At 42.8% G+C, this 60,948-nt stretch overlaps 1 protein-coding gene and 1 long non-coding RNA gene across 2 annotated transcripts; one reads left to right on the forward strand and one right to left on the reverse strand.

Moving 5' to 3' along the window:
- The first annotated feature begins 24,910 nt into the window (after nucleotides 1-24,910).
- Nucleotides 24,911-41,589, forward strand: LOC135175900 (uncharacterized). Its single transcript, XR_010302490.1, has 4 exons — nucleotides 24,911-24,946; nucleotides 29,737-29,845; nucleotides 40,762-40,895; nucleotides 41,419-41,589. It is a non-coding gene; the product is annotated as an uncharacterized LOC135175900 (long non-coding RNA).
- CCDC172 (coiled-coil domain containing 172) lies at nucleotides 30,662-54,102 on the reverse strand. Its single transcript, XM_064144306.1, has 8 exons — nucleotides 54,024-54,102; nucleotides 53,306-53,391; nucleotides 50,356-50,472; nucleotides 48,709-48,874; nucleotides 46,399-46,500; nucleotides 45,005-45,107; nucleotides 31,572-31,659; nucleotides 30,662-30,694 (listed from the first exon to the last, which is right to left on the reverse strand). Exons 1-8 carry the CDS (start codon nucleotides 54,100-54,102, stop codon nucleotides 30,662-30,664), a joined length of 774 nt encoding a protein of 257 aa, XP_064000376.1.
- Nucleotides 54,103-60,948: the final 6,846 nt, after the last annotated feature.

A 60,948-nucleotide genomic window follows, 5' to 3' on the forward strand; every position in this document is an offset into this window, starting at 1 on the left:
CTCCATTATGTAAGTGCTGATTACAGGGACCCATGAGACACAACTGGAAGCAATTACAGCCCTCCTAGTCTGTGAGGAGCACTTGCAAGGCTGCTGTTCACACTGGCCAAAAGAGTCATGGCATGTTTGGTATTCTATTCTATGATAAGGTTGGATATAGATTGGATTGGATCATCTTGGAGGTATCTTCCAATCTGTTTGATGCTATAATTCTATGATAAACTCATTCTTTGCATTAAATAAAACATTCTCCATGTCCTGTTTGTAAAGGAAAAAGTACTCACGATGAACAGCTTCAGAACAGTGACCATCAGAGGAGCATCAGTCTGAGTTACTGAAATGACAGAGAGAGCAAGCCCTGAGTTCTGCCTGTCTGTGCTGTAAGTATTTATATACCTCAAACTGCAAAGTGCAATACCTACATTTAGGGAACTCACGAGGGAACAGAAAGTCTTCAATACTCAATTACTCTGTGGACAGAGAGTTTTGGCCATTGGAATGGGCTGCCCAGGGAGGTCATGGAGTCATTGTCTCTGGAGATGTTTAAAAGGAGGCTGTATGAGGCACTTAGGTATAGGCTGGATATTAGGAAGAAGTTCTTCACAGAGAGAGTGATTTCCCATTGGAATGGGTTGCCCAGGGAGGTGGTGGAGGCACCGTCCCTGGGGGTCTTCAAGAAAAGACTGGATGAGGCACTTAGTGCCATGGTCTAGTTGATGGGTTAGGGCTGGGTGATAGGTTGGACTGGATGATCTTGGAGATCTCTTCCAACCTGGTTGATTCTATGATTCTATGGTTTAGCTGATTAGAAGGTGTTGGGTGATAGGTTGGACTTGATGATCTCAAAGGACTTTTCCATCCTGGTTAATTCTGTGATTTCCTGAGGTGTCCTTCCAAAATGAGCTAGGTTGATGTGTCAATACCAGCATCTTTACCCAGTTGATTTTCAAAGACATTCAAAGCCCTAGTTATCTGTGATGATTCAGACAGCTTGTCAGCCCCAGGAAGAATGCTTTCTGGTTATCAGGCTGGGGGCTGTGCTCTGGCAACATTCTGATTATGCATCCTTTAGCACAAGGATGGTGGAGCACTGCAACAGGTTGCTCAGGGACGTGGTTGAACTGTGAACTGTGTCCAGTCCTGGGCCCCCTAGCTCAAGAAAGACATAGAACTACTTGAGAGAGTCCAAAAAGACTTGTGGCATAGAGCCACAAAGATGATGAAGGGAGTGGAACATTTCTCTTTTGAGGAGAGCCTGAGGGAGCTGGGGCTGTGCTGCTTGGAGAGGAGGAGGCTGAGAGGTGACCTCACCAACATTTGTAAACATGTAAAAGGTGAATGCCAGGAGGATGCAGCCAGGCTCTGCTCAATGATGCCCAATGAGAGGACAAGGGGCAACGAGTGGAAGCTGAGGCATAGGAAGTTCCATGGAAACATGATGAGGCATTTTTTCCCTGTGAGGGTGCCAGAACACTGGAACAGGCTGCCCAGGGCGGGTTTAGAGTCTCCCTCTCTAGAGATATTCAAAACCCACCTGGATGTGTTTTTGTGTGATCTGTTCTAGGTCATCCTGCTCTGGCAGGGAGGATTGGACTGGACGAGCTTTTGAGGTCCCTTCCAGCTCCTAACATGCTGTGATTCTGTGGTTGAGGCCTCATCTCTGGGATATATTGGAGTGGAACCCAATGTGCAACTCCACTCTGCACATCACAGTCAACTGGGAAGAGAAGCTGTATGCTGCAGCCCAGATTGCCCCAGTCTTTAAACCTCAGTTTAAAAAACAGATTTCATTGCATTACTGAGCATCACTGCTAATTCATTATACCTTTGAAATAGTATAGCCTCTAAACAATTCATTAATTATTAGCTTGCCTCCTTGGTTAATCCCATTTGACTGATAGATGTGGGCATTTTATCAGTGCAATTGAAAGTAAACTACTGGGAAGATCACTCTTCCAGTTGCATTTCTAGATAGCAGATTAGGTCAATAGATGATGTGGAAACAGTCTTAGCTCTAACCCAACCTCCTAATTTCTCTTGGTCAGATAAGAGGACACTTGATGATGGAAAATGATGCTTTTCCAAATCAGGTTTTGGGGAAGGATAAATTAAGTGCACAAGATGGTAGCACTGGGAATATACTTTACTTTTATTACTAATTTGGATCGCAGGTGCTTCTAGGAAGCTTTGCTGGGAGCATGAGTGCCAAATGCCAAGCCTTGCATGAGTACTATGTCAAGATACTTCCAGATAATCTTCCTACATTAAATCCTAAGTGACTATGTGAGGTGTTCTGAGCTCTGGAGTTTGCATTAACTCAAAGCTCCAAACCTGAAACAGGATGATACTCGCGGAATCACAGAATGTCAGGGGCTGGAAGGGACCTCAAAAGCTCATCCAGTCCAGGATCACCTAGAACAGATCACACAGAAACACATCCAGGTGGGTTTTGAATATCTCTAGAGAGGGAGACTCTAAACCCGCCCTGGGTAGCCTGTTCCAGTGTTCAGGCACCTTCACAGGCAAAAAATGCCTCATCATGTTTCCATGGAATTTCCTATGCCTCAGCTTCCACTCGTTGCCCCCTGCCCTCTCATTGGGCATCATTGAGCAGAGCCTGGCTGCATCCTCCTGGCATTCACCTTTTACATGTTTACAAATGTTGGTGAGGTCACCTCCCAGCCTCCTCCTCTCCAAGCAGCACAGCCCCAGCTCCCTCAGGTTCTCCTCAAAAGAGAGATGTTCCATTCCCTTCATCATCTCTGTGGCTCTGTGCTGGACTCTCTCAAGCAGTTCTATGTCTTTCTTGAGCTAGGAGGCCCAAAACTGGACACAGTACTCCAGATGTGGCCTCACCAGGGCAGAGTAGAGGGAGCAGGAGAACCTCTCTTGACCTACTAGCTACAGCCCTTCTAATACATCCCAGAATGGCATTGGCTTTCCTGGCCACAGGAGCATATTGCTGGCTCATGGTCAACCTCCCATCCACTGGGACCTCCAAATCCTTTCCCCTTCACTGCCTTCCAACGGTTCAGTCCCCAAGTCCATAGAGTTGGAGGCTATGACACACTGAGAGTACCAGAGAAGTAATATTTTACTAATACTGGCATTTTCAGGTCAATTTACTACATGCCTAAAGGGAAAAGACTTGAAAATGCCTGCTTAAAAAAATAATTTGCAGGAAGATTTTTTAATTATCAGATATTAACAATTTAACAATATTATCTAAGGGCCTGAACTACTTAAATACTTAATGAAGGTGTAGAAATGCTAATAAAATGTATCAGGTATATATTATTCAGAACAAGACACTCTTGTGAAATGAACTTGGGTCTTGAAATGTGTTTGGATTTTTCAAATGTGGCTTGTAGGTATGATTACACTTTTAGAAACACCTCCACAGAACAAGCATGTTGCTATTCAGGACAGAATCAGCAACCTCCTGTCCATATTTTGTGCAGAAGAAAGATGTCAGTCCAGAGAAGTTAATATTGCTGATGAAACTGGGGGAAATTTTGTATACTCCTTTTAACTCCACTCTATTGTGTCATTTCCATCATCTCTTTACTCAATTTGCAGCAACCCCTGGCGGCTAATGCTGCAGAGACAAAAAAGGGAAAGACCTAGATCTTGAGGCAGCTAACAGCTGGAATACACAGGAGGGATGGAGAGAGCAACAGCAATGAGTGAAGCAGTGGAGACACCTGGCAGCAGTTCTTGTTGCCTACTTGGAAAGAGTTAGTGGATTCTCTAGGTAAAAATATGCAGCAGCATCTCTTAGAATGATTTAAAGGCATCAGAGGTGACAAGTGGTCCAGTGGTTTTGTCCCTTCATATTTACTGCTTCATGCCATTTCTTTCATGAAATTTATTCTAGCTTATAGCTGTGTTCTCAGATATGGAAAGTTTAGAGCTGGTTGAATTTTTTTGAGAATGAGAATTAAGCCTTTTATCAGATGAACTACACTTTCTTGCCTCCCATGACTGTGGTGTCTCATATCGTTGTAGAAACTGATAAAGTACATGCTAAAACCCCCTAAATGGTGCTGCTCACTGGAGCTCACATTCTACTGAGCCACCATGTTTGAGATAAAATAAAAGCTATGTGTGCTGGCAAGTGGATAGCAATATTTGCATGCAACCATGGCTGTTGTGTGTAGTCATTAGAGTTCAGGGTATTGTGCATTGACACTGTCCCTGGAGGTGTTCAAGAAAAGACTGGATGAGGCACTTAGTGCCATGGTCTAGTTGACTGGATAGGGCTGGGTGATAGGTTGGACTGGATGAGCTTGGAGGTCTCTTCCAACCTGCTTGACTCTGATTCTATGATACTGTTGTCTTCTATCAGGTAGAGAATCATAATTTATCTTGTTTGAATTGTTGTTAAAGCTCTATTTTTGTGCACCAGACCCAGACTAATATGATCTTCAAATATGTTTGATTTCTTCTATTTGATTGAATATTTCCTGAGAAGCACTAGCATGAACCATTTAATGGTTTAACTGGGTTTAAGGTCTTAAATAATTGTAAGGAGACAACTGTGCTGAAAGTAAAATAATTCCCTAATCTATTAGTTGAGGTCCTCAAGAAGGATCTCTCCCATTCCAGTTTTAGGGTTTTGGTTGGTTGGTTTGGTTTGGATTTTTGACAACTGTACTGAAAGAAAAATAATTCCCTAATCTATTAATTGAGGTCCTCAAGAAGGACCTCTCCCATTCCAGTTTTAGGGTTTTGGTTGGTTGGTTTGGTTTGGATTTTTAATAGTTATTATTTCTCTGTGCTATTTCCTTTGATCAAATCAGTAAGAGCATGTACTGATTGGATAAGTGTTTGTTTTCCCTGGGTCTGGCACAGTTACAGCCAGGGTTCAGGTTTACATTTCTGACTAGGACAGATAACTGATGGCTATAAATATCCTTCTGTGAGAGTCTGCAGATTCCAGAGGATTTTATTGATGAGTTTTCTTTACAGCTGGTTGCCCCAGGGATGTGAATTAACATATCTCTTTCTCCCCTCAGTTTCACAACTTTGTTAAGCTCTTTGAGCTACCTCAGTCACGGTTGAGCCAATAATGCTCAATTTGTTTGTTTACCACTCCTGTGGTGCACAGCCTCCTGCTAAGCCACTCCTAGTCCTAGAGTGGTTTAGTAGGAGCATGTGCACCACACATCACCTGCAAACATGCTTCAGCTTGAGTTCATGTGTAAGTACCATAGTGATGCACTCAGGCTCTCCTCGGGGTGACTCTGTACCCTCTCTACAGAAGCTCTGCCTGTCCTCCATCATGCAGTTGTGCTTTTTATTTGTAACTCACACGGCAGGTTTAGCTCTTCTGTGGTGCCATGAGATTTGTCTGTGCTGTGAGGCAGCAGTTGACTTTCAGGGTGCCATAAAGAAGATCATTCTAAATTTATGGGTGCTATTTCTTTGTGTGAAGATTATGCCTGCATCTACCTTGCGTTGAGTCCTAGTGGAGCATCCTAGCATGCCTTAGGCATGTGGAGTGGCATCCAGAGACCTGATTTAAAGATGGGATGTTGGAAGTAAGCCATCATCAGAGAGGTAAATGTGAACCCTTTTGATAATTTGTATGGCTTTTAAAAATCAAGTATGATGTGCTGCTTTTGACTAGGATAAAATGATTCTTCCTTATAGTTGCTAGTATGGGGCCAGGCTTTGGATTTGTGCTGAAAACACTGCTCGTAACTGAAGGATGTGGCACTGCAGAAGAAGTTGAGAGGGGACACAGCCAGGACAGCTGACTCCAAGTGGCAAATGGGTATTCCACACCGTATGAGAACATGCTCAGCATATAAAGCTGGAGGAAGAAGAGGAGGGGATGGGGGCTGAATGGGACAGACACAAGGCACAACATTCGGTGTGACAGTGCTTGTCTTCCCAAGCAGCTGTTATGTGCACTGCAGCCCTGCTTTCCTGAGCATCTGCCTGCTGGAAGGAAGTGGTGACTTAGAATCATAGAATCGTAGAATCAGTCAGGGTTGGAAGGGGCCACAAGTGTGGGCAGGGACAGCTCACACTAGATCAGGCTGTCCAGAGCCTCATCTAGCCTGGTCTTAAACATCTCCAGGGACGGGGCTTCCACCACCTCCCTGGGCAACCCATTCCAGGCTCTCATCACCTTCGCACTGAAGAACTTCTTCCTAATCTGCAGTCTGAATCTACCCATTTCTAGCTTTGTTCCATTTTCTCCAGCCCTATCACTACCTGACAGCCTAGAAAGTCCCTGCCCAGCTTTCTTGTAGCCCCCCTTAAGATACTGAAATGCCACAACAAGGTCACCGCAGAGCCTTCTCTTCTCCAGACGGACAGCTCCATCTCCTTCAGTCTCTCCTCATAGCAGAGAAGCTCCAACCCTCTGATCATCCTTGTGGCCTCTCTCTGGACACCTTCCAGCACATTCATATCCCTCTTGTAATAGGGGCTCCAGAACTGGATGCAGTACTCCAGGAGGAGTCTCACCACTGCAGAATAGAGGGGGAGTATCACTTCCCTTGCCCTGCTGCCCACACTTCTCTTGCTGCAGCCCAGGCTCTGGTTGCTCTCTGGGCTGCAAGAGCACACTGACAGCTCATATTGATCTTCTCTTCCACCAGCACCCCCAAGTCCCTCTCCTCAGGGCTGCTCTCCAGCCAGTCACTGACCAGCTTGTATTGTTGCTTGGGATTGCCTCCATCTAGATGCAGGACCTTGCACTTGGTCTTGTTGAACCTCATGAGGTTGGCTTGGGACCACCTCTGCAGCCTGTCATGGTCCTTCTGGATGGATCCCTGCCCTCCAGCTATCAGCCACACCACATGGACTGGTGTCATTGGCAAACTTGCTAAGGGTGCATTCAGCAATGCCACTGTCCATGGGGCAGACAAAGATGTTAAACAAGACTGGCCCCAGGACTGATGTCTGAGGGACTCCACTTGTTGCTGGCCTCCACTGTGACATGGAGCCACTGGCAGGCATCTTGCTTTGCTTTGCTTGGCTTGCTTGGAATGGCTTTTACTTTACTTATTAATCTTTCCTCAGTTCAACCCATTAGTTTTCTCAACGCATTCTTCTTTCTTTATGCCTTCCAACTCTCTTTCACATCCTTCTAGGAGCAGGGATGAAGGAAGAGAACTTGTGGCAGTGTGGAGCTCAGTTGGCACCTGAGTTAAACCACGACATCTGCTCTTCTGCGCTTGATTGTGATGCCCTCTAGTGGACAAGCTCGAAAAGTCTGCTGGCAGGAGCGTCTCAAAGGTATCCAGAAAAACGCTGGTGCTCGGGATACAGCTAGGTAAGGTAAACAAAAAATAAAAGATCATTAAAATAAACTAGCAACTCGGAATGAAAAAAATATTTTCTTAAGTAGCCAGAAAAGAAAAAGAAAGGAGAAGGAAAAGAAAGGGGGAAAGAAAGAAAGGAGGAAAGGAAGAAAGGGGAAAAGGAAGAAGGAAAGGAAGAAGGTAAGAAGGAAGGAAAGAAAAAAGGAAGGAAGAAAAAAAGAAAGAAGGGGGGTATCGGAGAAGTAAGTTTAAGAGACCGGGAAAGAAAAGTTAAGAATTCATTTATGGTTTGGTCTTCTTGTGTATTTAGCTTGTAAGTATTGAAGAAGAATTAAGATACCCCATGTGTTTTTGGTTACAGAGGTACAGACATGAATGAGAGACAAAATCGAGTTCTGTCTCTCTTTTTGGAAGTGAATTTCTGAAAAATCTCTCCAGTTTTCAGTATTTACTGCTACACTCATCTTAATAGCTTCCCCTAGGCAAAATACTTCTGGTTAAAGGAAAAAGGCATTGCAGGTATTTTTAAATGAGTATCACAACTGCATTGCTGCACACAACTTACTGTTAATCCTGGACTCTTTTCTCAAGAGGTGCAAGTTCATACTACCACCTAGTGCAATTCTTGTTTAAGTGCAGTGGCACTATACGGCGTGATCATAGAATCAAGCAGGTTGGAAGAGACCTCCAAGATCATCCAGTCCAACCTAGCACCCAGCCTTGTCTGATGAACTAGACCATGGCACTAAATGCCCCATCCAGGCTTTGCTTCAACACTTCCAGGGACGGTGACTCCACCACCTCCCTGAGCAGCCCATTCTAATGCAAACCACTCTCTCTGGCAAGAACTTCCTCCTAACATCCAGCCTATACCTACCCCCAGCACAACTTAAGACTGTGTCCCCTTGTTCTATTGCTGGTTGCCTGTCAGAAGAGACCAACCCCCACCTGGCTACAACCTCCCTTCAGGTAGTTGTAGACAGCAATGAGGTCTGCCCTGAGCCTCCTCTTCTCCAGGCTAAACAACCCCAGCTCCCTCAGCCTCTCCTCAGAGGGTTTGTGTTCCAGGCCCCTCACCAGCTCCTCTGGACACGTTCCAGCACCTCAACATCTCTCTTGAATTGAGTGGCCCAGAACTGATGTCTTGGTTGTTAATGAATTCCTCTGAATAATGAATCTAGCTGGTGTACTTAATTGACTATAGTAATAGCTCTCTATTAGTGGAAGAAACAGAAACAAAACATGATTTGTTTTCTACCTGTAAGCTCTCTCTGAGTGGTGCACTGATTTCCAAGCTTTATCTGCCTGTTTTCTCACATGTATATAGTGGCTTCAAGACATAATAATCCCCCTAGCACAACGATACACACCCACACCCCTGCAGAATGACTCAGCTGTGGGCTTTATGAGGAGGAACAGTTGTTGGTTGTATGAACACCCTATGAACATTTGAAATGTGATTAGGAAAAGAGGACTAAATTGCCTTCATCGCATGTGCTGTGGTATGTAAAACTACAATGGACACCTAAAGTCATAGGAATTAGCATTCTGATCTTAACAAAGAATGGTATGGATTAAGCAGCCAATGCTGTTAATTCGCAGTATGTAGCTCTTACTTTGGTGCCACTCTACATGTGTCTTGAAACTGTGCCTTTTTATTTATTTTAAAGGATCAAATTCCCTGTGAGCACAGCAATCACAGAATCATTTCAGTTGGAAAAGTTCTTGAAAAAGACCTTTAAGGTCGAGCCCAACCATTATCTAGCTACCAGGTCTGGTGCTAAGCTACAGTCCCTTAGCACCATATCTCTGTGCCTTTTAAACACCTCTGAGGATGGGGATTCAACCACCTCCCTGAGGAACCTATTCCAGTGTTAAAGGACTCTTCCAGTGAAGACTATCCAGTCTAAATCTTCCCTGGTGCAATAACAGAGGGAACAGAGTGTCTGCTCAGCAAGTTGGCTGATGACATCAAACTGGGAGGCTTGGCTGATACAGCCAAAGGCTGTATGGCTATGCAGTGAGATCTGGACAGACTGAGAGCTGGGCACAGAGGAACCAAAGGAGGTTCAACAAGGACAAGTGCAGAGTCCTGCATCTAGGGAGGAGTAATAAACTGCACCAGTGCAGGCTGGGAGGCGATCTGCTGGAGAGTAGCCCTGTGGAGAGGGACCTAGGAGTGCTGGTGGATAACAAGTTAATCATGGCACAGCAATGTGCCTTGTGGCCAAGAAGGCCAATGGGATCCTCGGGTGTATTAAGAGGAGTGTGTCCAGCAGATCCAGGGAGGTTCTCCTCCCCCTCTACACTACTCTGATGAGACCTCATTTCACTTGCTCCCCATGATAGGACAAGGATCAATGGATGTAAGCTGCAGCACAGGAGGTTCCACCTCAACACGAAGGGGAACTTCTTTACTGTAAGGGTCACAGAGCACTGGAACAGGTTCCCCAGAGAGGTTGTGGAGTCTCTTTCTCTGGAGACTGTCAAGGCCCATCTGGATGCATTGCTGTGTGACCTGAGCTAGATTGTATGGTCCTGCTCGGGCAGGGGAGGTTGGATTCAATGATGCCTTTGGGTCCTTTCCAACTCCTGACATCCTGTGATCCTATGAACAGAGAAGTTTCATTAATTTGGAATTCCAATGTGATTTGGGCATCTTACATTAAAATCCAAGTATTAAAAACTTAGCCTACAGACCTAAAAGGTCAGTTTTGTGATTGATGGATGCCCCCTTGAAGTTCAGTGAGACTGAGAGGTGTTTAAATATGAACAGAATGCAAATGAGTTTAATAAGTATAATCTGTAGTGCTGTAAGTATATACCTATAAGCTATATGTAGCTTTTCTAACAGAGTAAACTCTTCTAAGAGGAGCATCATTATGGTGCTACCTTAGTAGCTTTAGAGAAGGGTTATGATTGGTAGTCTTCTAACTTCAAGTGAACTTTCTTTGAGATTTTGGGCAGTGGTCCCAAAGGCACATTTCAAATCGACCCTTCAGATTAATATTGCAGCTATTTAGAATGATGCAGACAGGACAGAGAGATTCGATATCCTGTTTCCATTCTGTGTTTGAAAAGAAGCAGGCTATTTCCACTGAGGTCAGGAATAAGTTAGGTGTCTGCTAGGGATGAGGCTTTTTTGAATGATCCAATTTGGATCATTTGCACCTGAAAGTCCATAAAGTGAGCACTCTTGGGTCAGGCACTTCACTTACTGAAATGTGGTTCTGAAATTTGGAGTATGGAGGACATTGCAAAAGCAGGAAAACTGTGAATAGATGATGGGATTTGGAAAGGCCTTGTAGCTAAATGATCTCTTAACCTGATATGAAGGAAAGGACTAAGGATTTCAGTGATAAGGAATTAAATGATAAGAATTTAATGCCATGAGTTTTAGCAAGTCCATCTGCTGGGTTCTGCACTTTGGCCACAACAACTCCATGCAGCACTATAGGCCGGGAACAGAGTGGCTGGAGAGCAGCAAGGCAGAGAGGGACCTGGAGGTGCTGGGTGACAGCAGCTGAACATGAGCCAGCAGTGTGCCCAGGTGGTCAAGAAGGCCAATGACATCCTGGCCCGTATTGGGAACAGTGTGGCCAGCAGGACCAGGGAATACCTTCTGTCCCAGTACTGGTTAGGTCATACCTTGAGTTCTGTGTCCAGTTCTGGGCCCCTCAATTTAAGAAAGATGTTCAGTGCTTGAACATGTCCAGAGAAGGTCACCAAGGCTGGTGAGGAGGCTGGAGCACAGCCCTGTGAGGAGAGGTTGAGGGATCCAGAAGTGTTCAGCTTGGAGAAGAGGAGGCTCTCAGAGGAGACCTCATTGGTGTCTACAGCTACCTGAAGGAAGATTGTAGCCAGATGGGGTTGGTCTCTTGTCCCAGGCACCCAGTGACAGAAAAAAAAGGACACAGCCTCAAGCTGTGCCAGGGCAGGTTTAGGCTGGATGTTAGGAAGAAATTCTTCCCAGCAAGAGTGATTGGCATTGGAATGGGCTGTTTGGGGAGGTGGTGGAGTCCCCATCCCTGGAGGTGTTTAAAAGGCAGCTGGATGAGGCACTCAGTGCCATGGCTTAGTTAGAAGACATTAGGTGATAGGTTGAGCTCAATGATCTTAGAGGTCTTTTCCAACCTGGTTAATTCTGTGGTTCTGTGAATACAATTACTGCAGGTCAGCATGGTTTTATAGAAAAAAGGCCTGGTTTAGTACTTTGAGTGATGACATCTAATCATACTGCACAGAGATCACATGCTTTAACTGTCAGATGACATTCAGCTAGCACAATATGCTGCTGTTTGTTTAACTGCCATTCTTGTACACAAGCAACAAATTAAAACCTGAAGCTGATGGCTCTGAAAAATAATGCCAGTTAGAAATGATCATCCAGTGAGTGCTGCTTGCAATTGTACCTTCCAAAGAAGAGCACTCAAATCAAAGTGATGCCACAGTTTTATGTATAACCTTGGCTTAAATACATAATCACCGTTGGCAAAAATATGCAGATGATGCAGCGGTTGGCAGCGTGACAGATAATGATGCTGAAGTCACACAGAGTTATGTGAACAAAGCCATACAATTAGGTGTTTTAATATATGTGCTCATATTTAACATTTAATAGAACATGCAGAGCTTGTAGTCTATAATTATAAAGGGGAGGGCCGTATGCTTGAAAACAGCAACTTTGAAAAGAGCTTATAAATCATCTGGAACAACTGAGTCAACAAAGACTTTTAATGTGATGTGTGAGTGAAGAAGAAAAAAAAAGATTAACAAGTATTTGGAAATCTATTCAGGAAAGCAGCATGTAGGAGTTGGAAGGCAATTTTATGTTTATATAAGCACTGACGGAGCCAGTACGAGTCAGGTGTCGGTGTTTCTAACAGTGCAACAAATGGAGAGGGTGTAAGAAAGCCAGAAAGATTATCTGAGCACTGGAAAAAATCTCTCGCTGTGAAGGACAGAAAGAACACAGTTTGTTAAACTTATCAAAGAAGAGTCTGAGAGGTAACTAGACTGTAGCACAGAAGTACTACTACAAGGAGAATACAGCGTGTATAAAAGCTTTCTAATCTCAGAGAAGAAAGCACAAGAAAAAAAATCAAGGACTAGAAGCTGCAGCCAACACAGCCAAACTATCAATCAGATAAAGGTTAGCATGCCAACTTCTTCTCACTTGCTCACCGTGATAGGACAAGGAGCAATGGATGTAAGCTACAGCTCAGGAGTTTCCACATCAACACAAGGGGAAAATTCTTTACTGTAAGGGTCACAGAGCACTGGAACAGGCTCCCTAGAGTGGTTGTGGAGTCTCCTTGTCTGGAGACTTTCAAGGCCTGTCTGGATGCATTCCTGTGTAATTGTATGGTCCTGCTCTGGCAGGGTGTTGGACTCGATGATGTCTTTGTGTGCCTTTCAACCCCTGACATCCTATAATCCTGTGAACTAACTAGCAGGTGAGGTCTGGTGAATTCCTCCCCTTGAAATCCTTAAACTGAATCTGTGCACTTTACAAATAGATGGGATTTAAGCTGTCTGAGATCTCGGCCTCAGAGTATGATGCCTTTCTTTATGGAATACTAGTCTAAAGTATTCCCACACTGTATGATATTCCTTGATTTTCTCTTTTGCACAGAAATAGTATGTCCTTAGATGGAGCTGACAAAACTCTTTTAAAGGCAGTGTCTTCAACGTCATTAGGTATAAAAGTGAGGAAGAACTAAGCATGTAGCAGTAGGACAACAAGAAGTGTTTTCTGATGGCAATTTGAGAATGAGAGCTGTAACGAGAGGACACATTTTCTAGCAGGAAAACCCACTAGATGGCACTGAAACATCCCTTTACAAACCCTCTCACTCAGAGCAGGGTTAGCCGTTCTTTTTAATCAAGACTAAAAGGAATTTATGAACCATAGCATGAAGAATCCAAGGGACATAAAATTCTGATATTAGATAGGATGAATTTTCTTTATTGTGCACGATAGACTGTTTGCTGTTCAGTTTATGATTATCTTGAGTTATCTTTATGCACTTAAATGTTTGGAGGCTTTGTTTAAGGGAATTTAACCAGTATCAAATTATAGCAAATCCTCCTTAGAATATGGAACTGAACACCACTCCAGTCCATAGTTTGGTTGCTAGCTAGGTCTTGTTCTTTTTTTGCTAGAGTAGATTTGGTTAAATAAATTACAGCAGTTGTTCATTCTAAAGTGAAAAAAAGGCTATGGACTCCTCTCTCACTGGAATGTGGTATCGAGACTGCTTGGAATCATAGAATCAACCAGGTTGGAAGAGACCTCCAAGATCATCCAGGCCAACCTAGCACCCAGCCCTATCCAGTCAAGTAGACCATGGCACCGAGAGCCTCATCCAGTCTTTTCTTGAACACCTCCAGGGATGGTGCCTCCACCACCTCCCTGGGCAGCCCATTCCAATGCCAATCACTCTCTCTGGGAAGAACTTCCTCCTAACATCCAGCCTAGACCTACCCCAACACAACTTGAGGCTGTGTCCCCTTGTTCTATTGCTGGTGGCCTGGGAGAAGAGGCCACCCCCCACCTGGCTACAGCCTCCCTTCAGGCAGTTGTAGACAGCAATGAGGTCACCCCTGAGCCTCCTCTTCTCCAGGCTAAACAACCCCACCTCCCTCAGCCTCTCCTCAGAGGGTTTGTGTTCCAGGCCCCTCACCAGCTTTGTTGCCCTTCTCTGGACACATTCCAGCACCTCAACATCTCTCTTGAATTGAGGAGCCCAGAACTGGACACAGGTTTCATGGTGTGGCCTGACCAGTGCCAAGTATGGGGGAAGAATAACCTCCCTTGTCCCACTGGCCACACTGTTCCTGATGCAGGCCAGGATGCCATTGGCTCTCTTGGCCACCTGGGCACACTGTTGGCTCATCTTCAGCCTACTATCTATCAGTACCCCCAGGTCCCTTTCCTCCTGGCTGCTTTCCAGCCACTCAGTCCCCAGCCTGTAGTGCTGCTTGGGGTTGTTGTGGCCAAATGTGTTAGTACACAAGACCAGGAATTAGTTTCAGGAAAACATAAGAAATATGATGTGTACTTCTAAAGACTCATTTTTGGCATTGCCTCTATTCAACACATTATTTATATATTAAATTGATCTCAGTAATAGCATTCCTTCCAAACAAGTAGGTGTTGTCTTTAAATACTCAAGACATTAAGTGGCAAAAAAGGCACCAGCTCTGTATAGGGTTAACACTCCTGGGGGAGTGACCCTGAACCTGACCCTAGGGGTCTCGGCCCCTCCTCAGGGGTGGGCCACACTCCAGGTGATGGTTAGCCCACTCCCCCCACTTCCTGCGATATAAAAGACAGGAGTTCTCCTGTCTCTTTCTCTTTTCGCCCTCTTTCTCCCTACCTGCGTTCATGACCGCACACACACACTGATACTGCATACCAGCCACGAGGCAGAGACACCATCACACTACTCGGGTTGTATCCATCCCTGTTTTGTATTTTGCTGTTTTCCCTTCCTTATCCTTTGTAAACTCCCCTACCTCCAATCCCTTTTTCTAAGTTATTGTTAAACTTTTCCTTTTTTACTTCCAAATCGAGTCGAGATTGATTTATTGGGGGTGTCCCTACCTCTTATCTCTCTCCCTGTCTTTTGGGGAAAGGAGGGGGAGGAGGGGAGGGCACTCTATAAACTCTATAAATCCTATAAATTGTCATTGGGTCTACCAAATTTATAAGAGTCTCTGGGAACCTGCATTTGAACCCAAGACAATTTATTTGGCGTCTCAACGTGGGGCTAGGTAGAAAGAATTCTTTCAGAGAAGATTTGGAAGTTAAAAAAAATGGATATTCTGACAGTCTTAATCATTAACGCTTTTGGATGTCTGTTTTGGGGCTGGCTGTTAAAGTTTATAAGTTACCATGTCTTCTGGATTGTCATTGATATGCTCTGGGAATATTCTAAGCATTTGCCTGCCCGAGTCTATGCCTATTTCCTGAATTCTGTTAGTAATATCACTGTGTTTAGAAATGTTTCTGGAACATGGAATCAATCTGAGTATATGCATTGGAGCACAGAAGCTCCAGATATTTTGGGGGAAAAATGGTACTGGATAGCTGTTATTTCACTGTGTGTAAATTTGGGTTTGGGAATTAATAAGATAGCGGTGAACTGGGACACGTGGAAATATCGAGTGGGCGCCGCCATTAGGGTGCTTAGGGGGAGGGGTAGTCCTCACTGCCCCAGCTGCAGCTGCGGGGGATGGGCGACAGGGCAGACCGGGCAGACCGCCCCTAGCGCGGCTCCGCCCCGAACTCCACCTCCGGTCCCGCCCAGGGCAGCCCCCCGGACCCTGCCCCCTCAGCCCAGCCCCATCCATCTTGCCCCCATCACCACGCGGCCAGCCAGATCAAACCCAAATCCTCCCGCAGATACCGATCCGGGGCAAGGGACCTCTTCGGGAACCAGCACCCCCCAGCAACAGCAACCAGCTGGAAATGGACCTGATAATGGAGTGATCCTTATCAGCTCCACGCCCAGAAAGGAAATCAGGCACATAAGGCAGGAGTATGCAAGGGCAAACGGACAGTCCCTTTTAGCCTGGCTTTTGAAATGCTGGGATGCAGGAGCAGAAACAGTGGACCTAGATCACAGGGAGGCGAAGCAGCTGGGATCCTTGTCGAGGGATGGAGGTGTGGATAAGGAGCTGGGAAGGCTCGATGGTACCCACTCACTTTGGGCCAGGCTTCTGATAGCTGTGAGGTACAGGTACCCGACTAAGGATGACATGATTTTCCATCCCCTTAGATGGACAGATATGGAACAGGGTATCTCATACCTGAGGCAAATGGCGGTTCAAGAGATAATTTATGGAGCCGACCAGAGGCCCTCGGACCCTGATGATGTCCGCATGAAGCCAGCCCTCTTAAAGAAACTGACTCAGTGTGCCCCTTCCACATATGCCCCCACATTGGGAGCACTGCTGCTGGGCAGAGACCCCAACAACCTTCCCACAATCAGGGAGTTTGTGAATGACCTGAGACAGTTTGAAGACAGTTTGTCGAGGAAAACCTTAATTGCCACTGTAGAGACCCTCACCCAAGAAATGAACGAGCTGAAAGCCTCTTTCTCTGAAATGCAGAAGGCAGAGGATGACTGCTCTTCACCTTCAGAATGGGTGCAAGTCTCAGCTGTAAGGAACACACGCCGCCGTGCTCCTCCTCCTCCCCGCAGGAGACCAGCCCAGAGCAGACAGGGTACACACAGGGGGTCACTCTGGAGAACACTGTGTGACCATGGGGAAAACATGGATAGATGGCATGGCCAGCCCACCTCAGCTCTATCGGCCAGGGTAAGGGAACTGCAGGGGACAAACACAGGGAATAACTCCTCCAGAAGAGGGGTTGCCCCAGTGTCCCGCAGGCAGCGCTCTCGCTCAAGGGGTGGTGAAGCCAGTAACTCAGGTCCATGTGCCTCATGCAGTCACACTGCTCAGAATTAGAGGTGCCCTGTCTCCAGCCAGGCGGAGGCCAGGGATAACAGAGTATATTGGGACGTGTTTGTGAAATGGCCTGGCACTTCTGAAGCCGAGAAGTACAGAGCGTTGGTAGACACCGGTGCCCAATGCACTCTGATCCCCTCCAGCCACAGGGGGACAGAAACTGTTACAATTGCAGGAGTCACAGGGGGGGTCTCAGGAGTTGACTGTGCTGCAGGCTGAGATAAGCCTCACCGGGAATGTGTGGGAGAAGCACTCCATAGTAACTGGCCCTGATGCACCTTGCATCCTGGGGATCGACTTTCTCCGGGAAGGGTACTTTAAAGATCCGAAGGGGAACAAGTGGGCTTTTGGCATAGCAGCTGTAGAGACTGCAGACAAAGAGCAGCTGTCTATCATGCCTGGCTTGTCAGATGACCCTTCCGTGGTTGGTACCCACAAGGTGGAAGATGTCAAGTTACCTATTGCTTCTCGTGTAGTTCATCGCAGGCAATACCGCACCAACAGAGACTCCCTGCTACCCATACAGCAGCTGATTCGCCGCCTGGAGCAGCAGCTTGTCATCAGCAAGAGCCACTCGCCCTTCAACAGCCCGATATGGCCAGTGCGAAAGGAGACAGGGGAGTGGAGACTCACGGTGGATTTCCGAGGCCTGAATGAAGTGACTCCTCCAATCAGCGCAGCCGTGCCTGATATGTTGGAGCTGCAGTATGAACTGGAAATGAAGGAGGCCAAATGGTATGCCACAATTGACATTGCTAATGCTTTCTTCTCCATCCCCATTGCAGAAGAATGTAGGCCACAGTTTGCCTTCACCTGGAGAGGAGTCCAGTACCACTGGAACAGACTGCCTCAAGGGTGGAAGCACAGCCCTACAATCTGCCATGGCATCATCCAGACTGCACTGGAGAAGGGTGGAGCTCCTGAACATCTGCAGTACATCGATGACATCATTGTATGGGGTGAGACAGCAGAGGAGGTCTTCCAGAAGGGTGAGAAGATCATTAATATCCTGTTGGATGCTGGTTTTGCCATTAAGAGAAGCAAAGTGAAAGGGCCTGCCAGAGAGATCCAGTTCCTGGGAGTTCGCTGGCAGGATGGCCGACGCCACATCCCTATGGATGTGGTGAATAAAGTGGCCACTATGGTGGAACCCACTAACCGGAAGGAGACACAATCCTTCCTGGGGTGTGTGGGCTTTTGGAAGATGCACATTCCCGGGTACAGTCAAATTGTGAAACCCCTCTTTGACGTTACAAGAAAGAGGAATAACTTTGAGTGGGGACCTGAGCAGCAGGTGGCATTTGACCAGATCAAACGAGAGGTGGTCCATGCCATGGCCTTGGGACCAGTTCGAACCGGCCCAGAGATTAAGAACATTCTCTACACAGCAGCCGGTGAGAATGGTCCTAGCTGGAGCCTATGGCAGAAAGCTCCTGATGAGACAAGAGGCCGCCCACTCGGGTTCTGGAGCAAGGCGTACAAAGGCTCAGAGACCAAGTATACCCCCACAGAGAAAGAAATCCTAGCTGCCTATGAGGGAGTCAGAGCTGCCTCTGAGGTGATTGGGACGGAGTCACCACTCCTTTTAGCTCCAAGGCTTCCAGTCCTGACTTGGATGTTTAAAGGGAAGGGTTCGACTCCGCACCATGCCACAGATGCCACTTGGAGTAAGTGGATGGCTCTGATAACTCAGAGGGCTAGGATGGGGACTCTCGAGCGTCCAGGCATTGTGGAGGTCATCACCAACTGGCCAGAGGGCACTGACTTTGGAAAGCCAGCAGAAGAGAAGGCAGTGACCCGTGCTGAGGAAGCCCCCCCATACAGTGACCTTCCTGAGGAGGAAAAGGCATATGCTCTCTTCACAGATGGATCCTGCCGCCTGGTAGGCAGCAAGCGGAGATGGAAGGCTGCCGTCTGGAACCCCACACGCAGGGTTGCAGAGGCAAGAGATGGAGAAGGCGAATCCAGCCAGTATGCTGAGGTGAAAGCCATCCAGCTGGCCCTGGACATTGCAGAACGAGAGCAGTGGCCAATGCTATACATCTACACCGACTCATGGATGGTAGCAAATGCCTTATGGGGGTGGCTGAAGGAGTGGAAGAGAAATGATTGGCAGAGAAAAGGGAAGCCTATTTGGGCTGCTGATCTCTGGCAAGACATTTCTGCACGCCTGGACAAACTGCCAGTTAAAATCCGACACATCAGTGCTCACATCCCAAAGAGCAGAGCCACTGAAGAGCAGCAGCATAACCACCAAGCTGACCAGGCTGCCCACATCTGCCAGATTGACCTGGACTGGAAGCACAAAGGTGAACTGTTCTTAGCTCGGTGGGCACATGACTCTTCTGGTCACCAAGGAAGAGATGCCACATACCAATGGGCCCGAGACAGATCCGTGGACATATCCATGGAGGCCATAACTCAGGTTATCCATGAATGTGACATCTGTGCCACCATAAAGCAAGCCAAGCGCATGAAGCCTTTGTGGTACGGGGGAAGGTGGTCAAAGTACAGGTATGGGGAGGCCTGGCAGATTGATTACATCACTCTGCCTCGGTCTCGTAGTGGCAAGCAGTATGTGTTAACCATGGTGGAGGGAAGCACGGGGTGGCTGGAAACCTACCCAGTACCTCATGCTACTGCCCGTAACACCATTCTGGGTCTGCAGAGCCACATCCTGTGGAGACACGGTACCCCAGAGAGAATAGAGTCAGACAATGGGACCCATTTCAAGAACCACCTTGTAAGCAACTGGGCAAAAGAGCATGGGATAGAATGGGTTTATCACATCCCATACTACCCACAGGCTGCAGGAAAGATTGAGCGACACAATGGCCTGCTGAAAACCACCCTGAAGGCTATGGGAGGTGGAACTCTCAGAAACTGGGAGAAGCACCTTGCAGAAGCCACTTGGCTGGTGAATAGCAGGGGATCAGTTAACAGAGCTGGTCCTGCTCAGTCTGCCCTACTGCCCATAGTTGAGGGAGATGGAGTTCCTGTAGTCTGTGAAAGGAATCTACTGGGAAAGACTGTGTGGGTTGCTCCTGCCTCTGGTGGGGGAAAACCCATCAAAGGGGTGGTATCTGCAGAGGGTCCTGGTCACACATACTGGGTGATGATGGAAACTGGTGTTATCGAGTGTGTCCCTCAGAGAAATCTCTCTTTAGCTGAAAAGGTTTTGAAATCTCAGAGTTGATTCCATGTGTTCCAGATACTTTCAGGTTATCTTGTATTATAGTTGTATAATAGTTGTATCATAGTTGTGCAATACTTGTATCATAGTTGTGCAATACTTGTATCATAGTTCATAAGGGGTTACAAGTTGTTTTTGTAGTTATACCCTCACCACTACACGGCGTCCAACAGAACCTACATGACAGCAGCAGCTATCCAGAGTCCTACAGCATCGCATCACACCACGGCGTCCAACCAGAACCCTGCATCTGATTCGTCACTGATGCCCTGCAGTGAGAGACTGTTCCTGATTTCCCTCCAGAGGATGTCTACAGCCATCTCATCTACACCTGCTCCCCTGATGCCAGACATGAAGAGACTGTTCCTGATGTTTTCTTCGCAGAGGGAAAAGACTCTTTTCCTGAGTACCAACAAGAACTGTTCCTGATTCACTGACTTTTCTTCCGTTCCTGCCCTGCTCACATCTCAGCAACCTGCACCGGACCAGAGGAACACATCGCCTTGGGATACAGCCGGGGACCAAGAAGGACTTCACGAACTCTTAACCCATGGACACTTTTCCCATCTTTGGAGAAGAAGACTGTTCTTAGGAAGGTGGAAGTGGTCTAACCAAGGGGTGGAATGTATAGGGTTAACACTCCTGGGGGAGTGACCCTGAACCTGACCCTAGGGGTCTCGGCCCCTCCTCAGGGGTGGGCCACACTCCAGGTGATGGTTAGCCCACTCCCCCCACTTCCTGCGATATAAAAGACAGGAGTTCTCCTGTCTCTTTCTCTTTTCGCCCTCTTTCTCCCTACCTGCGTTCATGACCGCACACACACACTGATACTGCATACCAGCCACGAGGCAGAGACACCATCACACTACTCGGGTTGTATCCATCCCTGTTTTGTATTTTGCTGTTTTCCCTTCCTTATCCTTTGTAAACTCCCCTACCTCCAATCCCTTTTTCTAAGTTATTGTTAAACTTTTCCTTTTTTACTTCCAAATCGAGTCGAGATTGATTTATTGGGGGTGTCCCTACCTCTTATCTCTCTCCCTGTCTTTTGGGGAAAGGAGGGGGAGGAGGGGAGGGCACTCTATAAACTCTATAAATCCTATAAATTGTCATTGGGTCTACCAAATTTATAAGAGTCTCTGGGAACCTGCATTTGAACCCAAGACAAGCTCCTGGGTCACATTTCCAAAGACATTTTTGATCTACTCAGCTATTCAGGCTGATGTACTTGTGCTGATGGGAGTGATCAGAGCAGTGGTGAGTCTAATAACATCTGGGAGTTGCTATAGAGGTCTGGCTGAAGAAATGCAGAAGGTATTTACTGTAGCCTTGCACATCTAGTGTTTTAAATTTAAAAGTGTGTGCTGTTACACTTCCTGCTGTGATTCTAGTGACAAAATAAGAGATACAAGCTTTCTGCTCATGACAATCCCACACTCAAAATGCATTCAAACCCTATATGCATCAGCAAGGTGGTGGCAGGTGACAGAATGTATGAATATGCCTTGAGTCTGGCCTTTCAGAGAATGGGAGTTAGCATGTCCTCTGCTTGGAACTTGAGGTCTGTAATGCTTTTGGATAGTTTGGGCTTTAGGAGATTTACCTGTGAGCCAGGTGAGAACCTCCTGTCCTTCTGCAGATGATGCTATTACTAAATAGGATTGTTTTTTCAGCCCAGTGTATATTGCTTTGGTACACTCAGGCCTGTCATAAAATCATAGAACAGTTTATGTTGGAAGTGACCTCAAAGATCATCTAATTCCAACCCCCTGCCATAGGCAGGGACACCTCCCATCAGAACATATTGCTCAAGGTCTCATCTAGCCTTGAACACCTCTAGGGAGGGAGCACCTCTGTCACCTAAAACAGGGGGGGAGGGGGGAAGTAAAAATCTGGAAATGTGTTACATTCAGGCCTAAATATTCACCAGATGAGCAACCAAACAATTACAAAAGTCATTTGGATAAAGGGCTGATAGATCTTAGCAGACACAACAAGAATGATGGGAATTTGGAAGATTGGGATTTCAGTAGCATATCTAAGTGCTGTATGGCAGCTGTAATCAGTAAAAGAAACAGAGCTCCTACTTAGTGAAAGAGTTTATTGACAAGCAAGCCATAGGTCATCACCCATTGCATCTGATCCTCACCCAGTTAAGACACTGTAGTCTCACATTTAATTTCAGAGCAGAGGATTGGAGCTATTTTGTTAGTTGCCTTTGCCCAGTACCAGTTTATTGCATTACTGTCCTTGGAAATGAGTGTGCAGCACATCTACTAAACCTGTTAGACTTTTCATGGTAAGCACCTGGGGGTGTTTTCTTCTTACTCTAAGACTCAGAATGAGTGGCTGTTTATTACTTCAGCTCAGTCAGCAGTAAAATCTTTTCTTGTGTTGCAAACTCTTGTCAAATGGAGGAAGGCTGTGGTAAGTCAGTTGGCTTGCTCTACCCCTGAGCTAACATAATGATTTAGCATGAGTTTAAATGTGGACCAGTGTGACAACATAGAAGAGCACCTATTGTTTCAGCCAAATTTACTCTGCCTTGATACTGTGCAGCACTACAGGCTGGGGACAGTGTGGCTGGAAAGCAGACAGGCAGAGATGGACCTGAAGGTACTGTTCAACAGCAGCTGGACATGAGCCAACAGTGTGCCCAGATGACAAGAAGGCCAGTGGCATCCTGGCCCGTATTGGGAACAGTGTGGCCAGCAGGACCAGGGAAGATCTTCTGCTCCTGTACTTAGCACTGGTTAGGACACCCCTTGAGTACTGTGTCCACTTCTGGGCCCCTCAATTTAAGAAAGATATTGAGGTGCTTGAACATGTCCAGAAAAGGGCACCAAGGCTGGTGAGGGGCCTGGAGCACAGCCCTGTGAGGAGAGGTTGAGGGAGCCAGAAGTGTTTAGCTTGGAGAAGAGGAGGCTCTCAGAGGAGACCACATTGGTGTCTACAGCTACTTGAAGGGAGATTGTAGCCAGATGGGATTGGTCTCTTCTCCCAGGCATCCAGTGACAGAACAAGAAGACACAGTCTGAGGCTGTGCCAGGGCAGGTTTAGGCTGGATGTTAGGAAGAAATTCTTCCCAGTAAGAGTGATTGGCATTGGAATGGGCTGTTTGGGGAGGTGGTGGAGTCCCCATCCCTGGAGGTGTTTAAAAGAAGGCTGGATGAGGCACTTAGTGCTGTGGGTTATATATTAATTAGAAGGTGTTAGGTGATAGGTGGTACTCAATGATCTTCTAGGTCTTTTCCAAACCGATTAATTCTTCAAATTTGTGATTCTATGGTATCAATTAGAACAGAAAAATACCCAACCAGGTGTGCCTGGATTGATAAGCACATAAAGGTCTGCAAAAGTCTAATGTCTTTAACCACCATCACATAGTAAGCACTGACATTCTACATCTGATTGCACTTGCAGCAGAAATGTAGTGTGTGGCAAATCCAAAGGTGGTGCTCTTTATCCTGCCAAATGCCAAGCAGGATTTGCTACAGATAGGTAGTAGTGCTGGTCAGACATGGCATCCTTAACCAGGGAGAGAGTGCTGGAATGCATCTTCTCTTTCTGGTCTTCTCCTTTTATCATTCTTGTAGGATCTGTGCTCTTAGGCTTCCTCTCTCCCCCACACCTTTATGGCAGTGGTTGGCCCTGCAAGTACTTTTCCTATCCATTTCTCATCTATACATGCAATTCAGCCACAGGTTATAAAAACAAATCCTTCCTTCCCTTTAGGACTACTTTTTCTACACCAGTCAGCTTCCAAACTGTCAAGCTCTACACAGGCAACTGACCCTGTAGCTAGAGACTCTTTGTTGCCACTGTGGATGAGGATCCCATAAGCTAGATCAGCTAAACTGTGTGACCTCCATCATTATTTTGCCTCCTGTGCCATACATACCAATATGTGGGTGGGTGACTTATTCTTTATTTCTTGCTGTTCTTGGGTTTTATAACATGAGTTTGGCACTACCCCAAATTCAGCCCTATTTATGGCAACCACTTAAGAGAAAATTCTTCACAGTATCATCAGGGTTGGAAGAGACCTCACAGATCATCAAGTCCAACCCTTTACCACAGAGCTCAAGGCTAGACCATGGCACCAAGTGCCACGTCCAACCTTGCCTTGAAGTGCCCCAGGGACGGCGACTCCACCACCTCCCTGGCAGCCCATTCCAGTGTCCAATGACTCTCTCAGTGAAGAACTTTCTCCTCACCTCCAGCCTAAATCTCCCCTGGCGCAGCCTGAGGCTGTGTCCTCTCGTTCTGGTGCTGGCCACCTGAGAGAAGAAAGCAACCTCCTCCTGGCCACAACCACCCCTCAGGTAGTTGTAGACAGCAATAAGGTCACCCCTGAGCCTCCTCTTCTCCAGGCTAACCAATCCCAGCTCCCTCAGCCTCTCCTCGTAGGGCTGTGCTCAAGGCCTCTCCCCAGCCTCGTTGCCCTTCTCTGGACACGCTCAAGCATCTCAACGTCCCTTTTAAACTGGGGGGCCCAGAACTGGACACAGTACTCAAGGTGTGGTCTAACCAGTGCAGAGTACAGGGGCAGAATGACCTCCCTTCTCCTGCTGACCACACCATTCCTGATGCAGGCCAGGATGCCACTGGCTCTCTTGGCCACCTGGGCACACTGCTGGCTCATGTTCAGGTGGGTATCAATCAGTAGCCCCAGATCCCTCTCTGTCTGGCTGCTCTCCAGCCACTCCGACCCTAGCCTGTATCTCTCCATGGGGTTGTTATAGCCAAAGTGCAGCACCTTGTGGGTGCTGTTGCATTAGGTAACTCCAAGTTGATTCTGTGGTCAGAGACAGCAGTGGCTTTCTTGGTAGCCTTTGAAATGGCTGTTAAGCATAAATGAAATAACATGAAAATGTGGCAGCTTAACTCCATTTTGTAAGAAACAAAATAATTTGCACACTGAATCTTTTTGTTTTTTGTTTTTCCTCCCAGTTGTAGCTATTTCTTGCTTCCAGACTATTTACACATCTGGGTAAGTAACATTTGATCATAGAGGGGGGGTGTTTACATAGTTGGGGACATAACTTCACTGTGGTTTGCATTCTGTCTGCTGGCTCATTGGCGATTGAAATTCTTTGATCTCCTGCCCCTCAGCATAGCCTCTGACCATGTTTTTGACTTAACCTACTGCCTAATTTCTCTGTCTCCTAATATTGAGTTGTCCTTGCTCTACCTTCAGACTCATTAAGTTTATGAACCCATTCTAACCCCATAATTCTGCAGTGTCAAGGTTTAAAAGACTTCTTCTTTTGAGTCTTTGTGGTCAGACCTTTCTCACTCTGGCTGGTGAACTCTTTCTGAGAGTTCAGTGGTTTTTTTTTTTTGCCAAGCATTCTCTGGGCCAAAGCCTGGTTCAAGCATTTACCTGTTAGATTTGTTTTCAAATGGAGCTTGGGATCTCCTTTGCAGTAATCTATTTCATTAGGCTGCTAGTGGGAAGTCGCTTGTACAAATTATGACTGGAAGCTGTGATTTGGTGATAACAACAAAAATCAGGCTGCTCAGCTGTGTCTAAGGCAGCTGAGGAGAGGCACTGTGGTGTCTGTGTGTAAGCCTGAGATAAAACTGCAATTCATCAAGTCGTAGGACTTGACATTTGTCAAACCTCATGTGTTAGTTTGAGGCTAGCTGGAATATTTTGGTGAGAAGAGCTAGACTATAGGCTGTGAAAAGGAAACAGTGGTGATGTTTACTTCACTCATAGGCTTGCTGAGATGCATGAAAACAAGAACACAAAGCATAGGTAATACAGTGGGTCTCTGTCACAGCTGGTGCTTTCTAACCTCCCTTGCTGAACCTTCAAACTCACCTTGCATGCAAGGCAAGCTCTGGGATAAGGTAGAGGGATGGAAAGGAGGTGGAAGGACAGTTGGGAGTCCCTCCTGGGGACTCTGGTTTCTGGGAGGGGTATTGTGTTTCTGTATTACTTTTTTAACTTATCTATATATAGCTGTAAATATTGCAAATATCTACTTGTATATTATGCTAAGCTGTAAATCTAAACATTCATTCCTCAATTTCCAGACAGCTGTGTCTAGTCTGGATGATTTCATAAGAGTGGGGGACAGGTAACACCCAACCCACCATGCCTCACCAGGTAGATTTGGTAATCTAAAGCATTTTCCTGTCTCTTTCAAAAAATTAAATGGTTTTTTTTTTCACCTGTTCATAACAAAAAGCAGAAAGCCCAACAGGCAAGCATGGCTGATTTTCCCCCATGCTTGCTTCTTCTCTAGAATAACAACTCTTTTCTTGGGCCATCTTTGTTTCTCCCATGAACTGCCCCAAGTATTTCTGTGATTCTGATTCACCTTTCTTTAGTCATAAAACTGATAGAGTTAATTTCTCTGGCCTCAGAAGTTCTGTTTGATATACAAGAGGTATAATCTGTCCTTAAAAAAAAATCTTATTATGTCATCTGTGAAATAGAATCATAGAATCAGTCAGGGTTGGAAGGGACCACAAGGATCATCTAGTTCCAATCCCCTGCCATGGGCAGGGACACCTCACACCAGATCATAGAATCATAGAATCAATAAGGATTGGAAGGGACAATGGGGATCATCTAGTTCCAACACCCCTGCCATGGGCAGGGACACCCCACCCTGATCAGGCTGGCCAGAGCCCCATCCAGCCTGGCCTTAAACATCTCCAGAGACAGGGCTTCAACCACTTCCCTCCGCAACCAATTCCAGAGTCTCACCACTCTTATGGTGAAGAACTTCCTCCTCATGTCCAGTCTGAGCCTATCCATCTCCAGCTTTGCTCCATTCCCCTTAGTCCTGTCACTCCCTGATATCCTGAAAAGTCTCTCCCAAGCCTTTTTGTAGGCCCCTTCAGATACTGGAAGGCCACAATGAGGTCACCTCGGAGTCCCCTCTTCTCCAGACTGAACAGCCCCAACTCCTTCAGTCTGTCCTCACAGGAGAGGTGCTCCAGCCCTCTGATCAACCCAGTGGCCCTTCTCTGGACACACTCCAGCTCTTCCATCCTGGTTGATTCTATGACTCTATGTCCACATCCTTCTTATAATAGGGGCTCCAGAACTGGATGCAGTACTCCAGGTGGGGTCTCACCAGAGCACCTCCCTTGACCTGCTGGCCACACTTCACCTGATGCAGAATCAGGCTGTCTAGAGCCTCATCCAGCCTGGCCTTAAACACCTTCAGGGATGAGGCTTCCACCACCTCCCTGGCCAACGCTCATGGTGAAGAACTTCTTCCTAACATCCAGTCTCAGTCTTCCCATTTTCAGCTTTGTTCCATTCTCCTCGGTCCTATCCCTACCTGGCATCCTAAGAAGTCCCTCTTTAGCTTTCTTGTAGGTCCCCTTTAGATACTGAAAGGTCACAATAAGGTCACCTGGGAGCCTTCTCCTCTCCAAAGTGAACATCCCCAACTCTCAAATAATTTGTTTATTTGTGATTAGTTTGTGTACATTTTCATGGCAATTTGGCAGTATTCTGTTCTGCAACAGCTATAAAACAAAAACCACTTGTTCTTTTGCACTCATATTACAGAAAATCCACAGACTGTTGCTTAATTTTTACTTTTCTAAACAGAGCTATTCTGTTTGTCCCAACTTGCATTATTCATAAGAGCAGGGTGACAAATGTAATTTTACACTTGAAGAAATTAGTATGTTTTATATTCACCCTGCAAAAGCTGCTTTGGCCTGGCATTATATTTAGGTTTTTTTTCAGAGCTGTTGAGGGATTTGTTTTGCCCAATAGGATTTGTATTGATTTCTTCTTCATTTTTTCTTTTTTTTTGGGGTGAGCTTTATTCTTGTTTTGTTGTTATATTGATTCTGAGAGTTTTAGCCATTTGAGTTACTACAGGGTTTGCTATATTTATGCTGTAATTCTACTACAGTAGAATTACTTGGGTCTTCACAGCTATTAAAAACAAAACACTCCAACAAATATACCCAGAACTACTCCCAAAAAAAGCCATGAAGTTGCAGCTGGCTTCCTGCAATCTGAAGTATCTCTGAAAATGTTTTACTGTATTTCTCCTCTGAAGATCACCTTTTATGATCAGGTTACCCTCCTGGTGAATGCGGGGAAGGCTGTGGATGTCATTGCTGTCTGCAACTACCTGAAAGGAAATTGAAGCCAGGTGGGGGTTGGTCTCTTCTCACAGGCAACCAGCAACAAAACAAAGGGACACAGTCTCAAGTTGTGCCAGGGGAGGTATAGGCTGGATGTTAGGAGGAAGTTCTTCACAGGGAGAGTGATTGACATTGGAATGGGCTGCCCAGGGAGGTGGTGGAGTTGCTGTCCCTGAAAGTGTTGAAGAAAAGACTGGATGAGGCACTTAGTATCATAGCCTAGTTGATTGGATAGGGCTGGGTGCTAGGTTGGACTGGATTATTTTGGAGGTCTCTTCCATCCTGGTTGATTCTATGATTCTAAGATGTTGGGGTTTTTGGTTTTGAGTGTTTGTGGTTTTTTTTTCTTTCAGGCGAGTTAGGGGCATCCATTTATATTCATTGATAATTTTGGGATGTTATTGCTCATTCCACTTGAAATGTATGTGTAGAGTGCTGGTATATGTTCATGAGTTCTGTTTCATATCATATCTGAGTATTTAATCTATATGGAAAGAACAAATATATAAATCACAGACTCATAAAGTGCTTTCGGTTGGAAGAGACTTCCGAAGGTCATCTAGTCCAACCTCCTTGCAGTCTGCAGGGACATTCTCCACTAGATTAGGTTGTTAAAAGCCTTGTTGAGTCTCACCTTGATTATCTCCAGGGATGAGGCATCAACTACCTCCCTGGACAACCTGTTCCAGTGTCCCACCACCCTCATGGTGCGGAACTTCTTCCTAACATTCAATATAAATCTACACTTCTATAATTTAAAACCATTGTCCCTTGTCCTGTCACTACAGGCCTTTGTAAACAGCCTCTGCTCATCCCTCCTGAAGGCATTGTTCAGGTTCTAGAAGGTTCCTATTAGGTCTCCATGGAGCCTTCTCTTCTCCAGGCTGAACAACCCCAGCTCCCTCAACATGTCCTCATAGGAGACATGAGATCATTGCAAAAGACATGCAAAGATCTTGTAAATTAACTCCACCAGAAGAGGATAAATCTGAAGTTTAAAAATAAGCTTTTCCTGGTTGATTAATCAACACACTTCACATAAGCCAACTGCCTTAAATGAATAAAATGATCAGGATAAACTCAGTCACCCTAGCGAGTCCTAAATTCATATCTGTTGCCAGCAAGTGAACCCAGGAATAGCTGTCTGTAGACACTTTGATATGCAGCTGCCTCATTTTGCCATATGCCCTGTATTTGATCAAAACCCACAAACAGTAATTGACTAACTTTAAAAGAGTCAGATGGTCCCACAGAAGCCAGAGGAATAAGTGGCTTAAAATTAAGCCCACCCTATGAGGATCTCTGTTAAGGAAGAGAAATAAAATAGCTTCTAAGGATGTTAGCTCCAACAGTACTAGTTATTAAGAATGATAATTTCAGCATTTTGGAACTCTGCCAGTTAACCCCATGGATCAGCATACACTTTGATACCAGAGCTGCAGATCAAAACTTGACAGACTTCAAACTGTAGCTGTGTCCCAAGAGGAAAAAACCTTTCTCGGTCACAGGCAGAATTTGATCAGCTTCCAAAAGACATTTATTCTTTCCTTCTTAATACAATGTGTTGCAGTTTTATAACACCCTGTGTAGCTTGGACAGCTCTGGGTGTTCAAAAACTAGTGAAGAACAATTATCCATCTCACTCCCCAGGTGGGAAGCAGATTGCAAGTTATTTGCACACGGAGTTGGACGTGGTGAGACAACGACCGTAGAGTGGACTGCAGCTGTGCAGAGTGGATGCTTTCTCATGGTTCCTGCTGTAAGTACCTGTATCATAAAGTCAGTTCCTACTGTGGGGTTGGGAACTGCTGTAGCAGATGTGTGGCCTGCTTGCTTGAATGAATAGAGTTGCTCATGCAATTGAAATTCTTCGTCAGCTCTCTGGAAATGTGAACTTTTCCTTCATAGAAATGTGGATTTTTCCTTTAGAATACAGTTGGATCTTTGCTGTCAAGTGCTGAAGGTAGCACTGAGTATTTTGTGGGTTGTGGGAGGGCAGAAAAGTAGACTTCTCATGTAATCAGAAGGCAAGAGGTAATAGAGTGCTTTACCATCAACGAAGGCATCTACTGCTCAGTAGGTTAGTAAACTGGTCTGGACTATCATGCAATATGGATAGAGTTAAGCTGTTTCAGAGAGCTCTTCATAAAGTAGCACCATCAAAGGTAGAAACCAAATAGCCACAGTTCCTGCTGTGCATTACTTGCTGGTAATAGCAGCCTTCCTCTCAAATGAGGCCACATCTCAACTTTAAACAGGAGAGCATTCATTCACAAAAATAGTACATAGAGAATGGAGCTCTGTATGGGCAGTAAGAGGAAACACAGGATCGATAGCTGTTGAATATGAAGCTAAAACACAAAAACTCCACCACTTTTAAGTGAAGAAGCTTTTATTTTAATGAAAAGTCAAACCAGATACAACTGTGGTTTAATTAAAAACCTCAAACCAAGCCAAAAGACCAAAACATACATATAAAAAACCAGGGCCAAATTTGATGGCACCTGAGTGAAACAGTTTTAAAATGCTCAAAGGCTCTCTTCTGTGACACTCCATGTCATATGCCACGCATTACTCACTTGCCTGCAGACTTTTTTTGTGATAGCTTCTGAAAAAGAAAAAGAATTGAACTGCAGAAAATAAAATTTAATGACTCCAGGTTGTACTTCACAGAGAAATTTTTCAACATGGAGCTTTTTTTTTGGTTGTTGTTTGTTTCTGATGTTCGACAAGCATGATAAACTTAACAGATAAAGTACAAGCAACTTACATTCCTCCAACAGAAACTTGGAACTGATCATAAAAGTGAGTTACATGAGTGTCCCATGACTGTTATTCTGCTATCCATGCTAGTGGCAGCTGAAATTCATATAGCTCAATCAGGGGCCTCTGAAATGAACCTTTAAACCCCTTTTCACTTCCAAAAATTGGACTTCAAGGCATTTTTTTTTCCTCTTTGTATTGTCACACAGACCAACAATCAAGAAATGTGAAGTTAGAGATAAGTTAGAGAGAAAAAAATCCACTTTAACAAGGTTTTTTAAAGGAATTTGTGAGGGAACAAAACAAAATATTGCACAAAAGCCTGCTGTTATCATCCTATTTCTCAGTATTTCCATCTTCCATCTAACTGACAGCTGCAGATAAAGATTAATTTTAGCTCTTAAATGCATAATCTTTTGCAGCTTTCAAGAAACTGATGATTAGTACTAGTCCCTCAAATAGGTCTTTCTTGTGTTAAAGCTGTGTCTTTAAATTCTTTTCTGTGCTGCTTCTTTTTTTTTTGCTGTGAGAAAAGATATCCTTGGACGTTGAGAAATAATAGACCAAAACAAATGTGAACTGAAGTGCACCTGCAATGCAAGGATGTTGGGTTGTGTAAATAGCATAAAAAAACCTCCTTATTCAAGCCCACTGCTAATAATCATCTGAAATTACACCCTAAAACTGTCAAACACTTAAAATATGTAAAGAAAATGGCTTACCATTTGCAGGATTTCAATTTCAGTCCGAAGAGTCTCACAGATACTTTCCCAATCATCATCTTTGCAATTTTCCAGTTCTTTCTTAAGCCTGTGCCCAAAAGCAAATGCATTTTTGGATCAGAGAACTGTTGCTTGGGTAAATATATATTTTTTTCCAAGTTCAGTCCCAGCTGTCAATTTGACTTATGTGAGAAAACCCTCATTGATTTATCTGCATGACCAGGGTTTAAGTTTGCTAGCTGTGTAATTGGCAGTCCAGCAGTACGGTTGGATTTCGCTCAGCATTGGCAGCTATGATGGCACTTGGTGGGGGGACTTCAGAAAGTGCCATTTTGGGTTTTTACAGAGTGTATCTTGACTTTGCTAGACAAATTTCTGGACAGTATAGTTTTCATAAACTGTGGAAGATTTATGGCCTCATTAGTCATCATTTTCCTTATTTAAAGGTGTGACTTTGAATGTTGATACTTAGGAAGTGCCATATGGTACTGTTCTTGCTTGTCCTGGGCATCTATTTGTAGCTGTTGAGGGAGACAGAATATTGGATTGAATGGATCCTTGCCTGATCCTGGGCAATCATTGCTCCACACACCTCCACAGACTCCTTTGCTGTTGCTGCTGTTTCCCAATAGTTTCAGCCAGGAATTCTACAGCTTTTCTACAATAAGGACTATTTTTAATGTAATGATGTTTGCATTCAAAAGAGCATTTAGCCCTGCTAGCAGGAGACACCTAAACTTTGCATGTCAGTGATTGTAGTGGTTTAAATCAATACCCAGTAGGCTGAGGGAAATCTATGCCAAAGCTTTTAGTAGTCTGATGAATACAAGGTGGTGAGGTAATATTGGGTCTTTCCATGGCTGTCATAAGAGAAGCATAATGAGAAAGCTGGAGTTGTTTACCTTTAATAAGGCAAAAAAAACCCTGTGAATATGCTGGGATGTTCTAGACAGCTTGAGGGGAAAAAAGGAGGAAAAGTATATATTCTTCTCATTAAATGCTTCAATGGGACCTTGTTTCTCCTGAAGTTGAAAGAGGAGGTAACAACAATTATTTTTTTATATACACTATCACAGGGAATAACCTATTTAACCACGCTGTATAAATGATGCACTTCTTTAGTTGTCCTGCTGCAGACAGAGTTTGTTTTCTGCACAAGAAAATGGCTTTATTAAAAGTAAAAGGCAGAGCTTCATATCAGAGGAGTAGCTTAGTCATGATTTGATACTGGATCTTACATTAATGTTGCTGTTCCTGAGGAAAATGTAAATGTCTTACCATCAACATGGCAACAATAAGGGCTATGTGTGTATGTATCACAAAGGATTAAATGCCTCATTCAGGATTATTTCTCCTGCATTCCTAACAGATACAGGTGTTCAAACAATAGAAAATTTTGAACTGCACTTCAAGAAATTTTATATTCACTGTACTGTAGCACATTTTCATCAAGGGAAGTTCATTTCAAGGTCTAAGATCAGCTCCTGATCTTGATTAAATCAACTTAACTTCATTGCCTTACCTCCTCATTTTTTTTTCCTCCCTGTGTTCTCTTCTAGTGCAATATTAGAACTCTAATTTGCTTAAGATAAACAAAACCCCTGCTTTGATTTACTTTGGGAAAAAAAACATAGCCTGTTAATCTCAGAGGAAATGCCCTCTCATTGTAAAATTGGTGCTTGGTCTGTTTGCTAGTTGTCAGTGAAGATTGATACCAGCCTATGTTAGGTGTACATTAAGGATAGAACAACCAGAAGATAAGCAGTAGGAGTTGCATATCTGTGTCTTGGGATTGTAAATTAATTACTATTGATGATGTGCTCTGAAATGGTAATATTTTGCATATTAATTCTAAAGAGGTTTTTTTAGATGTTTTACAATGCTTTAAAATGTGGTGGTAGCATAGCTCCTTGAATAGCATGAGGCAGTTCTGATAAAAGGCATTCATTCAAATGTGGTGGTTATTTTTTACACTAATCAATTGATTCTGCTTTCAGGTCTCCCTTCTTTCTTATTTAGAAGCTAGATAATTACAGCATGTGCCAGGAATGTTATACTCACAAAGCAAGGGCTGTCTGTTAGGTTACAGTCTACACAATTAATGCATTGGAGATGCCTGAGTTAGTGAATAAATGATGAAGTTTTACCAGAAGGAATGTGAGACAATGGAACTATATATATATAAAAAAAAGCTTAACCTGGAAGCAGGTTTGGCTTTTTTATTTTACATTTAAGATAAGCTATTCATATTCATCTTTCTGCTATCAGATTGAATGTGCAAACCAATTATTCATCAAACTGTGCTGTCTAGATGGAGGACAGGTTTCCTGTCACCTTTGGAAATGGAAAGAGATGTACTTTGCGCAAGAACAAGGATTAATTTGACAATTATATCCTCCTTATGACCGCGATAAAAAGCAAATCTCTTCAAAAAGAACCCTGACAAATCACATTAACATTTGGTTCTCGATTGCCTTTGGTTTTGTTTTAGTTCCAGTAATTCAGTCCTCTTGATGGCAACAAAATACATCTTTTTTAAAAAAGCCATTGCATGACATTAACAATCATAGAATGGTTTAGGTTGGAAGGGACCTCAAAGATCATTCATAGGTAGGGACACCTTCCACTAGAAAAATGATCACTCGAGGCCTCATCAAACATGGCTTTGAACAACTCCAGGCAAGGAGCAGCCACAACTGCCCTGGGCAACCTGTGCCAGTGTCTCACCACCCTCACTGGAAAAAACTTCTTCCTAGCAGCCAGTTTAAATCTCCCCTCTGCCAGTTTAAACCCATCACTCCTCATCCTGTCGTTACAAGAGCTTGTCAATAGTCCCTTCCCATCCTTTCTGTAGGCTCCCTTCAGATTCTGGAAGGCCACTCCAAGGTCTCCTCAAAGCCTTCTCTTCTCCAGACTGCAGAACCCCAACTCTCATAGCCTGTTCTCAGAAGAGCTTGTGCAGCCCTCTGAGCATCTTTGTGGCCCTCCGCTGGATTCACTCCAACTATTCAACAACCTTCTTGTATTGCAGGCTCCAGAACAATGTCCTGGTAAGTTACAGCACCACAAGAAAGGAGCTCTAATAAACAGCTGGAGTTGAAAAGCCACATTTGTGAAAGAAGGTTTGACTATTCCTTTGTAAACACTCAAATAGTGACAGCAAAACCTAGCTTTAAATCAAGTAGGTGGAAAAAACACATCAGCAATTTTTTGGACCCTAGCCTGCCCTAGACCGAGCTCTGCTATCAATGGTCCATTTCCCATTACTCTTGAATGCCAAAAGTGACAAAGAGATGAAAAAGGAGGAGATCGCTGAAGACAATTGATTTTGCAGCTTCAAAATGAGCACAGCTATTAAGTGTCATTGGCATTTGTGGTTGATATGCACTCTTCTTGAAATTCAGCTGTATATGCAGGAGGCAAATAGGAAAAATAATTGTGAAATCAATGCCTGCTGGTATTTTGAAGTGAACTATGATGCAAATAGTGTTATTGTCAAACAAGTGTCTCTGAAAATCATCAAATTACTGGATCAAGACTTAAGTAGCCAAAACTTGCATTCCAAGAATAGTATTATGTAAAGAAGTATTACAGAAGAAATAGTTTATATAGAAGGCAGGGGGAATATGTGGGGTTAGAAGACTTTTTTTTTTTTCCTAAGTGGGGATTGTTGGAATTGCAGAAGGAAAAAACGGTCTTGTGGATTCATTTTGCTTAGATAAGTCTCTCTGACCATTTTTTTTTTAAACCATAAATACAGGGGAAAATATTAGAGTGCACTATAAAATGGAATTACTTGATGCTAGTAACAGAGCTTAGAATTTATGGCACAAATTTACTCTGCTTTTGTGAGACCCCACCTGGGAGTACTGCGTACAGTTCTGGAGCCCCCAATATAAGAAGGATATGGAACTGATGGAGCCAGTGCAGAGGTGGCAACAAAGACGCTCAGAGGGTTGCATAAGCTCTTCTATGAGCATAAGTTATGAGAGGTTCTGCAGCCTGGAGAAGAGAAGGCTTCGAGGTAGATCTTGGAGTGGCTTTCTGGTATCTGAAGGGAGCCTACATGAAGGATGGGAAGGGACTATTGACAAGCTCTTGTAATGACAGGATGAGGAGTGATGGGTTTAAACTGGCAGAGGGGAGATTTAAACTGGCTGTTAGGAAGAAGTTTTTTCCAGTGAGGGTGGTGAGACACTGGCACAGGTTGCCCAGGGAGGTTGTGGCTGCTCCCTCCCTGGAGTTGTTCAAGGCCAGGTTTGATGAGGCCTTGAGCAAACTGTTCTAGTGGAAGGTGTCCCCGCCTAAGACAGAGGGCTGGAACCGGATGAGCTTTGAGGTCCCTTCCAACCTAAACCATTCTATGAAATGAAGTTCCCTGAGAAGATTATCTATAAACTTGAGGGTATGCTGGTTTTCCTGAATTTTATCATGCAAGACAGGACAAATGTTTATCAGAGTCTCAAGACTTTGTCTGGTCTAAAGAAAAGTATAGAAGACTTTGATTTATTGTCTAAAGCCCAAGCAGAGCTAATGTGTGAGGTGATTGAGTCTCAGTTGAGTACTAGGGCTAAATTAGTCTCTATGTTTCTGTAATGAGAGCAAGATTTTGGTAGGTGTTTACAATTTGCTGACAGCACTAAACAGAAAATGCTATTGATACATGTGAGGAAGTCAATACATTTCAGACTATTATCAATTGATTGAGGGAGAAAATGAGTCCTAAATGGAATTCAGTATCTCAAAACATAAATGCAAGCACTTGAGAGTCGGACAATAAAGTGCTTGACAGAGCAGAAATAGCAGAAAAATTAAGAAAGTGATTAAGAAAGTAATGATAAATGCTAGGAAGAAGATGAGATGTGAAAGCCAACAGGTACTAAGCTATTTAACAATGAGAAATGAATGTAAATTTATATAAATAGAAATAGCTTATATAAAATAAGAACATTTCAGGTTTTACTTTTCTGGGTCAGATGATGATTGTAAAATACATAACTATCATTGATTAAAGCTTGCATTTTCTGAATGCCATCAAGCATCTATTCATAGAAGCAGTTCTAAGTCCTGAAAAAGGTGGAGTTTGATTTGTAAATTTTAAAAACCACCACAAAAAGTCTTTAAGAAATATATTATTATAGAGGAATAATTATTAGAAGTTAGTGGGAGCTTTGCTTTTGGGAAGCCAAATTACGTTGACTGCTATCCATAGGAACTTTAAAAACAAGTTAAATGGGGAAGAAAATATGCAAGCATCAGAGACATCAAAACTGAGCTGTGTTTCTAGGGGTCAATGATATTCCTGTTGAAAGCAAGGGGAAATAAATAAGGCTCAAATGTCTTGATTTTTCTGTTGTGCAGGGATGTATTAATGTGGCTAGGTTATCGCTGAAATTAGTGTCTCTGACTGTGCTGCTTTTCCTCACATGAAGAGTGAAATTTTCTTAGAGATAGAAAAGAATTAGACATGTCCTTATTTCCTTCTGCATTATGGCTTCTCCATTCTCTCATCATCTTCTGGATTGAATACATTTCTTAAAAATCAGGTGAGAGATATATGCAGAATACTCTTACACCCTCCTGCTTTTTCTAAGAAATACCTATTTCTTTTTTCCATCACTGTATTTAATTCTCTTTACTTTTGATGTTTATAGTTGTCACTTAGAATCATAGAATCAGTCAGGGTTGGAAGAGACCACGAGGATCATCTAGTTCCAACCCACTGCCATGGGCAGGGACACCTCACACCAGATCATAGAATCATAAAATCAATAAGGGTTGGAAGGGACCACAAGGATCATCTAGTTCCAACCCTCCTGCCATGGGCAGGGACACCCCACCCTAGATCAGGCTGGCCAGAGCCCCATCCAGCCTGGCCTTAAACATCTCCAGAGACAGGGCTTCAACCACTTCCCTCCACAACCAATTCCAGAGTCTCACCACTCTTATGGTGAAGAACTTCCTCCTCGTGTCCAGTCTGAGCCTATCCATCTCCAGCTTCGCTCCATTCCCCCTAGTCTCGTCACTCCCTGATACCTTGAAAAGTCCTTCCCCAGCTTTTTTGTAGGCCCCCTTCAGATACTGGAAGGCCACAAGAAGGTCACCTCAGAGCCTCCTCTTCTCCAGACTGAACAGCCCCAACTTTTTCAGTCTGTCCTCATAGGAGAGGTGCTCCAGCCCTCTGAGCATCCTTGTGGCATGGTACGCTCAGGCCTCTCTTCTCCTTTGCTTCCAGGTATGTAATATTGATGTCCTTAGTTATTCACACAAGTACATAAAGTTACACTGTAAGTCATTATATTCCTCCTCTTTTTTCAGTCTACCAGGTCTTTCAGTTTTATATTATCTATTGTCTTAAAACACTTTCTGTTCCTAAGTCACTGTTTAAAACATTAAACAAGACCAGATGTGGCTGTAATTACTTTCCACCAGCCCCCAAATTTCATTTTTCACACCTATTTCCATTGTTACTATTAGGCATTTCCTTACTCAAAATATTTAACAAGTCTTTCTCAGGTTAACGAGCAGTTTTCCATGTGGGATAACATCAAATACTTCACTAATATCTAGATGGATGGCATTTGCATTTTCTTTGTATAACCAATCAGTCCTCTCATCAAAGAAAGATATCATTACTTGAATATTATCTACTTTTTGTAAAGCTACACTGCAATTTATAATGGAAACCCATTTTAACATAATTCAAACTATAATAATTCCACTGGGCACTGCTATTAAAAAGAAAAGCTTAAAAAAAAAAAAATCAATGAGGAGATTGTAATTAAAAAGCTCATTTTGAACCACACATATTACTCTAGAGATTGTTCTTTCCTGAACATAAAATTTAACAGAAAATTAAATTCAATTTTTTTTTTTCTTCTAAATCATCAGAACCATTCATGGCCTCAGGCAGTCTGCTGTGGGCATGAAGCATTTGTCCAGCTCTAATAAGCATATTTCCTGTATGATTTGTATGAATGAAAGCATCACTTTTTGCTTCCTAATGTTAGTATTGAAGTTTCTGTCTCTGTGTATCATAAAGTATAAGAAGCAATACTCTATTTTTAGGGATTAGGCAAGCATGCAAAGCCTTGAACTGTTTTCAAAGCATGCCTACTTTATGCATTTCCTCTCTACCACAGATTTTCTGAAGTAGAATGGAAACTCAGGTTTCAAAGAAATTATTTTGTCCTCAGTCTACCTTTAGACCAGGATGAAAAATACCCATTTCAGATGAAGAACTCCCTGTTCTTCTTTTAAATAAAGTCTTAATAAAATTAGTTCCAGGTTGCTTTACTTAAGGCAATACATAAATTTAAAATTAAAATTTGAAAAGGAGATAAATAATTAATATGGTAAGTAGCTAGGGTGAATAGAAGAGTGCAATCACATCCCTAGGAATCCAGTGGCATCAGCTAGTCTCTGCTTCGCTCCTGCATTGTTCCAGTTAAGTGATGCTACTTGCTACCTGCCAGGGAAACGGGACTCGAGAGAGCTGATGCCAAAGTTCTTTCCTGCTCTTTTGTATTTGGGGTTGGCACTGGAAGAACAGCTGACTAATATAAGGCTTTTGATTTTCACTGCAGATCTTTTCTGAAGCAAAGCAAACCAAACCAGCCCTTTGTTTTAAATAGTTTTTTGAAGTTATGCTCCTATGTCATCATACTCACAATTTGCAGGGTGCAAGGAAGGGGGTGCAGTGCCTTAATCCATAATTAATATTGTCCTTAAAATTTCCAATTTTGGTTAGCTATTTCCTGTGTCTGATGTGTATTAGAATGAGTGAAGGAGGTTCTTCTCCCCCTCTACTCTGCCCTGGTGAGACCTCATTTTGAGTACTGCATTCAGTTTTGGGCCCCTCAGTTTAAAAGGGACAGGGATTTGCTGGAGAAGGTCCAGCAGAGGGCTTGAGGACATAATTAGGGGGCTGGAATACTGCCTGATGAGGAGAGGCTGAGGGACCTAGGGTTCTTTTATCTGGAGAAGAGAAGATTGAGAGGGGATTTAATAAATGTTTATAACTATCTGAGGGCTGGGGGTCAGGAGTGAGGGAACAGGATCTGCTCACTTGCTCCCTGGAATAGGACAAAAAGCAATGGATATAAGCTGCAGCACAGGAGGTTCCACCTCAATACAAGGGAGAACTTCTTTAATGTAACAGTCACAGAGCACTGGAACAGGCTGCCCAGAGAGGTTGTAGAGTCTCCTTCTCTGGAGACTTTCAAGGCCTGTCTGGATGTGTTCCTGTGTGACCTGGGCTAGATTGTATGGTCCTGCTCTGGCAGGGTGTTTGGATTCAATGATCTCTTGGGGCGCCTTCCAACCTCTGACATCCTGTGATGCTGTGAGCCTGTCACTGCAGCAAGAACGCTCTTGGAATTACCAGTGTGTGCTTCTCACAACCTTCTGTAAATCTTTGATGGATTTGGGAGAAATGTTATGAAACTGTAGACATGGTAAGGAGGATTTTTCTGAGATCAGAGATTAAATGCTGCAACTTGAATTATCTGGCTACATTCTTCACTAGAAACATATTTTACTTTGAGAGATATACTTAATTGTAATGAAGATTCTTGCCTTGCCAGCTACTTTTGATATTAATTTTTTTAAGCTGGGACTAGGTATGTGATACAATAACAGGCTCACAGGTTATTGATGCTGACTGTCTCTCATATTAGTCCTAAGGAAGCTCTAAAATCTTTGTTATTTATGCTATGTAAAGAGTGGTGTGGTTTCTTGCTCTGTTAAAAAAAAATCAAATAATGTAAAAAAAAATCAATTTTTTTTTTTCTCATTGGAGAAAAAAAAAATCATATTTTAGGTCCCTGTGACTTGTAGCAAATTTTTTATTTATTTTTTATTCATACTAGATATGATTTTAAGTTTAAAATAAAATCGTGGTCTTGCAATGGGTTCTTTATGGGCAAAAATGCTCATCTTGTTAGGCAAAATAAAAAGAGGATTGTTTCTCACAGAAGGCTCAATCACACTGATTTTAAGATGTCCAAAGCTAACCCCTGTAGGGTATTCACTAGTGTATTCAACAGTGCATTAATTGGCACTCTGGCCATAAAAGGTCCTTTGCAAGTGCTGTATCTCCACTGCCAGGAAAGGCTTTCTGGTTTGTCTCAGGCGCCTGGTACTTCAGTTTTTTCTCAGTGACATTGCACGAATTCTTCTTTGCTCTTAGATTCTTTCCAGAGGGCACTCACAGGAGTGATCAGGATACTTCACTCACAGATCCTCTCCAGAGAGGTTATGGGCATGGACTGCATCAGCACGTCCTCTGCTGCAGCAGCTGTGGCATATTGCTCAACACACATGGTAAGTATTGTCATTCTGAACCAGCATTCTGCTGTGTTGAATACAACGCCTTAAAATATGTCATGGACAATATGTATACATATACAATATCATATTTTAATGACACAGTGGCACCACAAAGGGGCCAGAGCTGATATGACCTCATCCTCCTCAGTGTGGAGATGACTGTTTTCTTCCACATGCTACTGCCTCTTAGCAATGTAGGCACAAGCCAGGGCATACGTATTGATCTATGGGCTGTGCAGTCTATACTAATTGGTTCATGAGATAATTCAGACCAGAAAAGACACCAAGATGTCATCTAACCCAAAGTCCTTCTCAAAGCAAGGTCACTTACAAGGTGAGACCAAGTTACTGAGGACTTTTATCCAGTCAAACCTGAGAAATTTAAGGATGAAAACCATGGGCAACTTTTTTGTTTGCTTATACTATCCTCATGATAAAGAAGTTTTCCCTTGAATTCACCCTGAACCTCTCTTGTTTCAACTTCTACTTTTTCACTCTCTGTTCTCCCACTGTACAGCATTGTGTAGATCCTGGCTCCATCTTCTTGAAGACCTCCTGGTAGGCACTACAGGGTGATCAGGTACCTTCAGAGGGACTACTTATATACTGCACCATTTGTAACACAGCATATAGTACTTAAAATTTCCTTCCATTCTCTTAAAACAGTAGTCCAACACAAGAGGTGAAGAAGGGGGAAGGAGAAGGAAGAGGGGAGGGGAGTTGATGGAATTCTTTGAGTCTGTTTAGAATTATCCTAAATCTCAGCACAGCATTGTGACATACAGAAGTGGACAAATGAACAAATGGGTTTTCCCTGCTTGACTCCACTGAAGAAGAGACATGGAAGTATAACAACGTAGCAATGTTGCTTCTGGCACATGAGTTAACTTATTCAGAACTATCTCTATGAAGAATTGAGCATTTCTGATGCGATTTAGGCAAATCTGTGCTAAATTTTGTCCAGTATCTGAAATTAAATGCTATTTCAGTGGAAAGAGAATCTTGTCAGTATACTGTTGCAATTCAAGGAGCACTTTCTTTTTGTGATGGTGAAAATAGCAGTAAGAGCACTTTATATTTTGCACTACATGCAAACAATGCAAGCCTATGTTGACTATAAAACAAGGTATGTTATAAAATAAAAACATCTCATCATGCTTGCTTTGGTCATAAATGACAGGTTGTAGTTAACAGAATTTAGTGTTTTATCCAGTGTTGTGCTTTCCACGCTGATGAAATTCAAGTATCATTTCACAGGGCTGTGACTTAGTTTCACTCTGTGGACAGGCAGCCAGAAATGGATTTGAATGATTTGCCTAGGATCTCACAGCCATCAGTGGCAGAAATGGGGATTAGCAACATAATGTTTGCTGCTCGTGTACCTTATACGCAGGAAACCTGTTACAGAAAACTAATTACACCAATTTGAATATTAAGTGGCATGATGGCAGTAAACCACTCTAAGGGAAGCATGTTATTTAGAAGGAAGCTGACAACCTCATGTATCATAAAGCATAATATATCATGATGGAATGAATAATGTAAAAGAGTGGATTAACATATGCTGTTTTACAGAATTGCTACTGTTGTTATTATTATTTACACTCTTGTGTAATGTCTTCTATGTATAGGTTGAATGCAAAGTTTTTGCTACTGCATGCAGAATCGTGAGCTCATTCATTTTTATGCTGAGGGAATTTTGGCCATGTCTCAGCCACATGGAAGAGGTTGAAAAGAGTTAGTAATAGGGCTGGTATATCATTTTCCTTCAAAAAATGACATGCAGCAGAACAATGTTTCAGAGAAATTCATGGGCTTCTCTGCAAACATTTTTTTCTCTTGAAAGTTTTCAGAAAAAAAAAAGCCATATATGCTTATTTATTTATTTATGTCCAAAACTCTATAGGGAAAGAAAAAGCAATGGTAACAAAAGCTGTGTGTTCCCTAACAGTTTCTTTTTTTGACCCAGCTTTTCTAGCAGTTCTTTTTTTATTACCTCTTAAACATTCTTTGAATCATAGAATGGTTTAGGTTGGAAGGGACCTCAAAGATCACCTAGTTCCAACCCCCAGCCACAGGCAGGGATGCCTCCCACCAGAACAGGTCACTCAAGGCCTCATCCAATCTGGCCTTGAACACCTCCAGGGGGGCAGCATCCACAGCCTCCCGTATCTACAGGCTCTGTCATCTGCAACATCATAAAACAGGGAAAAGATGGTTAATGTATCTGGATGCATTCCTGTGCGACCTGAGCTAGATTCTATGGTCTTGCTCTCACATGGGTGTTTGACTTGGTGTGGCCAGCAGGTGGAGGGAAGTGTTCCTCCCCCTCTTCTCCATACTGGTGAGACCCCGCTTGGAGTACTGCGTCCAGTTCTGGAGCCCCTGTTACAAGATATGGATGTGCTGGAAGGTGTCCAGAGAAGGGCCGCAAGGATGATCAGAAGGCTGGAGCTGACCTGCTATGAGGAGAGACTGAGGGATTTGGGGCTGTTCAGACTGGAGAGGAAAAGGCTCCAAGGTGACCTTATTGTGGCCTTTCAGTATCTGAAGGGGGCGACAAGAAAGCTGGGGAGGGACTTTTTAGGATGTCAGGTAGTGATAGGAATAGGGGGAAAGGAACAAAGCTAGAAATGGGTAGATTCAGACTGGATGTTAGGAAGAAATTCTTCAGCTTGAGGTTGATGAGACCCTGGCATGGGTTGTCCAGGGAGGTGATGAGAGTCCCGTCCCTGGATGTGTTTCAAGCCAGGTTGGATGAGACAGCCTGTAGTGTGAGGTGTGCTTGCCCAAGGCAGGGAGGTTGGAACTAGATGATCCTTGTGGTCCCTTCCAACCCTATGATTCTATGACTTCGTGATCTCTCGAGGTCTTTCCAATCCCTAACATCCTATGATCCTGTGAATTCTGTGATGCAGGGCTTTCTGAATTGGAAGGGCTATTTTTGTTGAAAACATTACATTACTTCCTGTATAGTGAAAATACAAATTTGACATTTAAGCAACCTGACAAGAAATGAGTCATTACCACTCAGTTCCTGTGAAACAATATTCGCTATTAAGGAATGCTGTGCAAGGTCTTCTGTCATGGCTAAATCTTTATAATTTTGTCCCAAAGTAGCTTAATTAGAAGGCAAACTGGAACTGACAGTAGAGATCATAGAAAAGTGTATACATAACAGAATCGATACATGGCCCACGTGATCCAGTGAAATTATTGTGGCCAATTTATCTCATGGCAATCACTCTGAGGAGGGTTGTACAGCCAGTCAGCAGAAGCAAGTATAGTATTGAGTAGTTCAGTACTCTGTGCCACTACTGTTTTTACACAAATTTAACAACTGATCTACCACCCAAAAAGAAGTCATCTGCATTGGTGAGACCTTGAGTACTGCATTTATATTGAGCTCCCCAGTTTAAGGGGGACAGAAATTTGCTGGAGAAGGTCCAGCAGAGAACTACAAGGATGATTAGGGGAGTGGAACACTGCCTGATGAGGAGAGGCTGAGGGACTTGGGGCTTTTTAGTTTGGAGAAGGCTGAGAGAGGATTTAATAAATGTTTATAAATATCTGAAGGCTGGAGATCAGGATGGGGGGGACAGGCTCTGCTCACTTGGTCCCTGGGATAGGACAAGGAGCAATGGATATAAGCTGCAGCACAGGAGGTTCCACCTCAATGCAAGGGGGAACTTCTTTACTGTAAGGGTCACAGAGCACTGGCACAGGCTCCCCAGAGAGCTTTTGGAGTCTCTTTCTCTGGAGACTTTCAAGGCCTGTCTGGATGTGTTCCTGGGTGTGCTAGTTTGAAGCAGGGTAGATTGTATGGTCCTGCTCTGGCAGGGGACTTGGACTCGATGATCTCTTTGGAACCATTCCAACCCCTGACATCCTGTGATCCTGTGACTGACTTCCTTGCAAAAGCTTTCAGTTTTTAGTTCACTGGAGCATGCATGTAAGGATGAAAGGTTGGGAATTCATGTTCTGTGATAAAAACAAATGATTGCCCTGATTCCAGAGTAATGTTATAGAGGAAAAGTAAAATAGTCCTTGCCACAGTTATGGAGCAAAAATTAAATTTAGGAACTTAGCAGCATGAGACTTACCTCAAACATTCAGGATCAGTCTGTGGTTTTTCAGCAACCTGGGCTTTTTCTGTTTCTAAGTCTTTCGTCGTTCTTTCAGCCTCCCTGATTACTTTCTCAAGGTCTAAACATGAAATTGCAATTGAATTATAAATATATATTAATCCTCCATATTCAAAAACTTCCCACATTCTCTAAATATGCCTTTTCTAGTACTTCATGAAGCTGTTTGTAGGGTAGAGGCACTTGAATAAAGAACGTGAATTCTCTTATTGTAATTGCTCTGCACATTGCAATCTTCCTGAAAAGAGTGCTCTGCTATTGCATTCATACTTGCTGCTTGCCTGCTGCCATTGCTTACTGCAATGTAACTGCACTGTAACTCAGTGCATCCTGAGTTGCCTGGAAACTCCACTGCCTCAAGTTTATATGGAACAGGCTCTAAATGCCTCCACGTGACCAGCCTGCATAGCCAGCGTGACATCGTGCTAAGACTGCACATTGCAAGACATCCTGCCTACGCCTGAAAATCTCCTGCCAAGACAGGAATTCCTGGAGATACACAGATCATCCCGAGGAGCCAAGAGCTAAGGTCAGAGATTGCTTGCCTCTTTTCTCAGCACTCTGAAGCCTGGGAAGAGTCAGAAGTCTCAGCGGTTGACAAGACAGTAACAGAATTCCCTGAAATCGTTTGGGTACTGTCTGAAGCTGTAGCTAGCACTGCAAGTTGGGAGGTAATATTTTGTGAGTAAATGCTTAAAGCCTCTTCTAATTCACCATAGCCTGCTGCCATAAGCTGAAAGGGTCTCCTTGAGTCCATCTAGTGGGCAAGTGGTATTTGATAACAAGAACCTTCTCTTCCAGTTCAATTAATGTTTATATTTTTGCAAGTTATTTCTAGACCTAGATGTTCCTCTGTATGTTTCCATGACTGTGTGAAGAACTGATTTTTATTAACATGAGTGATCAGGGGTGGTAAGAGTTCTGAATATCAAAATTAATAAACAATATTAATTTGGGGGAAATGTCATTTCACATTAGTTAGCCCTTCATTACAGATATTCTTTGATTATAGGTTAACAGGTTTTCAAACAGAAATTGTTGATTTATGTGCACTAAATTCCAAATTTAAACATATGACTTAGCAACAAAAGTATAAATTTCCTTCTTTTTCATGTTTATAGTTTGTGAGCCAGAAAATCCATATTCATTATCACTGACATTTAAAATAAATCTCATTGAAATACATAATATTTGTTATAAACATGTTTTAAAACTATGTATTATATAATGTAAAATAAACTAAAGTCTTGTTTTTCTTTTTCTTGAGACAAATGACTTTACAGAAGAGATTTTTTTCAGAAGCATTTTTCAAGTCACAAAGAGGTATCATAACAAGTGATTATCAGGCATACCTTTGAGTTCACTTTGGAGAGTAAATAAATTCTGCTTTAATTCATTCTTCTGCAGCCGGAGTGCATTTAACTGAACATTTTTATGTTCCATTGATTCCATTTCTAAGGGGAAAAAAAATGTTTTGAATTAAAGTGCATTGTGGATTCAGTCTTCATGATATAATCTTAATTAACTATTCTGAACTACTTCTACCAGTGTTCAGCTGCCCCAAAAGAGCTTTAAATAAAAAACTAGAATCAGCTAAAATCAGTTATATAAACCCCACTTCAAGGGAAATTATACATTAGGCAATGTATTCACCACTGTGAAAGAAATTGTTATTTTTAATATTATGAAGATATTTGACATATTTTGTTGACTGAGCATAAAAAAGAGTGTTTTTCTTTAGAGTTACTTCAGCTACAAAGGAAGATGCCTTACTGAATAGGCAGTAAGCAGTCACCTCTCAGCAGGACTGAAAAAAAGGGCTATATTTTCTTTAGTGTTATGGATATTTGAAGCTGATCATTGACAACATCTGGAATTAATTGTTAGTGTTTCCCTAACAACTGGAGGTCCTCACATAATTGTCTTGTTTGGAGTGACTTAAACATTTCTCTTTAGTGTTGCCAAGGGTGGTCAGGACTGTAGCAGACAGAAAGACAAGCTGTAGCTCAGAAAAGGTCCAATTTGAAAGGATGGAATTGAGACAGCCACTGAATCTAAAGAGGAGTGCTGATCATGTTTCACGTCTTACTGATCATTTGATTGATCAGATCTGCTTGAATATATAAAAAATAATAATTAAACTTCATAGGTGATCCAACATGGGCTTGTGAGGTTTTGGTTGTTTGGTTTTTTTTTTTTTTTTGTGGGGTGTGTGTTGTTGAGGTGTTTTTTTTTGGGGGGGGGGTGAGGAGAGGGTGTTTGGGGTGGGTTTGGATTTTTTTCCTTGTTTTTGTTGTTGTCGTTCTTTCGGGGAGGTTTGTTGGTTGGCTTTGTTGATTTTTTTTGTTTGTTTTGGTTTTGCTTGCTTGTTTGTTTTCTTTTCTTTTTCAAATCAGAACCAGGGCCTCAGAAAATAGAGAAGAAGGAACCACCAAGTACAATCCCAAAAGAATAGTTGTATTGCGGTATAACTGTGCGATGGATGTCATCTGTTCAAAGTGCTGGTGCTTGGTGAATCATGGAATCAAGAGACTGGAAAGGACTTTCAGGAGTCATCTACTGCATTCCTCCTGAGGGCAGTATCAACCGTACCTCTGTGAGTTCTGACAGATGCTTGTCTAACCTGTTTTTAATGACTTTTGATAGTGAAGACTGATAATTCTTTTGGTAATGGAACTTCCTAAGGCAGGTTTTTTTGGTTTGCTTTTCTTAGAATGACTTCTAAACAGTCAGCCAGACTTTTCCTTACTGTACTTTACACTTGTTATTTCTCAGTTTACTATAGATATGGAAATCACATTCATTTCACTTTTACAAATCCTGCCTTGATTTAAAGGCTGGTATCCATCTTTGATCACTCTTTTCCTTCATAGGTTAAATAATGCCAGTTGTTTAAGCTTTCCCTTCCTATTGTTCTCCAGATCTCTGATCACTCTTGCTAGTTCCAAGTGGCTTCTCTCCAGATGGTCCACATTTTTTCTTGAAGAGTAATGTCCAAATGTGGATGCATGGTACTCCAGCTAAGAGCATAACTGCTCTAAATAGAGTGAAAGATTATTTTGCATGTCTTAGAGGTCAGAATTATGTTTATGTCTCAGTATGGTGTTGGCATTCTGATGTCATTGACTCATGTTCAGCTTATGATCCACGATGACTCCTATTGTCTTGCTGAGTGATTGCTTTTCAGTCTCACTCTCCATTCTAGAGAAATCAAATATTCTGTATCTTAACTCAAAGACAAAGTTATGCTGTGGCAGTAAAACACCAGTCCTACAAGTCTTCTGTGTACATAAACATTTTGGAGCAGTGGAAATTTACATAGCCCAACTGTAGATGACAATAATCAGTCCAAACCCAATGGAGTACACTATGTATGAAAGTGCACCCCTGTGCTGCTTGACATTAGACATTGGGAATCACTTCTGCAGGTCTGCTTCTTCTCAGAGTGCTCACAGTCAGAAAGGACTGAAGAAGATAGGAGAGGTCTTAATTATGTTTGTGTAGTGTGCTATGTCAGACCGCACTCTTTCAGCTCAGTGGTAAGAGGAAGTACCAGATAGCAAAGGAATGAAATTAAAATCATTGTTTTGCACAGCTATGTTGCACTGATTTGTATTTCCTCCCTGCTAATGCGAGATAAAATAATATAATGTAAGACTTACCATTTTTCAGCAGAGCTGCCTCATTCTCTAAATCATTTAATTCAGTCTTGATTTTTTTTTTAATCAGAAGATCTCTGTTACTTGTTAGTCCATACTCATTGTTAAACTCTGCTACTTCTCTAGTAAAGTTATCTTCCTCTTCAGTAATTTTTCTTTTTATATCTGCCTAAGGGGAAAAAAAATTAATATTCAGGTAAAAAAAAAAAGTCTTTATTAAACTAGATAGAATGAAACACACTGTTGTTGTTTATTCTTAAACTTGTAGTATATGGGTAGTATATTTACTTATCCTGACTTATAAGAACATGAAAATGATCTGCAGTTCTATCATTTTGTCTGCTTGTTCAGCAATTTTTTTCTTCCCCCCAAAAGTGAAGGATATATTCTTAATAATAAATCATTTAAAATATTATGGTATGTTTATGTTCTACATTATGTTAATATATTACTATGTTGCAATTATTGTATTACTTGCATCAGCAGTTTTTCAAGTCAATTCTTTATTGAAATGAGTATAAAGTTTTGTTTAAAATCAGTAGCATAGTATGGCAACCATTATTTTTCATACTCTTATTAAATGAAATGAAATTTGGTCTTTACTCCTCTGCAGATTGCAGACTTACTTCAACACCCGCAGTAGCTACCAGGAAAACTATAGTTGAGAGGAAGTCATGGTTTCATTTTCTGAAAACAACCCTTATGCTAAAGAGAAAGGCAACACTAAATTTGTTTTTAACAGTCTCAATTGATTGCTAAATTAAATAAAATGAAATAATTCCTATATATAGAAGAAATTGTAACCTATATATCAAAGGCAACTGGTTACAATTGAAAGCAACTCAGCATTTTTTCATTTATAGACAAATAACTTCTCTATTATATTTATTTTCATTTCTTCCTTTGTATAGTTAGGAATGGGAATACTTTGGATGCTGAAGAAATTTTCTTTAATTAAAAGGCTCTCTGCCTAAAGGTTTAGGGTTAATATTGGTGATTCATAGTGGATATTTAAAATTCATCTCTCTGACCATGTACAAATACATATGCAGAGAGGACCACTCATTTGTGGTGTTTCTTAATATCTACAGATTCAAGGATCCACAATAGTGGAAAAATGAGGCAATATTCAGGGCAGTACAAGAGAAAACTGAAAAGTTTGTGTATATGGCAAGTAGCTACGGATCAAGAGGTAGCTTGATCCGTAGCTAAGTGTGTCTAGCTTCAAAGAGAATGTGCATGTCAGGGTTCCTAAAATGTGGTGCTGGCTTTCCTGTTTTTTTTTTTCATTGATCCTTCTCAATATGTTTTATTGTGGATGAGGCAGTTCAGTTTGAGGTTAGGCTTTCCTAGTTTTCTTTTACACAAGAAATTTTCAGCATTGGAATTCAGCCATGCAACAAGGAGAAAATGAAGCCAAGCATGTTAAATCATCTTCACAGATGAACTGCAGAATACATTACCTTAAATTTTAGCTTAAATCAGAAGTGAGACTTCAGCTACATTTATATTAAGTATGCTACACTGAAAAGAAAAATTAAGAAACCCTCCATGTTTAAAACATTCCTTCTTCCACATTTTCAAATTTCAAAGCTGATTATACTCATAGAGTGCAAAATACTTGTCTGAATAATATAGCTGGAAACATACAAACGTTTTCAGAAGACTACTTTTTTGATTACTAAGTTCAGCCTCCTGTTTTTCTAAGCTGTCTTCACGTTTCTTCAGAATTTCTAAGTAGAGCTGTTTTTCAGACAGATGTTGAACCTTCCAAGAGGGGGGAAAAGAAAAAGATTATAAAGTAAGGTTACTTTTTTATTATTTCACCTACTTTGATATTGTACATAAAGATCTTGGTCCAGTTAAAACACAGCTGGCATAGCTGCTGGACTAGAAAAAGCATAACAACCTTTCTTTTTTCCCTAATAATCTTCCAGTAGCACAGAATTACAGAATATATCTGCTTGGAAGAGACCTCAAAGATCATGCAGTCTAATGCTCAACCAAGCACTGAAGGGGCAACACTAAACCATGTCCATAAGTGTTAGGTCCAGCTTCTGAAAAGCCTTTTTTTTTTTTTTAAAGACCCATCCTATGACTAGAGTGCAGAAGTTGGAAAGGACCAGGTTTTTCTCTTATCCCTGCTATGTCCAAGCATGCTTAGTGTCTGGGAAGTGCTTGCCTCAGGAATATTTATGTTACACATTAATTCAAAGAGAGTAGATGGTCTTATATCACAATGTTTATATAGCTGAACATAACAAAGCCATAATGTAGTTTCTCCATCTGTAAAATGCGTTTTTTAAAGAGATCATTGAACCATGAAAAGCAAAATGCTACGTTTTGGGTTCTAATTACATGCTACCTGATTTTACAGGACAGAGGGTTGTGGGTTTGTTGTTTTTTTTCATAGCATTTCCTAAGAATCTTTGATTGACCACAGGCAGGCTCTGTGAAATAGATGTCAAAACACTTTTGAACTCAGCTTTATCTGCTTGGTCAGGCATAAGCTGCTGTGCATGCATGTGCTTGGATATTTCTACTTGTAAAGAATGGCAGTTATTTGGTGCTGGGCAAATTTAATAGCATTAGTTGAACAGCTTTATTTAATATTACTTGAACTATGTTAACCATTGAAGGCATATGCAACCTTCATTCCTGTACTGAAAAAGAAATTAGAGTGATTTTGATTATTATATAATCTTTAAGCCCGAATACAGTCTGATTGAAATGCAATTTCCCATTTTGTGTACAATTTCCTATCTAGAAGTGACTGCACATCAGACTCAACAAGCAAATAAAACATATTTTTTTGTGGACATCAATGAGAAAACTAATAATCCTGGTGGGCAAAGCACATAACATTTAATTAGACATAGGTTTTCAGCTCTTCCCATTAGATGTTTACAGCAATGGCTCTACTCTTGGGACTTTCTGTACCTAGCACATAAACCTTGATTACACATCATAATGCATCAATAACAAATTAGCAGTCTAAACATGAAATTGTGATGCTCATAAATAAGTTTATGAGCAAGACTACAAGAGACTGTACCTAACAAGCAACACTCAGGTATAATCTGCGTTGGTTGAATAAGTTAACATTTTAAAGTGTTTTTGAGCTCTAAGATTGAGAGAAGCACAAAAGCAAGCATGTGAATAACTGCTTGGATGATTATAGTCTTGATTTGCAACTAGTAAATATCTGTAAATGAGTTCTCTTTTATTTTGAGCCCCTCACAGAAATGTTGGTGTTTATTGTATACATTACATAGAATCATAGAATCAACCAAGTTGGAAGAGACCTCCAAGATCATCCAGTCCAACCTAGCACCCAGCCCTAGCCAGTCAACTACATCAAGGCACTGAGTGCCTCATCCAGTCTTTTCTTGAACACCTCCAGGGACGGTGCCTCCACCACCTCCTTGAGCAGCCCATTCCAATGGGAAATCACTCTCTCTGTCAAGAACTTCCTCCTAACATCCAGCCTATACTTTCCCCGGCACAACTTGTGATTGTGTCCCCTTGTTCTATTGCTGGTTGCCTGAGAGAAGAGGCCACCCCCCACCTGGCTACAATGTCCCTTCAGGTAGTTGTAGAAAAGGCAGAAGAGCCTTTATACAGGAAGGATTAAAATTAACCCCTAGTTATTTATATTTACAATCCCCCCAAAGGTTCTTGAAGATATTTAAGTGATAGGATACAACAGTTCTGACTTCAAAGGAGGCTCCATACACTTCCCTGTTGTGCATATGTATTTTGCCAACATAGATAGTTAAAAGAACAAGGCATGATATTTAGGCTTCATTTCCAAGCACAAAAAAAAAAAAACCAAACAAAAAGGATTTTTAAATCATTTGTAATCACAGGTATCAATGATAAAGCTTCATCTGAACATATGTTTGCAGTTTGGTTAAACTGAAAAATGTCCAAGCCACTAAACAGATTCATAAGCTTTGTCTTTGGCATCCCTTGAAAAACTCTTAAGCCTTGCTAGCCCTAACTATGGGCCCATGGTCTCAGGAAGATCTTTAGCATATAACTCAAGATCTTGTGAAGCAAATACAGGGAATGTTTCCATGTATTTTCTGTTAAAGGCCTTTAATGAACAGCAGTGAGCAAAGGAAGAGTTCCTGGGCCTCTGAAGAAAAGCTCTTCCAAGAAGCTCAGGACTGTGAGGGTAGAGCTGCCCCAGCTGATGTCTGGTGGTCATGTCCTGCGAGCAGGCTGACCTGCCATGGTGGCTGGCTTCTTGCCATGCATTGTCTGCAGAGCAGAAGTGACTTTTACATGCACACGTTCTGTCTCCAGTTCTTCCAAATTTTAGAAGTGTTACCTGGAAATGTTCCTGCCCCTGAGGTGAGTCCCTGAATATAGCCAGAGGCAAGGCTGAGAGGTGAGACTGGTGAGGGGGGAAAGATAGCTGATGTTTATTTGCACTGCAGTAATGCATGGTGTGAGGTTTCTCAATGCTGAATTATTCAGTAGGTGAAGCACACTTCTTTGAGGTGGTTATGAATACGTTCCTGAAAGAACAGGTCGTATATTTGTAAAGATGACTTATTCCATCATTGTGCATAGTAGAAACATGCCTACTTACCTTACTTTCTAATTTCATCTTTGCAGTGCTCAGCTCCTCTTTGATTTGGTTAATTTTTTCGTAACTTCTATTTATGTCACATTTAGCTGCAACACAACAGAAACTTGTAAGAATGTGGGTTTGGCTTGGAAAAGCTATTTTCTTAGAAAAGCATCCCATTGGAAAGAAGCAGCCAGCCCAGCTGCCTGCCAAGCTTTCATGGAATCACAGAAGGTTAGGGGCTGAAGTGACCTCAAGATATCATCCAGTCCAACCCCGCTGCCAGAGCAGGATCACCTAGAGCAGATCACACAGGAATGCATCCAGGCTGGTCTTGAATATCTCCAGAGAGATTCTCTGACAAAGATGCCCTCGTGAAAACACAAGGACAAGGGGCAATGGGTACAAACTGCAGCACAGGAACTTTCACCTTAATGTGAGGAAGAAATTCTTCACTGTAAGGGTCACGGAGCACTGGACCAGGCAGCCCAGAGAGGTTGTGGAGTTGCCTTCTCCGGAGACTTTCAAGACCCCTCTGGATACATTCCTGTGTAACCTGTGCTAAATTCTATGGTCCTGCTCTGGCAGGGAGGTTGAATTGATCTCTTTGGGTCCCTTCCAATCCCTAACATCCCCTGACCCTGTGATTTGGGCCACCTTCCCTGCCCCTCGCAAAACGGGGAGGCCATCATTTGTGGTGCTGCTGTCAGATCCGCAAGATGCAGGCCGTGGGACAGACCTTGTTGGATAAGGGACCTTTTCTCCCTGGCCTGCTTCTCTGTGACCTGTATTTGCTTGAACAAAGCATCCAGGTTCATTTCTATCTTCTCCTGGCGTCTGTGGGCTCTCTTGGTCTTGCTGTCCTTGTGGAAGGATGATTGACTGAAGCTGGGACGCCCTGCGGGAAGGTGAGGGTGGGCCCAGTCACAGCCTCAGGGCTCTGAGCCTGCCAGGCCTTGGCTCTGGCTTCTTCCTCTCTGGGACCGGGAAGGAAACCTCAGATCACAGAGGGAAGGACACAGCTGAGGAGAAAGTGGTGACAGCACAGGGATACTACAGAAAATGAAGGGGTGAAAGTGAACCTCGGGCAGAAGGAAACGCGGATGGCTTGTGGGGGGAGATGGAAATAATCAGACAGAGAAGCAGGAGAGCAGGAGCAAAAAGTTGTTTGGCTTGGCAAAAGGCGACTGACACTCTGAATCCTGTCACTGTGCACGTTTGTGCAACACTGGTTCTGACTGAGGGTCTGCAGGGTTCTGATGGAACAGCTCTGAGTTTCTGTATTCCTCTGGCACCACAGGCTTTATACTGGCTTTGTATTGTTCAGAAGCTGGGTTCTTTACTCCTTTCTCTCTAGGGAAGCATCACCATCCTTTTAACATGAAATACCTGCTTAGATTTCTCGTTTATTTTGGAGATCGATGCCTAGGCTTAGCAGTTAAGGAAGCAGGCTAAAATCTGCTATCATACAGAGATAGTAAAGCTGGCCACATAAAACTTAAGTAACGGTGATCAGACTCAGCTGAGCTGCATTTCACTGTTAACACAGAATGACAGTGTTTCTGTTCCAGAATGTAAAATGACAGGGTCTGTGCCACAGTTGGTCTCAGTAAAAGATCATAGCATAGCTTCTTGTAGTCTCCTCTGGAGCGTACTTGGGTATAAGTGTACAACACTCTGAGCTCAAGCAGCTTCCTGGTTTGTACATTTCTGGGTGGTAAACCTGAATAAACCCAGCTAAAAATACAGTTTGTATTACAGGGTTTGCTCCTGCGTCTTGAAAAGGATTAACTACATTGCCCATAGGGAATACCTATGTGAAGTTGGCCCATTTGTGTTGAGACAGAAAAAGCCTGGAGGAATGGAACTTTGTATCCTTCTGGCCTTTTTAACATTGGAAAAGATTAGGATTATTGACAGTCCTGTCTTGTTAAAGAGTTTTCCTCAGAGGAGATGCTATTTTAGAACAGACTGCAGCAGCAAAGTTCAGAAATTAGGAAGAAAAAAACCTTTACAAAAAGCCCCAGTGATATACATGAGAGTACAAACATCTTGATAGTGAAAAAGCTGCTCCAGGTTAGCAGAATTAAACTGAGGTTCCTGGAAAGTTGTTATGTTACAGCATTTGCTGCTTATCAAGCGCCATGTTATAGCCGATGACCTCATTGCTGTCTACAACTACCTGAAGGGACATTGTAGCCAGGTGGGGGTTGGTCTCTTCTGTCAGGCAACCAGCAATAGAACAAGGGGACACAGTCTCAGATTGTGCCAGGGAAAGTATAGGCTGGATGTTAGGAGGAAGTTCTTGACAGAGAGAGTGATTTGCATTGGAATGGGCTGCCCAGGGAGGTGGTGGAGTCACCTTAGTGCCATGGTCTAGTTGACTGGCTAGGGCTGGGTGCTAGGTTGGACTGGCTGATCTTGGAGGTCTCTTCCAACCTGGTTGATTCTATGATTCTATAAAATGGTGCTTGCTCTATCCAAGAAAGAAAATGCAGGCTGTGAGGAAATGTAAGAACCTGAAACCAGCACATTACATTGCAGGAAATGCAATTATTTCTTTAAAATGGAACAAAGAGCAGCCGAGGGAGAAGAGTTCACAAAAGTGGATTTAGAAAACGTTTCAAAGTGAAGCTTCCTACCCAAAGGCCAAAGGTAAAGCGGGTGAGTCAAATGGGAACATTTGATGATTGAGACAGTGATTTGTTACACAGGTCTGATGAGTGAAAAAGTCATTTTACAGAATTCGAGAAAATGAACTGCTCTATCAGTGGATCAAGGAGAAAAGAGAATGAAAAGCTTCCTTTGAAGTTTTTGAGACTTGACTGCTTTTGTGTTTCAAACTAAGAAAGCTGCTGTAGGCTGGAATGGTGTTCAGTGGCGCTCATTAAAGAAACAACTGTGTTTTGTGGCGGGCGCTTCAGTGCCGCTAATTATGGCAAAGGAATTGCTTTCCCTAGAAAGAAGAGTCTGGCTCCAACTGTACTTCTCACTGTCTGAGAATGACCATTCAGTGTGATTAACAGTTCTGTAAAAGATTTGTTCAGAAACTGAAAAAAATCAAAGTGGGACAAGTATGCAACATTAAGCTTCATTAGCTTTTGGCTCTTGTAGCTGTTTGCCTTGTGCTTGATTTTCACATGGTTAGTAACTTACAACAATAACTCAGGGTTGTATAAAGCCAATCGCACATGTCAAGCTTGAGAGGAGCCCTGTGGAGACAGACTTGGGAGTCCTGGTGGATAACAAGTTATCCATGGGACAGCAACATGGCCTTGTAGCTAAGAGGGCCAATGGGATCCTGTGGTGCATTAAGAAGAGTGTGTCCAGCAGGTCGAGGGAGGTTCTCTTCCACCTGTACTCTGGCTTGGTGAGACCTCATCCTGAGTACTGCACCCAGTTTGGGGCTCCCCAGTTTAAGAGGAACAGGGATCTGCTGGATGTTGTGGTAGGCCTGACAGGCCCAAAATAGGCTTACACATGTCCTGCCTTGCCTAGACATGTTTTTTCTGCTCCACCAGAGAGGCAAGCATGGGAAATGAGCACAAAAGAACCTGAAGCCACTGAGTCTGGCCTGCCCAGGGTCCTGTGGTGTAAGGTACACACACTTAGCTCGTGCCTGCCTAGTGCAAGTCCTGTGCTTTGCCCAAATTAGGGAAAAGTGAGCCTGTGGCTTTGCCTAATATGGAATGGTTTGGCTAACTGTCATCCTGATTGGCTATTCTGTGTCCAAAGGGCAATTAATCTCAACCCAGATTGATAAAAGGAGATACGCAGGTGAACAACCTGCTTTGCTTCCCTGCCCTTTGCTGTGCTCTCTCTGCTGTGCCCAGCCCTGCTGCTATTGCACACTGCCTTATTGCTTGCCTGCTAAACTCCACTGCCGCCACTTACCAGGAGCAGATCCTGGATGCCTGCATGTGATCGGCCTGTGTGGCCAGCGTGACATCATGCTGAGACTGCACCACATCTGCCTCTGCACCTGAAGGTCCTGCCTAGAATTCCTGGACGCATACACTGAACGTGCAGAAGAAGCCAGGAGACAAGGTCAGAGATTGTCTGCGTCCTTTCCCCAGAAGCTGGAAAAATTAAGGCCTCAATGTCCAACAAGACGGAGTCCCCTGAAAGCATTTTGAACACTGTCTGGACTGTGGCCAAGTGCAACGAGTGGGTAATAATAATTTGTGAGTAAATGCTTAAATGCCTCTTTGTAATTCTCTACTGCCTTCTGCCATAGAGCAGAAAGAGCTTGAGCCCAGCTACTGGGCAAGCGGCATATTGACCACAAGCAGCATTTGACTGCGGAACCTGCTCTTCCAGTTGAATTAATGTTTCTACATTTTGCTGGTTATTACTAGATCTAGATATTATCCATAGAATGTTTCTATGGCCATGTCAGAACCAAAATATTAAAATTAGTGGTTGGGGCTGGCCAGAGTTCTAAGTAGCAATAAACAATATTAATTTTGGAAAATACCATCTCACATCAATTAATTTCCCATCTGCAACACTGGAGAAGGTCCAGTGGAGGGCTATGAGGATGACTAGGGGACTGGAGCACTGCCTGATGAGGAGAGGCTGAGGGACCTGGGGCAGTTTAGTCTGGAGAAGACTGAGAGGGAATTTAATAAATGTTTATAAATATCTGAGGGCTGGGGATTAGGAGTGGGGGGACAGGTTCCCCAGAGAGGTTGTGGAGTCTCCTTCTCTGGAGACTTTCAAGGCCTGTCTGGATGCCTTCCTCTGTGACCTGAGCTAGATTGTATAGCCCTGCTTTGGCAAGGGGGTTGGACTCAATGACCTCTTTGGGTCCCTTCCAACCCCTGGCATACTGTGATCCTGTGAACATATAGGAGAGCTTCCAGAATCAGGATCAAGACCATTACTTGATAGGTGTGTAGTTGCCTGGCTCCCATGGAAATTAATGAGATGATAGAAACCTTAATGTTTCAGAACAAAAGTAAAAATGTGAATTACCTTTGCTCAACTCCATCTTTTGTAAATCACTAGATGTTAGACAGGTGACTTCAATTTTATTGTCAGCCATATCAGTACATCCTAATCTTAATCTATATCTGTATCGTAATCACTGTGCTGTAATCAGGTCATGCCTTTCTAGTGTACTTCAAAATTAGCAACTGCTCTTTGTAATCAGGCTGCTGTGCTGATAGTAAAGTTTCTTCTATGAGTTTAATCTCTAGTTTATGCACAAAAGAAGAAAAGAAAGATTTTACTTGTAATTTCAAGTCACTACAAAAATATCTAGTAGTGTTATTTATCCCTGAATTGTGTATGCTCAGACTTGTTTCAACAATGTGTTTTTTTGTTGTTTTTTTTTTTAAGCTAAAAGTGACAGAGGCAAAGGTAAAGAAGCAGCAAGGTGAAAATTAGATGATGCAATATAGTCTTCACCATGAAAAATTTATAGTAGAAGCTAGATATTATAGGATTATAATTACAAATAAGTTTTCTCTTTTGTTCTTAAGCACTGCTAGTACAGCTTTTTTTTGTTACACCAACGATACTGCTTACTTTCTAGATGTATTTACAGCAAATCCTCTTCTCAAAGCACATAACTTTGGTCATTTGCTCTTGGTGGTCCTTGTATTAATCATCTATTTTTGCACTGTCTTCCCTCCACGAAAGAATAAAGGTAAATTATTCTGTGATATAAATTCACAGCTATCATTTTGTGTTCAGTGTTGAAGTCTGAGCTATCCTTGACTGGAAATATTGTGTATGTGTGTGTGTATATACATATATAAAAGAAAGAAAAAGTACTAACCACTTGGAATGCACTGTTGAGCAGCAAAAACGATAGAGAGACCAAAAATGGTGAGAAAGCCAGTAACAATTTGGCATAAGTAAGCACAAGAAATAGCAGACTTATTCAAAAGTAATTTTTTAATGTGGCTTTTAAAATCAAAGCTTTGACTCTGCTATTTTAAATCTGTTAAAACGCTGCAGGCACTGCAAAGGGGTAACCTAATACAGTGGTTTTAATGCAAATCAAGAGCATTTTGTGTGATTGTTCTCTCGCTCCCACTGGCCACCCATTGCACTGCAGGGGAGGATGGAGATATTCTGTCTCTTCTGTTGCTTGTCTCCTGCCCAGGCTGGGTAAGATGGTGGGAGCATAGGAACAGCAGAACAAGCACTTAGTTATCTCTGCTTGAATATACTTACATTTTTAGTAATGAAAAGGAGAAAGGAGAGGGGGTGGCTGGAAGCTTTCCATTTCTAGTACACTTCTCAGCAAAGGGCACATGAATGGACACAGTTTCCTCCTTGATAAAGAGAGGGAATTTTCCAAAAAAGCATATAATAAAATATATATAATGGGAAATGTAGAAATAAATCCCTGACAAATGATATGCAGATGAATACAGAAGGTTCCTCTGTATCTCACATCTCTTTTCTTGTTTGTTTGTTATTTTTTTCAGGTGACAAGATTGTGATTCACTGGAAAGCCCTGTGTATTATAATATATAAAAGTCACGAGGAAGTAAGTTTGTACTCTCCCCAGCACAGCTGGCTGCAATGGAGAATTAGCTATACTCTTTTGCTTTTTGGAAGGAATGTAAACAACTTCACAACAGATGTTCTCTGTAAGACTAGAGCCTTATATTTGCATTGTGATATCTCTGCTTAAGTCTTAGATCCAAGATTCTGTTTAATTCCATCTGGAAAGGCTTCATTAGATCCCTTTGGATTACAAAAGCAAAGATTATTCTTTTATGCTTTTAAATCTATGTTTTCTGTTGTCTTTGGTTATAATCACTTAGCACCTGCTGTGCTGATTATAACTGATTGGTAGCTGGGCTGTTATATAGGCATCCACATTGTTCCTCTGTAGTGTTTTCAAGTCCTAAATATATTTCAGTTTTTTCTTTTACTGGGTGTAAAAGTTTATCCTAAAACCTTTTTACTCCTTTATTCTTTAGTATTTGAAATATTTATCAGAGCTTTTATTTATCTTGGCATAATGGTAGTAACTTTTCTAATGGAGAAAGAATGTTTCAGATCCACAGTGCCTATCACAGTACAAAATACTTTGTCGGCTTTGCATTGTCACAGTAAATTTTCTTAACTATTTGGCTGCGAAACTGCAGTTTGCTTTATATCAATACTGGTTATCACTAAGTTGGCACCCAAGGCAAGCTAGAACAGAAGCAGTGAAAAAAATCCTCTTTTTTAATTTTTAGTCATTTGTAGCTTCCTTTTACAAAAGAGATCAACTTTTTAATTTTGTATTAGCAGAAATGAAAAGGAATTATCTGTGTTCTAATGCCCTATGAGAAGATGGCTACCATTGAGTCTTCTGAATAAAAGCCTAGTAGAGGTCTGAAATTTGATGCAAGAGATGTAATCTTGGCTTGCAATGCATTAAGCAATCAGTTGAAAATTCTTAATTTTACCCAATTCAGCATGGTATGCTTCCTGTAATCATATAACACCAGTATGCAACTTATCATAGAATGGTCTAGTTTGGAAGAGACCTCCAAAAGTCATCCATTCCAAACCCCCTGCAGTCAGCAGGGGCATCCTCAACTGGATCATGTTGCCCAGAGCCCTGCTGAGCCTCACCTTGAGCATTTCCAGGGATGGGGCTTCAGCTACCTCCCTGGGCAACCTGTTCCAATGTTCTGCTACCCTTATGGTGT

Source organism: Pogoniulus pusillus, chromosome 6, assembly GCF_015220805.1.
Source record: "Pogoniulus pusillus isolate bPogPus1 chromosome 6, bPogPus1.pri, whole genome shotgun sequence".
NCBI lineage: Eukaryota > Metazoa > Chordata > Aves > Piciformes > Lybiidae > Pogoniulus > Pogoniulus pusillus.

Bases quoted from the DNA above. Each gene is read 5' to 3' on its own strand.
- CCDC172 (XM_064144306.1), bottom strand. From the start codon at position 54,102: ATGAACCTGGATGCTTTGTTCAAGCAAATACAGGTCACAGAGAAGCAG. The intron at 53,392-54,023 runs GTCTGTCCCACG...GTTGTGTTGCAG, and splicing joins AAGGTCCCTTATCCAACAAG to CTAAATGTGACATAAATAGA. The intron at 46,501-48,708 runs GTAAGTCTTACA...TTTTCCCCTTAG, and splicing joins GGCAGCTCTGCTGAAAAATG to AAATGGAATCAATGGAACAT.